We start from the raw sequence: 72089 nt of genomic DNA on the forward strand, positions 1-72089 counted from the left end.
CAGAGTTCCAAAGAATAGCAAGGAGAGATGAGAAAGCCTTCCTCAGTGACAAGTGCAAAGAAATAGAGGAAAACAATACAATAGAGTCGGAAGACTAGAGATCCTTTCAAGAAAATTAGAGATACCAAGGGAACATATCAGGCAAAGATGAGCACAGTAAAGAAAGAAATAGCATGGAACAGAAACAGCATGGGTCTAACAGAAGCAGAAGATAAGAGGTAGCAAGAACACACAGAAGAACTATACAAAAAAGATCTTCATGACCAGATAACCACGATGGTGTAATCACTCATCAGAGCCAGACATCCTAGAATCCAAATTCAAGTGGGTCTTAGGAAGCATCACTTCAAACAAAGCTAGTGGAGGTGATGGAATTCCAGTTGAGCTAGTTCAAATCCTAAAAGATGATGTTGTTAAAATGCTGCACTCAATATGTCAGCACATTTGGAAAACTCAGCAGTGGCCACAGGGCTGGAAAATGTCAGTTTTCTTTTCGATCGCAAAGAAAGGCAATACCAAAGAATGTTCAAAGTACTGCACAATTGCACTCATCTTACACTCTAGCAAAGTGATGCTCAAATTCTCCAAGCCAGGCTTCAACAGTACATAAACCGGGAACACCCAGATGTTCAAGCTGGGTTTAGAAAAGGCAGAGGAACCAGAGATCAAATTGCAAACATCCGTTGGATCATCAAAAAAACAAGAGAGTTCCAGAAAAACATCACTTCTGTTTTATTGATTATGCCAAAGCCTTTGACTGTGTTCAGTTCAGTTGCTCAGTTGTGTCTGACTCTTTGTGATGAAAGGGACTGCAGCATGCCAGGTTTCCCTATCCATCACCAACTCTCAGAGCACGCTCAAAATCATGTCCATCAAGTCGGTGAACTGCCAACTGTCTCAACATCCTCTGTTGTTCCATTCTCCTCCTGTCTTTAATCTTTCCCAACATCAGGGTCTTTTCCATTGACTCAGTTCTTCGCATCAGGTGGCCAAAGGATTGGAGTTTCAGCTTCAGCATCAGTCCTTCCAATGAACACCCAGGACTGATCTCCTTTAGGATGGACTGGTTGGATCTCCTTGCAGTCCAAGGGACTCTCAAGAGTCTTCTCCAACATCATAGTTCAAAAGCACCATTTTGGTGCTCAGCTTTCTTTATAGTCCAAGTCTCACATCAATAAATGACCACTGGAAAAACCATAGCTTTGACTAGACAGATCTTTGTTGGCAGAGTAATGTCTCTGCTTTTTGATATGCTGTCTAGGTTAGTCATAGCTTCTCTTCCAAGGAGCAAGAATCTTTTAATTTCATGGCTGCAGTCACCATCTGCAGTGATCTTGGAGCCCCAAAAAAGAAAGTGTCACTGTTTCCATTGTTTCCCCATCTATTTGCCATGAAGTGACGGGACTGGATGCCATGATCTTAGAATTCTGAATGTTGAGCTTTAAGCCAACTTTTTCACTCTCCTCTTTCACTTTCATCAAGAGGCTCTTTAGTTCTTCTTTGCTTTCTACCATAAAGGTGGTGTCATTAACATATCTGAGGTTATTTATATTTTTCCCAGCAATCTTGATTCCAGCCCTGCATTTCACATGACACACTCTACATATAAGTTGAATAAGCAGGGTGACAATATACAGGCTTGACCTACTCCTTTTCCTATTTGGAACCAGTCTGCTGTTCCCTTTCTGGTTCTAATTGTTGCTTCTTGACCTGAAGACAAATTTCACAGGAGGGAGGTAAGGTAAACTGGTATTCCCATCTCTTTAAGAATTTTCCGCAGTTTGTTGTGATTCACACAATTGAAGTCTTTGGCATAGTCAATAAAGCAAAAGTAGATGTTTTTCTGGAACTCTCTTGCTTTTTTGATGATTCAGAGGATGTTGGCAATTTGATCTGGTTCCTCTGCCTTTTCTAAATCCAGCTTGAACATCTGGGAGTTCATGGTTCACATACTGTTGAAGCCTGGCTTGGAGAATTTTGAGCATTACTTTGCTAGCATTTAAGATGCATGCAATTGTGTGGTAGTTTGAACATTCTTTGGCGTTGCTTTTCTTTGGGACTGGAATGAAAACTGAGCTTTTCCAGTCCTGTGGCCACTGCTGAGTTTTCAAAATGTGCTGACATATTGAGTTCAGCACTTTAACAGCATCATATTTTAGGATTTGAAATAGCTCACCTGGAAGTCCATCACCTCCACTAGCTTTGTTTGTAGTGATGCTTCCTAAGTCCCACTTGTTTTCATACTCCAGGATATCTGGCTCTAGGTGAGTGATCACATCATCATGGTTATCAGGGTCATGAAGATCTTTTTTGTACAGTTCTTCTGTGTATTCTTGCCACCTCTTCTTAATATCTTCTGCTTCTGTTAGGTCCATACAATTTCTGTCCTTTATTGTGCCCATCTTTGCAAGAAATGTTCCCTTGGTATCTGATTTTCTTGAAGAGATCTCTAGTCTTTCCCATTCTATTTTTTCTCTGTTTCTTTGCACTGATCCCTGAGGAAGGCTTTCTGATCTCTCCTTGCTATTCTTATGAACTCTGCATTCAAATGGGTATATATTTCCTATTCTCCTTTGCCTTTCACTTCACTTCTTTTCTCAGCTATATGTAAGGCCTCCTCAGACAACCATTTTGCCTTTTTGCATTTCTTTTTCTTGGGGATGTTCTTGATCACTGCTTCCTGTTCAATTTCAAGAACCTCTGTCCATAATTCTTCAGGCATTCTTTCTATCACAGTGTGTGTCTTTGACTGTGTGGATCACAACAAACTGTGAGAAATTCTTAAAGAGACAGGAATAACAGACCATCTTACTTGCCTCCTGAAAAATCTGTATGCAGGTCAAGAAACAACAGTTAGAACTGGACATGTAACAACAGACTGGTTCCAAATTGGGAAAGGAGTATGACAAGGCTGTATATTGTCACCCTGCTTATTTAACTTATATGCAGAGTACATCATGTTTAATGCCAGGCTGGATGAAGCACAAACTAGGATCAAGAATGCTGGGAGAAATATCAATAATCTCAGACACACAGATTTTACCACCCTTATGGCAGAAAGTAAAGAAGAACTAAAGAGCCTCTTGATGAAAGTAAAACAGAAGAGTGAAAAAGTTGGCCTAAAATTCAACATTAAAAAAACTAAGATCATGACATATGGTCCCATCACTTCATGGCAAAGAGATGGAGAAACAATGGAAACAGTGACAGACTTCATTTTCTTGGGCTCCAAGATCACTGCAAGTGGTAACTGCAGCCATGAAATTAAAGATGCTTGCTCCTTGGAAGACAAGCTATTACCAGCCTAGACAGCATATTAAAAAGCAGAGACATTACTTTGCCAGAAAAGTTCTGTCTAGTCAAAGCTATGGTTTTTCCAGTAGTCATGTATGGATGTGAGAGTTGGACTATAAAGAAAGCTGAGCGCTGAAGAATTGATGCTTTTGAACTGTGGTATTGGAGAAGACTCTTGAGAGTCCCTTGGACTGCAAGGAGATCCAAGCAATCAGTCCTAAAGGAAATCAGTCCTGAATATTCATTGGAAGGACTGATGCTAAAGCTGAAACTCCAATCCTTTGGCCACCTGATGCGAAGAACTGACTCATTGGAAAAGTCCCTGATGCTGAGAAAGATTGAAGGCAGAGGGAGAAGGGGATGGCAGAGGATGAGATGGTTAAATGGCATCACTGACTCATATGACAGGAGTTTGAGCAAGTTCCGGGAGTTGGTAACGGACAGGGAAGCCTGTCATGCTGTAGTCCAAGGGGTCACAAAATTCGGACAGGACTGAGTGACTGAAATGAACTGATGAAGTGCTCCTTTCAAGAGTAAGAAAAAAATTTCCTTCTCCAGAGAATCTTCCCAACCCAGAGATTGAACCCAGGTCTCCTACATTGCAGGCAGATTCTTTACCATCTGAGCTACCAGGGAAGCCCTTAAAGAAAAAAAAATTAACTTAGACTAGAAATCCTATATGTGATCTTTTAGGCAATTCTAAATGTCAAAGTTGAAAAAACAACATAGGCAATAATTTTGCACATAACTGTTTGCTTATGGAAAATTTGTTAGACAAATGTGATTTCATTTGTTAGACAAGTTTGATTAATCATGATTTAATAAAATAGTTGGATTTCTTCATGCTTTTCTAGCTAACCTATCATCTTCTGATCCTTCCAGCTCACATCACTTATCTCTTTTTCTGTATGCTCAGCATGTGATACCTAATAAAATTAAATAAATATTGTTTAAAGGATAATAAGAACCATAGTTTAGAATGTTCTTTTAAAATTCAAGGCTCAGGTCAAATCTACTTTTGCTTCTGTAGACTCTCCCAAAGCAACTCTTATCTCATCTTTTTCCATGTGCCTGGTTGGAGAGAAAAGGTGTAAGGGAAACACTGTTTGCTCTTAACTGATTAACAGTCAAGACTAAACACTGTCCTCAAAAATCCCCTTTTCGTATGCAGCTAGATGAGGTTTCCCAGTCTCCCTCATACGAAGTGTGGCCACGTGTCTGAGTTCCCTCCAAGGGTCTGTGAGCACAGTGATGGCTCTGCCTCCAGGCCTGGCCCACATCAGCCTCCCACGCTGGCTGCTCCACGCTCCTCCTCTCTTCCAGCCCACTGAGATGTCGACACCTAGGGCAATCTTGGAAGCCACAGAGTAAATATTCCAAGCTTCCATCAGTATGGAGGAGAGTGGCCCTGCCAACACACACTAAGGACTGTTAAGTGAACAAGAAATACATTTTGATTGTGTGAAGCCACTGAAATTTTGTGTGTTTGTTACTGCAGCCCGGCCTAATACCATATTAGGTACATAAACAAATCAAATTTGGGGTCCAGAAAAATAGGATCACAAGGGAATCTGAGCTACCAAAGTGAAGGCTAACAGAAACAGACTTTCCTTTTGGGCTCACTGAATACCAAAACTAATACTTGGCAAGTGGCAGGTGCCTTGCATAATTTCTCCCATATAATTTTTCTTGGAACCCCTTTCTTGGAAGCCATAATGCCAGGTATTATGATCCCTGTTTAACAGATGAGGGATGTGAAATAGAGAAAGGTAATATAAATTGCACAGCAAGTGAGTGAGAGAACTGAGATTCAAGGCAAATCTGATGAAGTCCAAAGCTTTTGCCCACCCCTTACTGCCTCTGGGGAGATGTCCAGTCCATTGCTCTAGTCCATAGATGTTTAATGGGGGCAAAGAAAGCATCGTATAAGTTGATTTATGTCAGTCTTGTTTTCAGACACTTTGAATGAGCTGCTTATTTTTTTAACCACATAACTGAGGCTGTTTCATGAGAAGTCTCTACCCCTGCAGACTGGGGAATCATCCATCCCACAGGACTAAGTATGAACACAGGTGACTCTGTCAAGAGCCTGGCATGTGGCCTGGTGCCAGGTCAGAGCAGCTGATCCCAGCTTTCATGGCTCTATTTACAGTTCATGGCCTTCCTGGCCTCTGTCATACCCCTCAAAGTGGCTGCCTTGTCTACATTCCTTGGTCATTCTGGGTAAACAGAACACCCTGGCCCACTTATGCAACTTTCAAGAGAGATTTCTAAACATAGAGATGTTTGTAAACCTTCCTTCTCCCACTTGTTTTAATGGAGTGTTGGGGTTTGGAAACCAGTCTCCCAGCTGGGTCATCTTGGGCACATCTCTGGGCTTCAATTTATCCCTCTGCAAAAGAATCTGGTCTGGAGCTGGATATTTAAAACTTCATATCACTAAAGACATCATTTGATATAATAAATGATTTCAAGCACCCTTTAATTTTCTATTAAAAAGAAAAAACTAAGGACATGTCTTATCTTTGGTGCCTAATACAATGCCTGGCACAAAACCAGAGTTCTGTAGATATTTGCTTACAGGATTAGTGTCTCTAAAACTTCCTTAAGCTTGGTAGTCATTCGTGCTTTTTACCAAGTATTTCAAATGCTCTCCTCTCCCAGGCATATGATAGGATGGCTCTGCCAAGTCCCCTCATCACTGCACTAGGCCACTGGACATGTTCTGGCCAGTGAGCTGTGAGAGAAAGGCTAAACACATAGTCTCCAGGGCAAGATCCTCAAACCTTCTGTTTCTGTCCACAGGAAGAAGGCGATGTTCTAGATGGGGGCTATCTGGTCTGCCTGAGTCCTGGAGGGAGGACAGTGGCGTGGAGTCTTAGCTGACTCAACAGATGTGCAGCCGAAGCAGAGGCACACTTTTATTGTTCTAAAGCACTGAGACTTTTATTTATCTACTTATTTATTCTTAGCTGCACTGGGCCTTTGTTGCTGTGTGTGGGCTTTCTCTAGTTGCTGTGAGCAGAGGCTACTCTTCATTCTGGTGTGAGGGCTTCTCATTGCAGCGGCTTCTCTTGTTGAGGAGCACAGGTTCCAGGAGCACTGGCTTCTATAGTTTCAGTTTGCAGACCCTAGAGCTCAGGCTCAGTAGTTATGGCACGGGGACTCAGTTGTCCCGCAGCATGTGGAATCTTCCCTGACCAGGGATCGAACCCATGTCCTTTGCATTGGTAGGCAGGTTCTTACTCATTAAAACCAGGGAAGTCCAATACTGACATTTTGAAGATGTTTATTGTCATAGTGTAATCTGGCCTGTCCCAACGGATTCAGTAAATTAAATCATAATCTAGTGGATTTCTCACTTTAATAACCACTTCCATCTACAGCCTCTAACAAGAATAAACAAAGTAGTGTGATCATATTCAACTGATAGCATTCCTGCCAAAATCAAAGCAATGTGATAATTTCAGTAGCAATGATCACAATAGATAGTTTATTCCACTTAAAAATATAATTTCTGCTAGGTTTTCATTTTTTATTTTAATTAAAATTTTTAAGTGAAGGAGAGTTGATGTATGATGTTTCAGGTATACAGCAAAATGATTCAATTATACATACACACACACACATATATATATATATATATATATAGTTGTTGTTCAGTCACTAAGTTGTGTCCAACTCCCTGCGACTGCAGCACGCCGTGCTTCCCCGTCCTTCACTATCTCCCCGAGTTTGCTCAGATTCATATCCATTGAGTTGGTGATCTATCTAACCATCTCATCCTCTGCTCTCTTCTCCTTTGGCCTGCAATCACCACAATTAGATAATTCATGACTCAGGGATTGCACTTGGGTTTCCTGCATGGTAGGCAGATTCTTTACCATCTGAGCCACCAGGGAAGCCGTATATACATATATATACATATATATATATATGTATATATATATTCTTTTTCAGATTCTTTTCCATTTTAGGTTCTAACACCTCAATTTTCCCTGGGGAAATAGGATATAGAAGAGAGGTAACTAAATAATCAGTGCCAGCATGGCTGGGTTCTGGTGAGGGCTCTCTTCTGGGTAGCAGACTGCCCACTTCTCCCTGTGTCCTCACATAGCTGAAGGAGAACAAGTGAGCTATCTCATGACTTTTATAAGGGCCCTAATACCATTCATGAGGGTTCTACCCTCTTGATTCCATTTATTAATCCCAGTTACCTCCCAAAGACCCTACTTCCTAATACCATCACATTCAGTTCAGTTCAGTCACTCAGTCATGTCCGACTCCTTGTGACCCCATGAATCGCAGCATTCCAGGCCTCCCTGTCCATCACCAACTCCCGGAGTTCACCCAAACTCATGGGCATCGAGTCGATAATGCTATCACATTAGAGGGGAAGATTTCAATATATGAATTTTGGAAGAAATACAAGCATTCACTCCATAACATTCTTTATACATTTCCCTTAGATTTTCCAAATGTCAATATCTTATTAAAATTTTAGAAATTCTTTTCTCTTTTTCTCTGTGTTTTTTGAAACTTTTGAGAATAAGTTGTAGACATATTTCTTTATCCCTAAGTGCTTCAAAGTGTTTTTCCTAAAAACAAAGTTACTCTCTTTTGTAACCACACTACAATTAACAAACTCAGAAAGTTAACATTGAGAGTATGGTGGTGGTGGTTAGTCGCGTCTGACTTTTGCAAACCCATGGACTGTAGCCCATCAGGCTCCTCTGTCCATGGGATTTCCCAGGCAAGAATGCTGGAGTGGGTAGCCATTTCCTTCTCCATGGGGTCTTCCTGACCCCCTGGAGGTCAGGGATTGAACTCACATCTTCGGTATTGCAGGCAGATTCTATACCAATTGAGCAACCAGGGAAGCCTCAAACTATTATCTAATCTATGAACCTTATTCAAAACTTTCCAGTGTCCCAACAATATCCTTTATAACAAAAGAAAATTGCGGCTTACTCATTACACTCAATTGTTATGTCTCTTTGGTCTTAGTTAATCTGGAACAATTTTGTTCAGTCTCCCTATTTCTTTCATAGCACTGACATTTTTTAAATGTGCAGGTCAGTTATTGTGTGGACTGTTCTTCAATTTGGTTATCTATGTTCCCATAGGATTAGATTCAGATTATGCATTTTTGGCAAAAATATCACAGAATGATGTTACAGTCTTCTCAGTGCTTTATGTTAGGAGGCATGTGGTGTCTGCCAATTTTCTCTACTGTAAAGATCCTATTTTCTTCTTTATAATTAAGTAGTTTTGGAGAGATACTTTGAAATTATGTTGATATCCTGTTACTCCTCAAACTGTCACCCACTAGTTTTAGCACTCATGATAACTCTTGCCTGAATCAATTATTGTCATGACTGCCAAGTGGTGATTTTCTAAATCCAATATTTTGTCTGTTTTTATTAGTTGGCTTTCTACTGTAAGGAATATCTTTCCCTTCTTCACCATTTGCTTAGATTCATATAGACTCATACATGTATTCTTTTTTAATTCAGTGAATTACAATCTTTGCTATATTTATTTTGCTGCTCATGTTGTACCATTGGTCACCTCTAGTCATTTTCCATATTTGTTTCAAAACTCATTGTTTTCAGAAGCCTGGTCCAGTCTACTCAGGCCCAGTGAGCATCTCACTTCTTTGTGTGCCCTTGTATTATGAATGTCCCCTTCCTTACACATGTTTCTTTTTGGGTACTTCTTGGTTTCTATTTCCATATTAAATTGTGAGCTCGAGTATAGGGAGAGTGTCTGATTCATCTCTATATCTTCAGTGTTTAGTGCAGTGACTGGTGAAAGGGGGAAACTCAGTTCATCCTTGTTCAGAGCTTGAATGAATGGAAGAAAGAAAAACAGTGCTTAAATTTCTACCAATCTGCCTCAATCCTCTTTTGGGGCACTAGCTCCAACTAGCTAAAAGGAAATCATCTATTAATGTTCGTAGCACGCTACTGTGGGTCTTGCAATAGCAAGGCCAAATCAACGCGGATTAAATTGTTGACATGTAGGAACTTAACATAAACGTTCCCCCCCATCGCAGGGGCTGCCTGCCAACTCTGATCTCATATCCTTACTATTTCTTTACCGTTAATTTGATATGGTTCTGGTTTTCCTGTTGGTTCTTCATTCATTAAGAACCTCTCTTCTCAAAAATAAAATAAAGAGGTGTTATCAACCCTTCCACTGGAGGTGGTGAATTAGTGGAAAGAGTCTGGGCTCTTGATCAAGGGACTTGGGTTAGTTTCCTATCTGTGCAGCTAGATATGTGACTCTGGGTGAGTTATTAACTTTATTAGGTCTTTGTAGCCTTTACTCTGAAACAGAGCTCATAAGACCTGTGATGCAAAGGTATTCTGGGCTCCAAATGAGGTAAGCTCCATGAAATCACTTTGAAATTCTCCTGGAGAATCTGAACCTTTACTTGGTGTTCCATTTTGTCTGAGATGAACCTTCCTGGTCTCTGCTGCCTCTTTATTGAAAAATCCCTCCTTAAGATTCAGAATTCCACTCATATATTGCCTCCTGGCATGTGGCATCCTTGGGTGACATATTGTACCCTTCAGATCTCAGGTTTGTCTTACTACAACAAAAGGGGACACTGGGATATATATTTTCCATCCACAAGCCACACACTGAATTGTTCCCCCTGAACTGTACCTTGATTATATTCATGGTCCTGGCATTTATTTGTATAGATTCTTTGCACGATCCCTCAGTTAAACTTTCAGCTCTTGGACTCTGAACGTATCATTTGGTTCCCAAAGGTTCCCCCTCTCAGGGTAATTCATGCCCCAAAGCCTCATACTTAGGCTGACCTCCTATGTCAAACACTCTTTTCTGGCTCACCCTAACTCAATGGATTTTCCTTAGATTTGAGAAGAAGAAGAAACAAACACAAAAAAATTGTTAGAGATGGACAGGAAGACTGCCCAAACCAGAACATGTGTATTAAAAAGGTAGCAGCTATTTTAATTAGGAATTTACAAATGGAGCCAGATGAGACACATTAAACTTTTCTTTTGGTTGTTCATTCCCAATAAGGAGTAGTCATCCCTTCTACCCTGCCTCTGTAGTGGTAGTAGGTTTACAGTATGCTATAGTGAGAAGGATTTTATAGTTGTTCCCAGGATGGAATGGAGTAATTGATTTGCAATTCTTCCAAGGACACAGAAAGGGGGAATTGGCGGCACCTGTGCCATATTTGTGCCATCCTTGATCTAGTCCAACGTCTTCTACAGTTAATGAATCTTATTGTCATCTTTGGACTAGACGTTCTTTCTGGTCCTTGACGGTTTTACATTCTCAGTGCCTGGTCCCTCCCATTCAGAAGGCACTGTGGGTAAGATGCTCTCCAAAGGTGAGGTATAGCAGGATGATGGATGATTTTTCTGCCACTATGTCACTCCTGAATTTTCATCACCGCATTCCTGATTTGACAAGTGATTTAGCGTCCCAGGCTGGGGAAGGACTGATGGATGAATCGGTCCTCTGTGCATGGCTGTTGGGCAGGAAATTAATAAGAATGCTAGCTGACATGATCTATGGTACTGTAAGCTCATTATGCCTGATTAGCTTCCAGCCTTTCACTCCCTCTGACAGCTACAGGGCCTCAAGGTTTCCAATGGCAACCGTTTCCCTTTCTCTAGCTGATTGCTAGGTCTCTGACCATGAAACCAGACCACCCCCTACCACCACAGACTTGTTAGAGTGGGGACTTTTCTGCATAGTGTTACCTCCTCCTCTTGGCAGTGGGAAGGTAAGCTCCTGGGTTGTCTAAGTGGTGTTGACAGTGAGGCCCTTTGAACTCAGGAAACAAAGTTTGAAGGGGTCAGTTCAGTTCAGTTGATCAAGTTCTTATCAAGCTACTTACTATGTGCTGACATCTGTATTCATTATGGAAGAGGCAATAGAAGGAGACCTCATGAAGCTGAAAATAAGGGAGAAGTATTTTAATTTCTATAGCAAATATTTATGAAATACAGTGGCCCCAAGCACTGTGGTAGGCATTAGGAACAAAGGGTTATGGATAAGTAGATAAAATGAAATAGATGAGAGTGCCATAAATGAATTCAAATCTATATATATTTGAATTTACATATTATTATATGAATATAATTAAATATATATGTTCAAGTGAATTCAAAATGATGTCTAATACATATATATATTCGTATACAAACATACATATATTTATTCATGAATATATTCATACATACATATATTTATGTATATATTCTAAAAGCACCTACTATACCTATTATATCCTCAAAATTGGGTTAACCTCTCTTTGGCATCATCTTTGTCATCCTGAACCCTTGTCACCTCGTTCATACTCCCCAAAAACATACTTTTTTGTACTTTTATTTCAGGTTTTACTTTATTTTGTTTTTCAAATAGCCATAGATTAGCTTACATTTGTCATTTTGTATAAGACATATGGGTTGAGATTTCAGTTTCAGTAGAGATGGGAGAGAAATGAATAGTGAATAAATCTAATTTAGGTAAATATTACTGCCAGTTTTTATAGTAATTATTTTTATGAATATAGATTCTAAACAAATCCACTTGAAAGTGCTATTGATTCTTCTCCCGTGGGCAGCCAAGTGGAGACTTTTGCTATCTTGGTGGAGTAGAAATGAGATAGATTTTAGCTTTAGGGTAAAACTCAAAAGTTACTGAGGCAGAGAGAGCTCTTCCCTGATCCCATTCATGCGGTGAGGCTTTCTGTTACATGAGAAGTGTATTTTCTTTATCAGGCAAGGGTTTATTGGGGCACCTGCTGCAGTAAGAGAGGGTGAGAAAAAAATAACATATTCACTTGCTCACCTGCTCACTGAGGTGGGGACGAGCTTATTCTTTGTATCAGGTGAGGGTATGGATGTGTCCAAGGCTTGGGCCAGAGGGTCAGCTTAGGCGTTTTGCCCACTCTTCTGTAGTGTTAAGTACAGGAGGCATGCTCAATTGAAATTGAGTCTCTAAAAGTCATACAGTGCCATGCAAATTTTAATAATTATTATCTACTACGTAGGGCTTCCCTGGTGGCTCAGATAGTAAAGAATCCACCTGCAATGCGGGAGACCAAGGTTTGATCCCTGGGTTGGGAAGATTCCCTGGAGAAAGGAATGGAAACTTACTCAGTATTCTTGCCTGGTGAATTCCATGGACAGAGGAGCCTGGTGGGCTACAGTCCACAGGGTGGCAAAGAGTCAGACGTGACTGAGTGACTCACACACACACACACACGCACACATACAACCTAGCACATGATCAGCGGGAAATAAAATGGACACACTTCTGCATATCTTTGGGTTGCTGCTGCTGCTGCTAAGTCGCTTCAGTCGTGTCCAACTCTGTGCTACCCCATAGACGGCCATGAGGCTCCCCCATCCCTGTGATTCTCCAGGCAAGAACACTGGAGTGGGTTGCCATTTCCTTCTCCAATGCATGAAAGTGAAAAGTGAAAGGGAAGTCGCTGAGTCTTGTCTGACTCTTAGCGACCCCATGGACTGCGGCCCACCAGGCTCCTCCGTCCATGGGATTTTCCAGGCAAGAGGGCTGGAGTGGGGTGCTATTGCCTTCTCCGATCTTTGGGTTAGGTCTAGTTTAATTTTAGCCTATGGAAAAGGATGAAGTTTTCTTCTTCTCACCATTCGTGGCCAACCACAGGGGACCTCATTAGTGACTAAGTTTGTACTTGCCACACCCCTATTGGCCTAAGTAATAGGGTCTGAAAATGTACATGGCCTTAGAACAATTCAGACATGGATTTAATAGCATTTAAAGGATAATAACCAGGCAGACATGCCCAGCCTCCCTGAAACTGTCTCTCAATGATCTCATAAGAAATTAACATTTGAGGTAGTGGGAAGTGCATTAGTCTGGGCAGATTGTGCAAATCTTAGTCCTTGATTAAAAGGGGGAGCAAAGGGCCTTGATCCTCCGCATTCCTTGGTCTCTTGTCATTAGCAAGACATTCTGGCTCAAGTTCGATTCAATTTGCAAAAGATTTTTCAAATACTTTAAGAGGCTGTTTTTTCCTCTCTTTCTTTCCCAGGGATCGTGGAGGGTGGTGTGGTTTGCTTGCCATGTGAACTCAAGTGAGTCATTCCAAGTCTCTGAAGCTGTTTCCTCATGTATGAAATGGAACTCAAAATCTCTACCCTGTCTACCTCTGAGGTTGTTTGTGGAACTGAGTCAGCAAAGAGAGAGAAGATCCCTTAAAACTCTGTGGAAATATAAGGATTCTTTATTATCAGGGGTTTCTGGAGGGAGTACAAGGAAGGTATGTTGCTGTCTTCACAGATCAACACCAATGTTTTCAAAATCAAGTTGACACATACAAATTAATAGTCCCATCTTGATATGCTCACTGGACAAGAACAAGCACAGACACTAAAGTACCGGCTGACCTGCTCACCCCGGCCCCATCCCACTTCCTGCAAGTGCGTATTTGTGGTTTTGGACAGCTTGCACTGAGAAGTGATCAGCTTTGATTTTCTTTCTTTTTTCCCCACACAGCCATAGATTAGCCTACTTCTGTCATTCTGAATAGATATGAAGACTGAAATGTCAATTTTAATAGTGATGGTGAGAGCAAATTAATATACAGTGAATCTGATTGAGCTCAATATTACTGGCAGCAATTTTATGATGATCATTTGTATGACTATAGAGTTCTAAAGAAATAGAACTTGTAGGTTTCTTGGTGGTTCTCTTTCCCATAGACAGCCAAGCAGAATGTTTTGCTCTGATCCTGGTGGAGTAGAAAGGTGATAGATTTTAGCCTATCTTAGGCTAAAATAGAACTCAGGCAATTCTGAGTTCCAGCCTTGATCAAATTACTTACTTTCTACTTATGTATTATAACAGACCACTTTTTTTGTCAAACATTTTTAGTTGCACTTTCATATCTTACAAATCTTGTTGCTTGCAGGCCTTCTCACTCCTTGAAACAATGAAATTCAGGGCTTTGGGGAGAAGCCCAGTACCTTCATAAAACAACAGAGCTATTGCTCAATTTTGACTTAATGTTAGGCATCTGAGTCCATAGCAAGTTAAAAGTTTAAAGGGAGTTTTTTTGGAGGAAGAATACAGCAGTTAGGATTTGCATTTGGTTTCATGTCACAGAAATCTAGCTAGTAAGACTTTATCCATAGAGTTTTATTTAGTCCGTTTGTGTGTGTGCGTGTGTGTGGGGGTGTGTGTGTGTGTGTGTGGGTGTGTGTTTTCTTACATAACAACAAATCCAGAGGCAGGTAATTCAGAACTAGTGTGGTGGCAACACAATGTTCTTTGGGACCCCATGATGGTTGGTTTTGTGTGTGAACTTGGCTAGACTACTATAGACTATAGTCTCCAATTAACTTAGTGTTGGGAAGGCATTTCCTAGATGCAATTAAAATCTGCAATCAGTTTTCTCTAGGCAAGGAAGATTATCTTAGACAATCTAGGTGGCCCTGATTCAGTCCATTCAGAGCAGATCTTCAAAGCAGAACTGAGGCTTTCCCGAAGAAAGAAAGAATTTCACTATAGATTGCAGCTTTTTCCTGGACCCCAGAGTTTTAGCTCACCTTTCCTGACAAGCTGCCTTACAGGTTTTAGACTTGCCTAGCCTAGACAGCCCCTATGGTTACATAAATCAGTCCTTTGCAATCTAGCTCGCTCTCTGTCACCGTCCCCAACCCCCGGAACTAGTTCTGCTTCTCTATGGAACTGTGCCTGATACAGACCCAGACTCCTACCTTTCTCTGTCACCATCTTTAGTTCTTGCAAGTTGGCTACTGCATGGCTGGGCGTCATGCCTACATTCCTGGCAGGAAGAAGGGGAAAAGAAAAAGGATAGAAACCCAAAACAAACACCAGTCCAAGCCTGTTCTCTTTTAACAAGGAAAACCCTACCCAGAGCCTTCCACTTGTAGCTCATTGGGGAGGACCGAGTCACATGACCAGGACTAGCATAGCAACCTTTGGGTCTGTGGAGGAGAGCACTTTTAACTGGGCACCGACCCTGAATAAAACAGAGGCTCTAGAGTAAGGAAGGACAAGGGAATGGAGATTGGGTTGGCAACTGCAGAGAAGATTTTTAAAATTCCTTTATCATATAAAGAACAAATCCTGAAAGTCTTAGATCACAGTTTCTTCTGTGATAAGCTATAGAAATATTCCTGGCCCCACCTGAGGCAACCAGGCCTTGAAGTAGAAGAACACATGTGTAGGAAATGAGAGCCCTGAGGCCCATGCCTTCCAACTAGAAAGATTCTGGGGAAAAAGAGAGAAATAAGAAAAGCAGGCAGATTGTGCCCTACCTCTCTCTGAACCTCAGCCCAACATAGAGAGAGCATTAGGTGTTAGCTGCCTAGTATGTAGGCAGGCCAAGGCACTGCCCTTGGCCTTATATTTAGGACTCTGAAAGGCGCTACAAATTCGAACTCATTGGGATAGAATAGGGAGACAGAGGGATAACCAGAACTAGTTTTTTCCAAGCCATCCATCTCCCCTGTGTGCTATGAACAGGTGACCCAAATTTCCCACATGACCCTGGCAGGCTTGGAAGGTGATTGAGTTCAGAGGCAGCAAGCTTGCCTTAGGGGCTTCCAAGCTGGTGCTAGTGGTAAAGGACCCATCTGTCAATGTTGGTAGACGTAAGGAACACGGGTTCCATCCCTGGGTCGGAAAGATGTCCTGGAGGAGGGCATGGCAACCCACTCCACTATTCTTGCCTGGAGAATCCCATGGACAGAGGAGCCTGGTGGGCTATGGTCCATAGGACCGCAGAGTCAGACATGACTAAAACAACTTAGCATGCACCCAAGCTTGCTGTAGGACCTGCTGTAATGAGTAAGAAGAGCCAGGGCCAGGATGAAGAGCATGGCGGGGACTGGAGGTGAGGCCTCGGCAGAACCTGAAGTGTCAGAGACAAAGGTATGAACAAGTGCCCCAGGACCTTCAGGAGCTGAGGGGGAATGGGAGGAGGCGGGGAAAGGCATAGAGACCTTGAGTTACTTAGCTTTCACCATTGGTAGCAAAGAAGGGCACTGTCCAGACACAGGGGTAGTTGCCAGAAGTAATAGCAGTGGCCAGTCCAGGGAGCAGCTCTAAACAGTCCCTCCACAGAAGAGGGTGACAATGGTCTCAGTGTCCAGGTCTCGGTCTGCTGCCTTTGGTCTCTCTCCACTAGACAGGAGCAGGAGAAAAGGGCCAAATATGAGTGATTGAGTCAGTTTCACCCAAAGAAAGCTAACTAACCGCAAAGGACTGCTAACTTATTGCATCAGAATGTATGTGCAGCAGACTGGATTAGAATAGTCCTCCCATCCCCACCCCTCAACTGCCCAGGAAATGGACAGTCACTCAGAGTTTAACTCATGAAAGTTAAGGAGAAAATGAACTATATTTCTTTGCACATTAGAATCAGTGTGTAATTTTGCAATCCCCTCCCCCACCATGTAAGATAAAGACGATAATACCTCCTGAGGTGGTGAATGAATCTCTCCCCCTCTGTAAATGCTCAGGTGAGTCATACATGATTAATGGGGTAGCTTAATATTAGTCACCTGTACTGATTGGCAAGCAGGACCTAAACAAAGCAAGGCTTCCTGTCACCCTTGGGATAGCAAAGTAAGGAAGGTGCCCAGGAGCACACATCCCGATCAGATTGTCACATTTTCTACCCCACATGTTCCCCCTCCACCATCACCCATATGTGTTACTTTACCTTGTTTCTTTTCCTTCATAGTGCATCACAATACTGTTTATGTATTTTTATTGTTTATTCTACACCTCTAGAAGGGCAAGAGCCATATCTAATTTCCTGAAAACTTAGGTATATAGTAGACATATATTAACTAATTAGTTAATGATGCCATTGCTTCCTTAGAGCCCTATGAAATCCAAGCATGGCCCATCATACATGGGAGCATTTTCATCAAAGGAAAAATAGCTTTCTCGCTGCAGTCACTATCCACTAATATAATTTGCTAATTTTAATTTAGTTTTCAAAACCAGTGAAAAATTAGCATTTTAATAAATACCAACTTTGAAGTATTTATGAATTGAGATTCATATATGTGATGATCTATTTATTCTTATGTAAAATGCCTGTGTTTTTTTTTACATTTACAATGCCAATGTAACATGAATACCACTTCCAAGAATTCCATATCTAACCTCGCTTTCATTGTGATCTGTTTTCTACATTCTTTCATTACTCTTAGTGTTTTTGTAGGGGAATGAAGCTCTCCTATTAACCTCAGTTCAGTTCAGTTCAGTCGCTCAGTCATGTCCAACTCTTTGCGACCCCATAAACGGCTGCACACCAGGCCTCCCTGTCTATCACTAACTCCCAGGGTCCACCCAAACCCATGTCCATTGAGTCGGTGATGCCATCCAACTATCTCATCCTCTGTCGTCCGCTTCTCCTCCTGCCCTCAATCTTTCTCAGCATCAGGGTCTTTTCAAACGAGGCAGCTCTTCGCATCAGGTGGCCAAAGTATTGGAGTATCAGCTTCAGCATCAGTTCCTTCCAATGAATATTCAGGACTGATCTCCTTTAGGATGGAATGATTGGATCTCCTTGCAGTCCAAGGGACTCTCAAGAGTCTTCTCCAACACCACAGTTCAAAAGCATCAATTCTTCGGTGCTCAGCTTTCTTTATAATCCAACTCTCACATCCATACATGACCACTGGAAAAACCATAGCCTTGACTAGAGGGACCTTTGTTGGCAAAGTAATGTCTCTGCTTTTGAATATGCTATCTAGGTTGGTCATAACTTTCCTTCCAAGGAGTAAGCGTCTTTTAATTTCATTGTTGCAATCACCATCTGCAGTGATTTTGGAGCCCAGAAAAATAAAGTCTGGCACTGGTTCCACTGTTTCCCCATCTATTTGCCAAGAAGTGATGGGACCTGGTGCCATGATCTTCATTTTCTGAATGTTGAGCTTTAAGCCAACTTTTTCACTCTCCTCTTTCATTTTCATTAAGAGGCTCTTTATTTTATTTTATTTTATTTTTTGTTCTTCAATTTTATTTTATTTTTAAACTTTACAAAATTGTATTAGTTTTGCCAAATATCAAAATGAATCCACCACGTTCCCCAAGTTCTTCAATTTCTGCCATAAGGGTGGTGTCATCTGAATATCTGAGGTTATTGATATTTCTCCCAGAAATCTTGATTCTAGCTTGTGCTTCCTCCAGACCAGCGTTTCTCATGATGTACTCTGCATAGAAATTAAATAAGCAGGGTGACAATATACAGCCTTGACATACTCCTTCTTCTATTTGGAACCAGTCTGTTGTTCCATGTCCAGTTCTAACTGTTGCTTCCTGACCTGCATATAGGTTTCTCAAGAGGCAGGTCAGGTGGTCTGGTATTCCCATCTCTTTCAGAATTTCCCACAGTTTATTGTGATCCACACAGTCAAAGGCTTTGGCATAATAAATAAAGCAGAAACAGAAGTTTTTCTGGAACTCGCTTGCTTTTTCCATGATCCAGTGGATGTTGGCAATTTGATCTCTGGTTCCTCTGACTTTTCTAAAACCAACTTGAACATCTGAAGTTCACAGTTCACATATTACTGAAGCCTGCCTTGGATAATTTTCAGCATTACTTTACAAGCGTGTAAGATGAGAGCAATTGTGCAGTAGTTTCAGCATTCTTTGACATTGCCTTTCTTTGGGATTGGAATGAAAACTGACCTTTCCCAGTCCTGTGGCCACTGCTGAGTTTTCCAAATTTGCTGGCATATTGAGTGCAACACTTTCACAGCATCATCTTTCAGGATTTGAAATAGCTCAACTGGAATTCCATCACCTCTACTCGCTTTGTTCATAGTGATGCTTCCTAAGGCCCACTTGATTTCACATTCCAGGATGTCTGGCTCTAGGTGAGTGATCACACCATTGTGATTATCTGTGTCATGAAGGTCTTTTTTGTACAGTTCTTCTGTGTATTCTTGCCACCTCTTCTTAATATCTTCTGCTTTTCTTAGATCCCTACCATTTCTGTCCTTTATTGAGCCCATGTTTGCATGAAATGTTCCCTTGGTATCTCTAATTTTCTTGAAGAGATCTCTAGTCTTTCCCAATCTATTGTTTTCCTCTATTTCTTTGCATTGATCATTGAAGAAGGCTTTCTAATCTCTCCTTGCTATTCTTTGGAACCCTGATTTCAAATGGGTATATCCTTTTGAAATGAGTATATTCCTTTTCTCCTTTGCTTTTCACTTCCCTTCTTTTCACAGTTATTTGTAAGGCCTCCTCAGACAGCCATTTTGCTTTTTTCCATTTCTTTTTCTTGGGGATGGTCTTGATTCCTGTCTCCTGTACAATGTCACACACCTCCATCTGTAGTTTATCAGGCACTCTGTCTATCAGATCTAGTCCCTTAAATCTATTTCTCACTTCCACTGTATAGTCATAAGCGATTTGATTTAGGGTTCAGTTCAGTTCAGTTCAGTCGCTCAGTCGTGTCCGACTCTTTGCAACCCCATGAACTGCAGCACGCCAGGCTCCCTGTCCATCACCAACTCCCGGAGTTCACTCAGACTAATGTCCATCGAGTAGGTTATGCCATCCAGCCATCTCATCCTCTGTCGTCCCCTCTCCTCCTGCCCCTAATCCCTTCCAGCATCAGAGTCTTTTCCAATGTGTCAACTCTTTGCATGAGGTGGCCAAAGTACTAGAGTTTCAGTTTTAGCATGATTTAGGGTAGGACCTGTTAATAGCTTGTAGGAAAGAAGTTCCAGAATGGCTTTCCAGAGTGCTTACTCCAAAGAATATGTGTGTGTATGCATGTGTGGATTTTATATACATACACACTCACACATATATTTGTGTGTGTGTTTTATATACATATACTCTGATGTCTATAATTATCACATAGAGTACATATATTTGAAGTATAGTACTTTATGAATCATGAAGTCAAAGCCAGAAGGCTCCTAAAGTTTATCACTCCAGTTCCCTTGTTTCAGAGTCAAGGAAACTTAAATCCAGAGAGGTCAAGGGATTTTTCAAAGATCAGAATCCTTAGGTGCCAGAGCAGTGCTTTGCATAGCAAGCTCTTGACTTTTGTTTGAGAGCCCTTTCTAGGACTCAGTCTGCCTTCAATAAATGTGTCTTCCATCTGGCTGGGAATTGGGTCCTACAACCAGCCTGAACACTTACCACTCTATTGGAGAGTAATGGTGAAAATACCCAATTTCTTAAACCCTATCAGTGAGGGAGCTCATTTGGAACCCTCTCTGTTAACAGGAAATTTTTGACCTTCTCCTGTAAGCTTCATTATTATTCCAGCAGGAAATTGGAAAGATTCTTATGTCAAAAAGACTGTGCTGGAATGATAAGCCAGATAGAGCTGCTAATGGAGGGTATCTGTGGAGGAAAGCAAGGATAAGGATGGAGGGGTAAAGGGAAGGATGGACAGATATGATGGAGAAATGAGAAGACAAAGAAAGGAGGGAGCCAGTGAAAGATTAGAGGGAAGCAGAGAGACAGATGGACTTAGGGAACATACAAAAAGAAGAAAAGAGAGGAAGAAAGAGAAAAGGGAAGGTGAAGGCAGAGACAAACACAAGATATCCAAAAGCCAGAGGACTTAGAATAAGCTTATTTTTAAAGGGTATATTAGTTCCTTTTCCAGATACCATGTGCAATATATTTTTCTTCAACCTCCAGACACCTTTTCAGGTGAAGTACCTCCATATTTAAAGCATTGGGTCCAATTGCTAACCTAAAAAGTTCAAATAAACACACCATTTTCCTTGAATTTTCAGACTTGTTTGTAGCATACTGGCATCCTGGAAAGAAAGAGATACAGAAGAGAGACAAGGAGAGGAGAGGGTGAGGCGAGACAGGCAGAGCAAAACCAAGAGCTAGGAAAAAAGATAGGTATGATTCAGAAGCTTAGACCAAGAAAGCTACATGAAGAGCTAAGACAGAGACATGTACCATGCAACTCTGCAACTCGACCGCAGAAGTGAAGCATGTGGGGGGCCTGGAATGGGAAACCCTAGAGAATCAAAGGCCAAAAACATGTCTTCCAAGGGTATGGGGTTTTGAGTGGAAGTAGATTTGGACTGTGAGATGGTTCTCTCTTTAAAGAACAGAGTGGAGGGGTTCTTTTCAATACACAAATCTGAAGAAAGAATGGGGGATCTATTTTTTCTAACTTGCTTATACAATACTACAAGCTCTGGAGAGGTTATGAACTGAGTTTTGAGCCCCTGAAACTCATATGTTGAAGGCCTAACTCCCAGTGTGAATGTATTTGAAGATACAGCCTATGGGCAGATAAAAGGTTAAATGAGGTCATACAGTGGGGCCCTGATCTCATAGGACTTATGTCCTCATAAGAAGAAGAGGAGACACCATTTCTTTATTGCTTCTTCATTCCCTCCTTCCTCCTCTCTCTCTCCATACACAGAGGAAAAGTTATCTGAGGACAGAGCAAGAACACAGCCATATGCAAGCAAGGAAGAGATTGTCACCAGAAACTGAATCTGCCCACACCTTGATCTGGGGCTTCTAGACTCTAGAGAAAATTAATGTCTGTTGTTTTAAGCTACCCAGTCTGTGGTATTTTGTTATAGCAGCCTGGGCTGACTAATATAGGCCATATGACATTCAATTAGGTTTTGTCAAATGCCTTTATTTATAGGCATCAAAATTTACAGCCAGACCTGACAAATAGTGGTTCTCAATAAACTTGTGTTGAAAAAGATCAATAGGTAGGTATTTTTACCAGTTTACATGAAGCTAATTATAATGTAATAGCAACAACATTAACATATGAGATAATAAGAAGCTATGTAAATGTTAGTTGATTTTGTATTTGATCCTCACAGTAACTCAAGAGACACAATTACTATTATCCTACCCATTTTACAGATGGGAAAATGGTCTTACCCCTTTCATGCTTCAGTGTACTGAAGGTCCCTCATTAGGTAGGTGTCAGGGCCAGGCTCAAATTCACACCTTTTGGCTTTTTCTGTGGCTCTTTTCCACCAGAAGTGCTTCTTCTTGGGGAAGAAGTTAGAACTCACTTGCTGAAGTTACTGCTTTTTTGAATCTGTCTGAAAAATCTCATGTGTTTCTTCAGAGCTCAATGTGATCATAGCCAGAAATTTTTGGCAAAGATTTTTATCATCACAATATGTTCTGAACGACTAATGGGTTGAAGTGGATGGTGAAGCATGACATCTATCCATAATGCATGGAGGATGGGTCAGGAGGAGCAAGGGGAGGGGTGAGCAAAGCCCCCCTGGAATCAGGAACACTATGTGAACCATTGGAAGTTACATTAAACAGAGAGGAGGAATGTCGAAGTCCTGGAATTGAGAGAAATCTAATACTGGAGCGTCAAGGCAGAGTAATTTAGAAGTTCAGAGCAAGGAAAATAGAAAATGACATCTGATACAAGAAAATGTCTCTGACCTGGACAATAAAATAAAATTAGCCTGCACTGCATGTTGGGAAGGCACGGTTTTAAAGAAAGGGAATTTTGGCAATGGCTAGTGACTTAGCTTTATGCAAGGGAAAAAAAAAATAACTACATAACTATGCTTTTTTTCTTTGACTCCTGGGTGGACAGTTTCAAGTTGCATTTATTGAGCACCTGTCTACCATAGCTATGGCCAAATCAACAATGTTACCTTGTATTGGCTTTCTCACCTTCCTCTTTTTCACATGTGTTTTTCTCCTGCCCCTCATCCCCTTTTTCTGGACTCACTTCATAAATAAACTGCCTGCATTTTTGTCTTGAGTTCTGCCTTTGAGGGAAACCAGACTAAGAGAGTTGATTATAGTAGTCTTAGAATGACATTTTGGGGATTGATCAGTAGGCTCTTTGGGATCAAAAGCTTAGTTTCCAAGAAGGGAACTTCAACCAGGTGACACAATAAGATTTCCACCGAATTTCAAACTGTATTTTCACCTGGCCATTTTGGGCTCTGGTATCTTTAGACCAAGAAGCAAAGAAGGAGTTGCTGAGTTGGTGGGGGTAATGGATCCTGACTCCCAAGAGAAGCTAGGGTTGCTGCCACAGAATGGAGGCACGGATGAGTACATCAGAAACTCAAGGGACTCATCTTCCATGTATGGTGAGAATGATGAGTTGACAACTGAAGCAACCATGCCCAAGAGCTGCCATGGGCTTAGACACCTTAGAGATGTCATCTTGGGGCAGGTCGCCAGGAAAGCAGCCTAGACTGACTCAACTGCTAGATGGGAGTGACGGTAACCTGTAGAAGGTGTTGGAGGAGTGAGGTGATAGATACTAATTAAGGCGTGGAACGGCCGAGACTGTGAGGATCTAGATTGTTTCACTTGCAGAATAGCGGGTAGGCACCTCCTGGAAGGAGATGAACTTAATGGAAGGCATGAGCAAATCTCAGTTCAGTTCAGTTCAGTCCAGTCACTTCACCATGTCTGACTCTGCGACCCCATGGACTGCAGCATGCCAGGCTTCCCTGTCCATCACAGATCCCAGAGTTTACTCAAGCTCATGTCCATTGAGTCAGTGATGCCATCCGACCATCTCATCCTCTATTGTCCTCTTCTCCTCCTGCCTTCAATCTTTCCCAGCATCAGGGTCTTTTCCAATGAGTAAGTTCTTCATATCAGGTGGCCAAAGGATTGGAGTTTCAGCTTCAACATCAGTCCTTCCAATGAATATTCAGGACTGATTTCCTTTATGATGGACTGGTTGGATCTCCTTGCAGTCCAAGGGACTCTCAAGAGTCTTCTCCAAAACCACAGTTCAAAAGTATCAATTCTTTGGCACTCAGCTTTCTTTGTAGTCCAACTCTCACATTCATACATGACTCCTGGAAACACAATAGCTTTGAGTAGATGGATCTTTTTTGGCAAAATAATATCTCTGCTTTTTAATATGCTGTCTAGGTTGGTCATAACTTTCCTTCCAAGGAGTAAGTGTCTTTTAATTTCATGGCTCCAGTCACCAACTGCAGTGATTTTGGAGCCCCCCCAAAAAACATCTACCACAGTTTCCATTGTTTTTCCGTCTATTTGCCATGAAGTGACAGGACCAGATGCCATGAACTTCGTTTTTTTAATGTTGAGTTTTAAGCAAACTTTTTCACGCTCCTCTTTCACTTTCATCAAGAGACACTTTAGTTCTTCTTTGCTTTCTGCCATAAGGGTGGTGTCATCTGCATATCTGAGGTTATTGATATTTCTTCTGGCACTCTTGATTCCAGCTTGTGCTTCATCCAGTCCAGCGTTTCTCATTATATACTCTGCATACAAATTAAATAAGCAGGGTGACAATATACAGCCTTGAAGTACTCCTTTTCCTATTTGGAACCAGTCTGTTGTTCCATGTCCAGTTCTAACTGTTGCTTCCTGACCTGCATACAGATTTCTCAAGAGGCAGGTCAGGTGATCTGGTATTCCCACCTCTTTCCAAATTTTCCACAGTTTATTATGATCCACACAGTCAAAGGCTTTGGCATAGTCTATAAAGCAGAAATAGATGTTTTTCTGTAACTCTCTTGCTTTATCGATGATCCACAAGTTTGGGCTTCTCTGATAGCTCAGTTGGTAAAGAATCTGCCTGCAATACAGGAGACCCCGGTTAGATTCCTGGGTCAGGAAGATCCCCTGGAGAAGGGATACGCTACCCACGCCAGTATTCATGAGCTTTCCTTGTGACTCAGTTGGTAAAGAATCTGCCGGCAATGTGGGAGACCTGGGTTCCATCCCTGGGTTGGAAAGATGCCCTGGAGAAGAGAAAGGCTACCCACTCCAGTATTCTGGCCTGGAGAATTCCATGGACTATATAGTCCATGGGATCACAAAGAGTTGGACATGACTGAGCAACAGTGACTTTCACTTTCAGAGGATGTTGGCAATTTGATCTCTAGTTCTTCTGCCTTTTCTAAAACCAGCTTGAACATCTGGAAGTTCACAGTTCACGTATTGTTGAAGCCTGGCTTGGAGAATTTTGAGTATTACTTTACTAGCATGTGAGATGAGTGCAATTGTGCAGCAGTTTGAGCATTCTTTGGCATTGCCTTTCTTTGGAACTGGGATGAAAACTGACCTTTTCCAGTCCTGTGACCACTGTTGAGTTTTCCAAATTTGCTAGCATATTGAGTGCAGCACTTTCACAGCATCATCTTATAGGATTTGAAATATTTCAGCTGGAATTACATCACCTCCACTAGTTTTATTTGTAGTGATGCTTCCTAAGGCCCACTTGTTTTCACATTCCAGGATGTCTGGCTCTAGGTGAGTGAGCACACCATTATGGTTATCTTTGTCGTGAAGATCTTTTTTGTATAGTTCTTCTGTGTATTCTTGCCACCTCTTCTTAATATCTTCTGCTTCTTTTAGGTCCACACCATTTCTGTCATTAATTGAGCCCATCTTTGCCTGAAATGTTCCCTTGTTATCTCTAATTTTCTTGAAGAGATCTCTAGTCTTCCCCATTCTGTTGCTTTCCGCTATTTCTTTGCATTGATCACTGAAGAAGGCTTTCTTATTGCTCCTTGTTATTCTTTGCAACTCTGCATTCAAATGGGTATATCTTTCCTTTCCTCCTTTGCTTTTCACTTCTCTTCTTTTCAGAGCTATTTGTAAGTCCTCCTCAGACAGCTATTTTGCTTTTTTGCATTTCTTTTTCTTGGAGATGGTCTTGCTCCCTGTCTCCTGTACATTGTCATGAACCTCTGTCCATAGTTCATCAGGCACTCTATCAGACCTAGTCCCTTAAATCTATTTCTCACTGCCACTGTATAATCATAAGGGATTTGATTTAGGTCATACCTGGATGGTCTAGTGGTTTTCCCTACTTTCTTCTATTTAAGTCTGAATTTAGCAATAAGTTGTTCACATCTGAGCCACAGTCAGCTCCCGGTCTTGTTTTTGCTGACTGTATAGAGCTTCTCCATCTTTGGCTGCAAAGAATATAATCAATCTGATTTTGGTGTCAACCATCTGGTGATGTCCATGTGTAGAGTCTTCTCTTGTGTTGTTGGAAGAGGGTGTTTGCTATGACCGGTGCGTTCTCTTGGCAAAACTCAATTAGCCTTTGCCCTGCTTCATTCTGTACTCCAAGGCCAAATTTGGCTGTTACTCCAGGTGTTTCTTGACTTTTGCATTCCAGTCCCCTATAATGAAAAGGACATCTTTTTTGAGCGTTAGTTCTAGAAGGTCATGTAGGTCTTCATAGAACCATTCAACCTCAGCTTCTTCAGCATTACTGGTCAGGGCATAGGCTTGGATTACCGTGATATTGAATGGTTTGCCTTGGAAAGGAACAGAGATCATTCTGTCGTTTTTGAGATTGCATCCAAGTATTGCATTTAGGATTCTTTTGTTGACTATGATGGCTCCTCCATTTCTTTTAAGGGATTCCTGCCCACAGTAGTAGATATAATGGTTATCTGAGTTAAATTCACCCATTCCAGTCCATTTTAGTTCGTTGATTCCTAAAATGTCGATGTTCACTCTTGTTATCTCCTGTTAGATTATTTCCAATTTGCCTTGAATCATGGACCTAACATTCTAGGTTCCTATGCAATATTGTTCTTTACAGCATTGGACCTTACTTCCATCATCAGTCACATCCACAACTGGGTGTTGTTTTTGCTTTGGCTCTGTCCTTCATTCTCTGGAGTTATTTTTCCAGTGATCCAATAGCATATTGGGCAGCTACCAATCTGGGGAGTTCATCTTTCAGTGTCCTATCTTTTTGCTTTTTCATACTGATCATGGTTTTCTCAAGGCAGGAATACTGAAGTGGTTTGCCATTCATTCCCTTCTCCAGTGAACCACATTTTGTCAGAAGTCTCCACCATCACCCAGCTGTCTTGGGTGGCCCCACATGGCATGGCTCATAGTTTCACTGAGTTAGAAAAGGCTGTGGTCCATGTGATTAGATTGGTTAGTTTTCTGTGATTGTGGTTTTCAGTTTGTCTGCCCTCTGATGGAGAAGGATAAGAGTCTTATGGAACCTTCCCGATGGGAGAAACTGACTGAGCTGAGGGGGAAACTGGGTCTTATTGGGGCGGGGCCATGCTCAGTAAATCTTTATGCTTGAACAATGGGGTCAGTAGCCAGTGAATAAATTCTGCCTCCACTGACCTCCTGGGCAAATAGTTCTGAGATACATTCTAGAAGACTCCTTAGGAGTGCTGGCAGGATCAAGCATCACTCTCCTGTGTGGTGACCAGATTAATAATGATTCATCCTCATATAAGTTTTCTTTCCTTTTCTCTTTCTGTCTGTTTCATTTGCTCTGCTCCCAACTCCTATTTCCAGGAATCATTTCCCAAATAAATTATTTGCACACTAGCCTTTGTCTCAGTGTCTACTTTAGGGGGGTAGGTAGGTTAAGATCATGTAGTTTTGAAATTGTCTTCTAATTGTACTGGCTAACTAGTCTTGTGTGTGTGTTAGTTGCTTAGTTGTGTCCGACTCTTTGCAACCCCATTGACCGCAGCCCCACCAGGCCTCTCTGTCCATGGGATTCTCCCGGCAAGAACACTGGATTGGGTTGTCATTTCCTTCTCCAAAAGGAACTATAGAAAGAAAGAAAGTGAAGTGGCTCAGTCGTATCTGACTCTTTGCAACCCCATGGACTGTAGCAATACTATATTACATATATAGATATACAGATATAGATATATTAAGTAAATACTATATTATTAGATTTTTATTTGTTTTGATGAATTGGAGACTGCTTACCTTTTAATTTGATGCAGGTTCTATCCCTCAGTTAGGAAGATCCCCTGGAGTAGGAAATGTAACCCACTCCAGTATTCTTGCCTGGAAAATTCCATGGACAGAGGAGCCTGGTGGGCTAGAGTCCATGGTGTTGCAAAGGACACTACTGAGTGACTAAGCACACACACACACCTTTTAATTTACTTTGAATTATTCACAGTATTCATTTTACTAACAGTTTGCAAACAATTTTTAACAATTCTTTTCTGTTGTCTATTCTTACAATCAGATTTTTGCCTTCCTGTGTCTGGTTCTCAGAATGATATTTGGGAATTCTCACTAGGGATGCTGATTAGATGGCTAATGACAAGGTGGGTAGTTAATCTTTCATAACAATTTATATTTGCTATGGATTTTTCCCTAGTCTGTTGCTTACTTTCTAAATTAGCTTTTTTTATTTTAAATTGTTGATCTTATATTTAATGTTTAATAATAGTCAATGATTAGGGAGATTAAACTATACATATTAACAACAAATAGCACTAGCTCTTAAAACTAGAACTATAACCAGAAAAATATGTTTATGGTATAACATTAAATGAAAACAGAGAATAATAAAACTGTATTATATTGAATACAATAACTATAAGAAAAGGTTGGCAGTGATTCTTCTGAGATAGTAACAGATAGTATAGTACTCTAGTCTTGGGCTAAAGGACAAAAATATTTTTAAAAAATCTTATATAATGCTGTTAAATTCCTTAAAAATATTTCTAAAGTAAATAGCAGTTAAACACATGCAATTTTTGGTGTCAAAGTAAACTGATGTGATTCAAATCTGATTGTGTCTGTCTTTTCCATGCAGTTGGTAACACACAGGGCTTTGTTCTTTCATTTGGAGAAAGTCACACTTTATTAATAATAACAACCCAATCTCTTGAGGGATCACTGAGCAGAGGCACAGGGCTTTGGAATGCTAGGTTCTGCCCCTGCTTTCAGGATATTTGGAAAACATTTCCCTGGAAGCTAAAGGAGCAGGGAATTTGCTTTTTTTCAATGGCCTCCTCAAACACATGTAACTTACTGGAGCTTAAAGACTTACATTTGTAAAAGCCATTAGTGTCGATTAATGTAGACAAATGATTGAAATAGGGACATTGGGAGGTGCAACTCCGCACCTTGTACCATTTATGGGCAGGAAATGAGGAACAATTAGGTTGGTGAGGCTGGAAAACACCCCACTAGCCTTGCCTGCATGGGGTCAGCTTCAGTAAAGCTCAGGGGGAGTGTAATGGGAGAAGGACTGGGGCCAGGACAGCGACAGATGGGAGCAACAGACAGCAGTTTTGGCCAAAGCAGACTTCTCAGCTTTGCTTTTCCATATTGGACGTTGCTGGTAATACTGATGACAACTTGCACTGGGTTCTTACAAATATCTTGGACGTATACTCAGTCATTGATTAATTCATCTACTTTCTCAGTCAACAGATGTTTTCTGAGCACTTTGTCTGTTCAAGGGAACCTGTGGTGAACGGGGCATAATTTCTACCTTTCTAGAAGTGATAGTCTAGGGAATTTCAGGGTAGTGTGATGGAACATGGGGGCTGTAGGAGCTCACAGAGAGTCACTTAAATCTAGTTGTAGATGTTATGGAAGGCTTTCCATAGGAGGTGAAGTGTAAGGGGAGATGTGATGGGCAAATAGAAATTCTCATTTTAAATAATGAGAAAACTGACTTAGAAAGTCGAAGCCATCTGCCCTAGCACAGAAAACAAAGAGGAAGCCAACTCATATCTGGCTCTAAGGGCAAAATAACATAAATGTTTCCAATGGGAGTTGACCTGCTTATATGCCTAATGCATTTTGAATTTTTTATTGAATTATTTGTGAAAAATTGCATTTCATACTCTCTGCTTGAGTAGGCTAGGAAGTGGATGATTTTTTTTTTTTTTTCATTTTCTTACTACAGTTCACTCAAACACAGACTTCTCAAATAACTCCAAGGCACTTTGCTTTGCCATAAGGGGCACATAAGCAAATTCTATGATGTGTCTGTGTTCTAGACTCATGGTCTGGTGGAGAAGGCTGTGACAAGGATGAGAAGAGAATTTCTCAAACTGTGAGATAGGGGAGTAAGAAATTCCTTCTGGTTTTGTTTAGAGAATATGATTAAAAGATTTGGATAGACCTAAAGAGGTATAATATTTGAGTAAGGCCTTAAAGTTGAAGACAGGGGAAGGGACCAACCTTATAAACAAGCCTTCATGTAATATGATATCATAGTGTGATGCTACATTTTGATATGACACTTTATGATAATGAAGTGTTATGTCTGCTGTTGGGTTTTTCTTTCTCCTGATTATTAACTATATCTCTTCCAACACCCATTTTTCTATCAGCCAACTCATATAAATGCTTACCTGGTTTAGTCTTTAAAATTGTACTTGGACTGGAAAATTTGATAACTCACTGAAGCACATGGTAGTTTAGATAACCGTTCAAACATTTTTAGAATGGGCATAACACAGGGATCACCATTTCAGGAGCAAAAAATATGGATGAGAATGTTTGAGCATAAGGGTCAGTTCAGTCACTCAGTCGTGTCCGGCTCTTTGTGACCCCATGGACTGCAGTACACCAGGCCTTCCTGTCCATCACCAACTCCCGGAGTTTACTCAAACTCATGTTCATTGAGTCAGTGATGCCATCCAACCATCTTATCCTCTGTTGACCCTTTCTCCTCATGCCTTCAATATTTCTCAGCATCAGAGTCTTTTCAAATAAGTCAGTTCTTTACATAGGGTGGCCGAAGTGTTGGAGTTTCAGTTTCAACATCAGTCCTTCCAGTGAATATTCGGGACTGATTTCCTTTAGGATGGACTGGTTGGATCTCCTTGCAGTCCAAGAGACTCTCAAGAGTCTTCTCCAACACCACAGTTCAAAAGCATCAATTCTTCAGCACTCAGCTTTCTTTATATTCCAACTCTCCATCCATACATGACTACTGGAAAAATCATAGCTTTGACTAGATGGACCTTTGTTGCAAAGTAATATCTCTTTTTTTAATATGGTGTCTAGGTTGGTCATAGCTTTTCTTCTAAGGAGCAAGTATCTTTTAATTTCATGGCTGCAATTACCATCTGAAGTGATTTTGGAGGCCCCGAAAATAAAGTCTGCCACTATTTCCACTATTTCCCCATCTATTTGCCATGAAGTGATGGAACCAGATGCCATGATCTTAGCTTTCTGAATGTTGAGCTTTAAGCCAACTTTTTCATGCTCCTCTTTCACTTTCATCAAGAGGCTCTTTAGTTCTTCTTTGCTTTCTACCATAAGGGTGGTGTCATCTGCATATCTGATGTTATTGATATTTCTCCAGGCAATCTTGTTTCCAGCTTGTGCTTCTTCCAGCCCAGCGTTTCTCATGATGTACTCTGCATATAAGTTGAATAAGCAGGGTGACAATATACAGCCTTGACGTACTCGTTTTCCTATTTGTAACCAGTCTGTTTTTCCATGTCCAGTTCTAACTGTTGCTTCTTGACCTGCATATAAGGATCCTGATAATATACTGAGGAGTTCATCCTTTTTTATTTTAATTTTTAAATTAATTTGTCTGCATTTAGTCTTGGTTGTCTCACGTGGGCTTGTTAGTTGTAGCATGTAAATTCTAGTGCCCTGACGAGGATGCAACCCAGGCCCCCTGCATTGGTAGTTTGGAGTCTTAGGCAGAGAGAAGTCCTAGGAGCATGCTTTTTCAAAATAGGGCCAGTTGTTACTCATGGACCAATAGATTATGGCCAGGGAGCAAGAGGTTTTCAGAGTTACTAGATTGTCTGATTTTCCAAGAGAAATCTGCATTTTTTGTGGATAATCTAAAGCATTTTAAATGTTAGCAGTAAATTACTGCTTTAGAATATACTAGGTGAAACAATTACGGTTAAAAACAGTCTGTAAATTGGATCCTATCTATAAGCCAGCAATTTGCAATGGCTGGCCCAATACAAACTGAACTAAGCTTTTGAGCACATTCCTAAGTTCCTTATTTATATGACTTATTTAATTCTCACAATAAACCTTTGGAAGCAGGAATGGTGATGAAGATGATCATGATGATGATGCCCATTTTACAAATGACGAAATGAGACAGAGGTTAAGTAATTCCAAGAACACCTAGTTATCAAATAGGAGAATCAACATTCAGTTGAAGGAAATCTAGCTCTAGAATTTGTGTTCATGATCACTATACTGCAGTGTTTCTCAAAATAAATGGCTTTATTTATTTTGTTTAAGGACCTCTTGACAACTATTGGAGGTACTCAGCCACCTTTTTCTGATCTTAATTTTGTTTTAGATAGTAGGGGTGCGAGAGACTTCCATGAATGTATGCAATCCCTCACTTATTTAAAGCATATTTTTCAGTAACATCAAACTGTATTGTCAAGAAGAATGGGCTTTGGAAACCTAGGCTCAGGATTGAATTCTTGCTCGGCCAATTATTGGCTGACTTGAGTCTTGATTTCCTCACTTGAACAATGAGGATATTGAAAAATACCCTTCAGGGTTATTGTGAAAAATGGAAGTAATGCATGAAAAATAACTTGGCTCAAAATAAGTGCTTGTTAAGTTAGAGACAGTATGATGGCAATGATCGTTTTGGCAAGGAATTTAACTAGTACACACAAGACACTGTGTTGTGGGGAATCAAATATTAATCCCATAGAGTTCCTGTCATAAGAAAATTGAGGTGTCAAGTAGTTAAGCAGAGGAGAAAATACACTTTAATACTTTTTTATAAATTGTGATAATATAAGGTACCATTAAGAGGTGTACAGGTGAGTATGTAAAGTAGAGATCACCATCATTGGAGATCAGTGAAGACTTCTTAGAGGAAGTGACATTTGAGCTACTTTTTTTCTTTGTTTTAAAGATAAACAAGTTTTAGGCAAAAGGATTTGAGGTTAAGGGGCCATAGATGAAATGAGATAGTTTGAGCAGAGGCACCAAGATGGGGCACATGGGTGTCCTGATTGTGGAAATACTAATTAGTTAAGTGAAAGCAGAGAGCAGGATGTGTGGAATACAATGGCTGTAGAAACATCTGTAGGACCATTCTTCAGGTTCAACCAACAGTTAGCATTGTTTCTCACCAATTGGTACACACAGGGTCTGTCTTCGCATATTACCTGGGCTGTAAAAGGGAAATGGAAGGGACAGCTGGCAAGTGTGCAAACTAGAGGGAAGGAACTTAATTTCCTGTTCAATCAAGGTTCGCTGACTTACGGAGAAGGGATTCCAGTTAGAAAGCCATATGTCCTCGAATAAAAGCAGGAGGAAGACATGTGGGATCCAAGAGTTCTATAAAACAAGTTGGAAATTGGGAGTTGTGAAAGTGTCTACTAGAAGAACCATTTGAAATCAATTGGCTCCACCTAAACTTTCCTAAGTGCAGAATGGAATACTTATCTGGCGAGTTCTCTCTTCACAACAAAGTCTACGTTCAAACCAGAAAAGCAATGCTATATGGTAGGAAAAAGGCCAACTGTGGAATCATTCACCCCTGGGTTCAAAGTCTGGGTCTTTTCCTGACAAGTTCTAAGAACTCAAACAAGTCTTTTGTCTCTCAGCTCCTGAACCATATATTCAAAAAAATAATAATATTTATTGTGATTTAATGGTATCATAATTAAACACTTTAAGAGGAGATGTTTATATTTTAGGGGTGTATCAATGCTGGTATCACCTACAGCATGGTGTAAACAGTCCATTCTCTGTGGTGCATTATCTTAACTTGGTGTCTCTGTTATAACATCCTGACATATGTCCATCACCTTGTTCCAAATTCCTTCAGGCTACATCCTTATCTCTGCATCCTTTCAAATTCCACTCCACTACAACTGAGGATAGGTGTGCCCAGTCAAAAGCAGTATGATGCAGGATAGAAAACATGGATTTGCAGTCATAAGCCATGGATTCTTAGCATTGGCTCTACCAATAAGTGTGGCTTTTGAGCTTCAACTTCCTCATATGAAAAAAAATAGTGAATAAATGAGACCATGTATATGAAAATATATGATACAGAACAGGTACTTAGTACATGCATAATAAATGATAGGGGTGGAAAGAAGAAAGCCAAGCAATTCCTGGCCACTGGGTCTAGACATTGGCTGTCTTGGGGTAGGACAAGGTGGTGCGGATGGAACAAAATTATCCACGATAGCTTCAGTTGCAGATGACTGTAGTCTTCCTGTGCTCTTGCTGACAAAACAAGACAACTTGTTTCTTTCCTAATCAACTTGTGTAGTTAAGCCTGACAGGGGTTCGCAGATAGAAACCAGAACTATTCATTCCACAACCATCTCCTGAATTTTTCATATCTTTGTCTTTGCTCAGTATATGCCCTCCATCTAAAATTCATTTCTTTTATATTTTACTCTCTGTTCTCTTTTATTATACCACTGAGGCTGAAAATTGAGTCTTATTTTTATTACATCTCCTATGCTTTCCTCTCACGACCCAGATAATCTCGACGGTGTGATCACTCACCTAGAGCCAGACATCCTGGAGTGTGAAGTCAAGTGGGCCTTAGAAAGCATCACTACGAACAAAGCTAGTGGAGGTGATGGAATTCTAGCTAAGCTATTTCAAATCCTAAAAGATGATGCTGTGAAAGTGCTGCACTCAATGTGCAAGCACATTTGGAAAACTCAGCAGTGGCCACAGGACTGGAGAAGGTCAATTTTCATTCCAATCCCAAAGAAAGGCAATGCCAAAGAATGCTCAAACTACCACACAATTGCACTCATCTCACAAGCTTATAAAGTAATGCTCAAAATTCTCCAAGCCAGGCTTCAGTAATACATGAACCATGAACTTCCAGATGTTCAAGTCGGTTTTAGAAAAGGCAGAGGAACCAGAGATCCAATCGCCAACATCTGCTGGATCATCGAAAAAGCAAGAGAGTTCCAGAAAAACTTCTATTTCTGCTTTATTGACTATGTCAAAGCCTTTGACTGTGTGGATCACAATAAACTGTGGAAATTCTGAAAGAGATGGGAATACCAGACTACCTGACCTGCCTCTTGAGAAACCTGTATGCAGCTCAGGAAGCAACAGTTAGAATTGGGCATGGCACAACAGACTGGTTCCAAATAGGAAAAGGAGTATGTCAAGGCTGTATATTGTCACCCTGCTTATTTAACTTATATGCAGAGTACATCATGAGAAACACTGGGCTGGAAGAAGCACAAGCTGGAATCAAGATTGCTGGGAGAAATGTCAATAACCTCACATATGCAGATGACAGTACCCTTATGGCAGAAAATGAAGAGGAACTAAAAAGCCTCTTGATGAAAGTGAAAGTGGAGAGTGAAAAAGTTGGCTTAAAGCTCAACATTCAGAAAATAAGATCATGGCATCTGGTCCCATCACTTCATGGGAAATAGATGGGGAAACAGTGGAACCAGTGTCAGACTTTATTTTTTGGGGCTTCAAAATCACTGCAGATGGTGACTGCAGCCATGAAATTAAAAGACGCTTACTCCTTGGAAGGAAAGTTATAAACAACCTAGATAGCATATTCAAAAGCAGAGATATTACTTTGCCAACAAAGGTCCGTCTAGTCAAGGCTATGGTTTTTCCAGTGGTCATGTATGGATGTGAGAGTTGGACTGTAAAGAAAGCTGAGCACCAAAGAATTGATGCTTTTGAACTGTGGTATTGAGAAGACTCTTGAGAGTCCCTTGGACTGCAAGGAGATCTAACTAGTACATCCTAAAGGAGATCAGTCCTGGGTGTTCATTGGAAGGACTGATGCTGAAGCTGAAACTCCAATACTTTGGCCACCTCATGCAAACAGTTGACTCATTGGAAAAGACCCTGATGCTGGGAGGGATTGGGGGCAGGAGGAGAAGGGGATGACAGAGGATGAGATGGCTGGATGACATCACTGACTCGATGGACATGAGTTTGAGTGAACTCTGGGAGTTGATGATGGACAGGAAGCCTGGCATGCTATGATTCATGGGGTCACAAAGAGTCTGACAGGACTGAGTGACTGAAGTGAACTGAACTGAACTGATGCTTTCCTCATATCACCTAACCCAAAGCTATGTATGTGGTAAGTTTTCAGGACTCCTTTTTTTCCTAAGGGAGGGTTAAAAAAAAAGAGGTTAAAAGAAAATAACTCATATACTCAGTCTAGTCCAAGGCTGCCATTTCTCAAACTGAGATCCACAAATTATAGATAGCATTCCACAAAGCACCTGAAGATATGTGTAAAATGTTGCATGTAAATCTAAATATGTATTTTTTTCTAGGTAGGGTATCCATAGCTTTTCTCTATTTTAAAAGCAGAACACAATCTACAAAATGCTCAAACTCAACCCTTATGCTTCATGAATGAAGCTTAAAGAAGTACAAGCCTAATGAAGCACATATTTTAGCTAAAGTAATATAGTCACCAAGAGACTAATAGAATCAGGAAGAGACACAGGACCTGCTGGTTTTCCTCCCAGAAGTCTTGACAAGCATATCGTAATTCATTCATCCATTCATTCACCCTTTCAACTCTTTCTTATATGGTTACTCTGCACTACTTATTATTTAAGTGCTGAGTTTAGAGCATTGAACCAAACAGACAAATATCCCTGCCTTCGTAAAGCTTACTTTTTAAAAATTTTATTGGAGCATAGTTGATTTACAATGTTGTATTAGTTTCTGCTGTACAGCAAAGCGATTCAGTTGTACTTACATACGTATACATATATCAACTCTTTTTAAGATTCTTTTCCCATATAGGTCATTATAGAGTATTGAGTCAAATTCCCTGTGCTGTACAGTAGGTTCTTCTTGCTGCTATTGTTCAGTCGCTAAAACGTGCAACTCTTTGTGGCCCCAGGGACTGCAGCATGCCAGTACTCCCTGTCTTTTGTTATCTCCTGGAGTCTGCTCGAAGTCACGTCCATGGAGTCAGTGATGCCATCCAACCATATCATCTTCCGTGGGCCCTTTCTCTTCCTGCCCTCAATCTTTCCCAGCATCAGGGTCTTGTCCAATGAGTCAGCTCTTTGATCAGGTGGCCAAAGTATTGGATCTTCAGACTTAGCATCAGTCCTTCCAATGAATATTCAGGGTTGATTTCCTTTAGGATTGACTGGCTTGATCTCCTTGCAGTCCAAGAGACTCTCAGGAGTCTTCTCCAGCACCACAGTTCAAAAGCATCAGTTCTTCAGCACTCAGCCTTCTTTATGGTCAAACTCTCACATCCATACATAACTACTGGAAAAACCATAGCTTTGGCTATATGGCCCTTTTTCAGCAAAGTGATAACTTTGCTTTTCAATATGCTGTCTAGGTCTGTCATAGCTTCTTTTAAGGAGCAAGCATCTTTTAATTTCACAGCTCAAGTCACTGTCAGCAGTGATTTTGGAACCTAAGAAAATAAAATCTGCCACCATCCACTTTTCCCCCATCTATTTGTCATGAAGGTTCTTACTAGTTTTTTATTTTATATATAGTAGTATGTATACTTACTTTCTAGAGGAAAGAGGCAAAAAATAAACAATTAAACTCATACTATTGAATATATCAGAAGGTGATTAGTGCCATGGAGAAAACTAATGGTGAGAAAGGAAATGGGAAGTGCCTCTGGAGAGGAGTGGCACTGGTTTAAATAAAGAGGTCAGAGATTTGGAGACTTTTGAGCTGTCACTGAATTACAGCTAATTCTTGTTATTTATGGACCTGTGTTCTATAAAGTTGCCACAAGTACCAAATTAGAAAATACTGAACCTTGGCTCCTAGGGGAAATATAGTGTTAGGCTCCTCTGAGCCTCTGTTCACAACACCTTTGTCAACTAATCAATTCATAATCCTGTTTTATGTGAATTTCTGTTTAAAGATACCTTATTTAATATATATTGTTGAATCATTAGCCTTGAGCTCACACCCAACAGTACTATAACTCATGGCTAAAGGAAGCTGGTCAAACACACACATACTTTTCTCTGTAAGGCACATCACAATCTTCCTACACTTAGAAACCCTAGACAGAATTGCAACTATGTTTGGTGGTGGCATTTTCAATAGTAAAATCACCAACAGAGAGCAAAAATGTGTGAAAAACCTGGCCTGTTAGAACACAAGGAGGACGCTCATTTATAGGGCAGGCCAAGATGAGAAGGCCAAGCATCTCCTAGTTTGAACTTAGCTGGTGTCGTGTGTGATGAGCATCTCAAAACCTTCTGCGCCTTGTGCATGTCTATGAATGAACATGAAAGCCCCCTAAGTATTGACTTGGGGGATTACAAATTAATTTTAGCAAGCTTGTGATTTCACACATATTTTGTTGTTGTTACTCAGTCACCAAGTCGTGTCCAACTCTTCATGACCCTATGGCCTGCAGCATGCCAGGCCTCCCTGTCCTTCAGCGTCTCCCAGAGTTTGTCCATGTCCATTGAATCTGTGATGCCATCCAACCATCTCATCCTCTGTCACTCTCTTCTCCTTCCACCTTCAATCTTTAACACATCAGGCTCTTGTCCAATGAGCCAGCTCTTCACATCAGGTGGTCAAAGTATTGGAGCTTCAGCTTCAGCATCAGTCCTTCCAAAGAGTAGTCAGAGTTGATTTCCTTTAAGATTGACTGGTTGGATCTCCTTGCAGTCCAAGGGACTCTCAAGAGTCTTCTCCCACACCACAGTTCAAGCACATCTGTTCTTTGGCGCTCAGCCTTCTTTATTGTCCAGCTGTCACATCCATTCACACATACAGAATCGACAAATCATGAGGACCAACTCTAGTTGGCTTGCTGGGAAATGGAGGTGGTTTCCTGGGAGACTGATTGATACCCAATGGTTTCCTAACTCTCTGCTCAGTGTTCTTTAATTGTTTATAATCTGTGCTTATTCGAAATGTTTGTTCTCAATTGCCATGGTATAAGACTTTTTTCTCTAAATCTACTCAAATGCTACTTAATGGGAAAAAGAGTGAGAAAAGCCAGATGTAGAAGCAGAGGAACTTTTTCATCTAGGAGTTTTGTTCAGGCAGACAGCCTGCTTGTATTTCCTGTGGACTTTTAAATTCAGGGGCCCAGATCCTAGCCGCTGTGCAGGGATAATTTGTGACTCCTTTACAGTATAATTAATCCCTTCCCCCACCTCACCTCTAACTCCCCAAGTCCCCTTCCCTATGGACATGGTCCAAAAACATTAGCAAAGTTTCTTTTCTGATTTGTGACTTGCCCCAAAGAGCACAATGTCTCTAATTAGGTGATTTTAATAAAAAAGTTAAGAGCAATTTTACATTGTCTTTAAACCAAAATTTTACCCCTCTTCTTCCCCCCAAACCCCCCACCAACCTGGGTAACACAATTCCAATTTTTAAATGAAAATCATTGGAAATGAAAATTATTACTAAAAAAACAGTTTGAGAAATGCAGTTGATTCTAGAAAACAGGACTCAGCAATGCAGATTGATTATGCTGCAGGAAGTCCTTGAATGGAGTGGAGAGATTGATCCCAAACATCAGACTAAGGAGGAGAAGAAGCTCAGAGTCTAGACCTAGTTCTGCTTGTATATCCTGTGTGACTTTAGGCAAGATTCTCCCTCTCTGTGCTTTCATTTCTTAACTGGGAAGTGAGGGGTTATATACTCTCTGCAGGGGTCTCCAACCTTCTCGGATCTAATGTCATGATCTGAAATGAAGCTGATGTAATAATAATAGAAATAAACTGCATGATAAATGTAACGCATTGAATCATCCTGAAACCACCACTTCTCCCAGTCTGTGGAAAAATTGCCTGCTAGGAAACCCATCCCTGGTGCCAAAAACGTTGGGGACCACTGCATAGGATAACTTCCAGCCTTAAGATTCTGGGACACTGGAAATATAAAATCTAATAGTACTCTTTATCTGTATCCATTAATTTATCAGAAAATATTTTGAAGTATGTTTTGAAGCCTAGCTTCTTTCTAAGAAAATCATGCTAAGGCTAAAAAAATTCAGAATTTGTAGAATATCAGAGTCACCATTGATGTGCCCAGAATATCTGCACTTTATTTATGCAGCCATGGTATTCCTGGTAACACAGTCTACATTTCCTCACACAAGAGCTAAAAACTTGTGATCTCACCCTTGCCTATCAATTCATATTCACTTTTCTTCATCCCAGCCTTTTTTTAATTCCCCCTATGTCAAGCCATGTAAAAGTTTTCTTTAATTCCCTCTCCGTATCAAGCACACTCATTTTTGCTCTCTCTTTGGGAAACCCATTTCCCCATTTGTTCTTTTGGAAGGGGTTTATTTGTTCAATGTTTAAGAAACTGTTCATATCTCGGCTCTTCCGGAAAGGCTTTCAGGTCTTTACCAGGTCTATCTGACTTCCCTTACTCCATACCAGTAAAGAGTTCTAGCAAAGTGCTGGTAACTCTGGTAAAAATTTATTTATAGACTCATATTTTTTGCTAGACTGTGAACCCCTGTCTACTTCCCTTACACAGAGTTTGACACCTGATATTCAGGAATGTTTGATGAATGAAGAATGAATAAATAAATATAAGATAAAAAAAAAAAAACACTTGGAAAATCAAAGCATGATTATTTCATTTTTTACCCCAAATTATGGGATCAACCTCTACTTAGTACTAGCCATGAATGCCACGAAAAATATGAGCCTAGTATTGCCAAATCTTTCAAATTTTCAAGAAAAGAAAAAAAGCCTGAACATTTATGTAAAATTTTACCATTTTTAATATTGGGAAGTCATTTAACCTTATCTAAAATTTGGTTTGGCACACAAAACATAGGCCTCCAGGTGTACAACCACTAGCCTAAGATAAGATTCAGATTCCTTTGCATGTAGTCCATGCCTTTCCAAGTTTGTATCTGCCTCCCTGTATTCTCCACTTTATTTTTATCCACTCTTGGCAATCACTTTCATTTCTATCATTCTTTGATAACAATTCATGCTTCTATTCTGTAAGACCATTGCATCTACTTTTCCTCTTATGGTCTTTTCTTTCAATCTTCAGTTGGAGAAATGCTCTCATATTTCACAATCAGCTTCATGCAACTTTTCCATTTCCTAAGAAGACTTCTACTCCGTAGAAAGAGAAATTTATTCCTCTAGGATTTAATAGAACTCTGGGTGGACTTCTATCATTGTTTTTGCCACCATGTATTATAGCCACTTTTCTGTAAGTTATTCTAGAGCATTCTTTTATTTATCTATTTTTTAAAATAGATAAATATATTAAAATAAAATAAAATCTCCACTGCGCCAGATACTGTGTTCCTGCTAAGGATTCAGATGTGAAACCAACATTGTCTCAGCCCCCAAGGAACTCACAATCTAACAAAAAGGGCCATTATTATATTTATTTCTGAATTTCTAGCACTTTTCACCAAATAGTAGGGGCTCTATAGGTTTCATCAAATTAGTCAAGTATTCAATTTTACAAGCATTTTTGGTGAACAGTGCACTCTGAGGAAAGCAAAATATGCCCTTGGTGTCTTGTATCTAGTAGGTACTCCATCAGTATTTGAAGACATGGGTAAGGCATGAAGCCCCCGTCACCCCTGGATTATTACAATCTGCTTCAGTTCAGTTCAGTTCAGTTGCTTAGTTGTGTCCAACTCTTGGCGACCCCATGAATCGCAGCACGCCAGGCCTCCCTGTCCATCACCAAGTCCTGGAGTTCACTCAGACTCACGTCCATCGAGTCAGTGATGCCATCCAGCCATCTCATCCTCTGTCGTCCCCTTCTCCTCCTGCCCCCAATCCCTCCCAGCATCAGTCTTTTCCAATGAGTCAACTCTTCACATGAGGTGGCCAAAGTACTGGAGTTTCAGCTTCAGCATCATCCCTCCAAAGAAATCCCAGGGCTGATCTCCTTCAGAATGGACTTTTGGATCTCCCTGCAGTCCAAGTGACTCTCAAGAGTCTTTTCCAACATCACAGTTCAAAAGCATCAATTTTTCAGTGCTCAGCTTTCTTCACAGTCCAACTCTTACATCCGTACATGACCACAGGAAAAACCATAGCCTTGACTAGATGGACCTTTGTTGGCAAATTAGTGTCTCTGCTTTTGAATATGCTATCTAGGTTGGTCATAACTTTTTTTCCAAGGAGTAAGCGTCTTTTAATTTTATGGCTGCAGTCACCATCTGCAGTGATTTTGGAGCCCCCAAAAATAAAGTCTGACACTGTTTCCACTGTTTCCCCATCTATTTGCCATGAAGTGATGGGACCAGATGCCATGATCTTCGTTTTCTGAATGTTGAGCTTTAAGCCAACTTTTTCACTCTCCACTTTCACTTTCATCAAGAGGCTTTTTCGTTCCTCTTCACTTTCTGCCAGAATCTGCTTAGGAATATCTATATATCTATATCTGTATATTAATGGAAAATGATGATTGCACTTAAAGTCCCACATAGAAAGTGGGGTATAAGTATAATAGAAGTTTAATGTAATGAAAAGTAATCATGGCATGGTATACTTAAGAAAGACTCCAGTAAGGAGGTGGGTTCTGAGTTGTGGACTATAGGATTAATATGATTGGGTTTGGAAAAAGGTGTGGAGTAGATGATGTCTATGGATGCAGATGGGGATTTAGGAATGGGTAAGGCTTATTTGGAGGTGAATAAAGGAGAAAGAAGCAACAGAATGAATGCTTAATGAACACGTCCAGTGGGCCATGTATGATCATACACACAACACACACAGTTATCTCACGTCCTTCCTTTAGGCAGGATGGAAGTTCTTGAGGACAGGGATCTTTTCTATTGGAGTCTTCACAGTATCCCCACAGTAAGCAACATATTTTGCACATAGTAAACACTCAAAATACTTGAGTGAATGAAACCTTCTTTTATTTATCTATTTTTGTCTACTATGAAGTAGACATGATTGTCTCCATTTTACAAATAAAGAAACAAAGTTCAGAAATGGACAACGACTTTCCTAATGTCTAGGCCAATAGTCAAAGTGTGGATCACAACATCAGCATCTCCTGAGAACTTTCTAGGAAGGAAAATTCTTTAGAACTATGGAATCTGAAGTCGAGGTGGTTCTGATGCACAAGAAATTTCGAGACCTACCATTTCAGGGGAGAAGGTAGCAGTGGAAGTTTGGCCTGGCTTAAAATCCTAAACTACAATATATCTGCAGCCAAAAAATTATATAAGACTACATTTTCTAAAGTTTGTTTTGTGCAATATTTTCTAATGTTCCTAATGTTGATACATATTATGACAAAATAAAAATGTCCATGTTCAAGTATGTTTGGGAAATAGTGGGTTTAGCAAGGCTGAACAGGTTTTTTTTTTTTCTTTTTTTTTTTACTGTAGAATTTCTCTGAGACTTTAAAGGGCACTAGGTCATGCATCTCTAACATGGCAATAGGATTTTTCCAGTCTCATATAAGACAGCATGTGTTAATAGTAAATGTGAGCTTTGGTGTTTGACGACTGTATTCTAATTCTTTATCATTGTCCATCTTTGTGACTTTGGGCAAAACTGCCAACAGCTCTGCTTCTCAGTTTCCTAATCTGTGCATGGATAAAAATAATTCATATGTCATGGGATTTTAAGATACTACAAGTAAAACATTTTTCATAATGTCTAGTAGTATATAGTAGTTAAAATAGATGCTGCTGCTGCTGCTGCTAAGTCGATTCAGTTGTATCCAATTCTGTGCGACCCCATAGACGGTAGCCCACCAGGCTCCACCGACCCTGGGATTCTCCAGGCAAGAACACTGGAGTGGATTGCCATTTCCTTCTCCAATGCATGAAAGTGAAAGTTTCTTGCATTGGAGAAGTTGCTCCAATTGCTGAGCAATTGGAAGTTGCTCAGTCATGTCCGACTCTTTGCAACCCCATGGACAGCAGCCCACCAGGCTCCTCCATCCATGGGACTTTCCAGGCAAGAGTACTGGAGTGGGTTGCTAGCCACTATAATTGTTCTTAATCAAAATATTACAGATTGGCTCACTTAGCACCCATTTTAGTCCATTTTTAGGGTGTCTTCCTACACTGGATAGACATCCCAAAGCTGCATTTGGTAGACATCCTTGAACTAAAATGCTGTGTTTGACTTGAGTCATGCCAAGCAAACAAGTTTTAAAAGGAAGGAGAGTAAATGAGAGGAGGGAGCTCAGAATGACTCAATCTTCTAGAAGGGGAAAATGGAGAGATGTTTAGTTTTGGGAAAAGGAAGTTGAGGCAGAAGCTCGAATGTCCAGTTTTAGCATCATGAGTCTCCTGTGGCACGTAGCAGCCATAATAGTTAGGACTCTGCTACAGGCAGTCTCACTACCCAAAGTGTGTTTCACAGACCAGCACTGGCATCACCAGTGAGCTTGTTAGAAAAGCAAAACTCAGACCACACCCTAGACCTGTAGAATGGGAATCTGTTTTAACCAGAGTCAAAAAGATTTGTGTGCATATTAAAGTCTGAGAAAATGCTTACTGGAGTCCTATGGGCCATTCTTCTGGGGCAGCTAGACACCTTACTTGGAGAAGGAAATGGCAACCCACTCCAGTGTTCTTGCCTGGAGAATCCCAGGGACGGGAGAGCCTGGTGGGCTGCTGTCTATGGGGTCGCACAGAGTCGGACACGACTGAAGTGACTTAGTATTAGCATAGACACCTTATTGGCTGCATGTAGTACTTAATATTAGGTTATATAACGGTTTCTATAAAATTCTTTCTGCTCAAATTAGCTAGTGGGGGTTCTATTGACTACAACTGGAAGTTTGACCATATAACCACAAAAGTCATTTTTTGGTCTCCGGGGGAGCGGGTTAGCATGTGACACTTTTGAAAGCAGTTTTGTAAAACAATAGGAAGTAAAAGGTCACTTATGTAATAGGGAACCAGATTTTAGAGGAAAGTCTACTTCTGTTCTCTTGAATTAGCAAGTACAAACTTTGCATTGGCAAGTACAAAAATCCTCAGTTGACAAAACTGGATTGTGTTTAAAACAATCTGGAAATTTTCAGTGGAGGCACTAATTTGCTTCCATGCACTTTAGGTAAATATTTATTTCTCTTTGCAGGAATCTTTTTCATATGTGCAAATTGCTTTGGTTAGTTATAATGCAAGATATTAAGGTCGTGTGTCAGAAACTGACTTAAGTCAGTTGGGTTAAACACACATCTTGGATTCTTTTTGGTAGAAAGTAGAGGGTTCAAAGAGTTTGGGGTGGGCATGCTTTAGCTGCTCCCTTAAAACCTTGCTACCAAGTTATTTTAAAAGCTAATCTCAGATCAAATTATTTCATGCATATAAACATTTCATAAAAAACAAATATATCATTAACAAGCTGACACCAAACAGTTCATACATGTGCTTTCTAAAGTTGAATATCTAGCTCTTTGTCTTTTCAGTTTCTATAAACAGAATTTTGAATAAAATGTGACTCCCAAGGCAAATATAGCAACTTCCCCGAGGCAGGGTTCTATGACTCTTGAAGTTACCACCAGCCATCCAGGGCAAAAGGTGGAGGCAACTTTCTGAAGAGTTACAACTTCTAAACCTTGCTGGATTCTTAACACCCTGAATATACAAGAGTGTGAGAGAATCTCTAAAATACTTTAGCCAATTGGTATATATTTCACCAATGAGAGCCCATTCCAACATTTGTCTTGGTAATTTTCCAACTATCAATATCACCAATTAAATATATTTATGACATTCACTTTGCTAAATAACAAAGCCTTGGAATTGCTTCTAGCTGTTGATGTCATAGTTGCTTCTGGACTACAGCCTTTTTCATGTAATGCCAGCTCATACCCTTTGCAGTTTATATTCCTGATTAGAATCCTCGTGGAGGCCTCTGGGTTTAGTTTTTACCTAGGGAATGTACACATAATTTCACATTAGTTATGGTGAGTAAATTACAGACAGTTTAGAAGCATGGATGTGGGTTCATTTAAATAGAATTCTGGATTAACAGGGAAACCAAGTTTTAGTCTTAAAAATGTATGGCTGATTCATGTCAGTGTATGGCAAAAACCACTACAATATTGCAAAGTAATTAGCCTGCCATTAAAACAAATAAATTAAAAAGTTATTGATTCATTCCTTTACTCATTGATTACTGAGCCATATACTATACGCTGAGGTACAGAGATTAAAAGGGCAGCCCCTGCCTCAAGGGGAGCAGAGTCCACAGAACAGAATATGCAGTGACAACAGTATGACAGGAACCATGGCAAGTGAGCCCCAGCTGCCGCGGTCACACTGATAATGGGTAGAGAATGAAGGGTTGGCCTGAAATGGGTGATGTCCCTGAGAAATTGACATCTAGGGGGAGTTTTTAGGATGAACACAAGTTTATCAGTCCATTCAAGGTAGACAAAAGTGGGCGGTGGTGATGGTGTTTCAATAAAGACAGTGTGCTATGAAATTTACTTTAATAATGATGAGACCAATAAGATCACATTCTTTCCCTTCCCCCATCTCTCATACTTAACGAGTTTGAAGAAATGAAGAGTTTGAATTGCTATATACTGTGAACTGGAAGTGATTGCTTTAGACTCAGAAAACCAAAGACTCATAGAATTATAACTACTATGCTGAAGACTTTTCACTAGGTATAAACCATTTTCTTTTTCTTTAGTATCACTGACTGATTTTTTTTTCCCTTTAAAAGAAAAAGAAAGAAAGTGAAGTCCCTCAGTCATGTCCAACTCTTTGCGACCCCATGGAATATAGCCTACCAGGCTCCTCCATCCATGGGATTTTCCAGGTGAGAAGTACTGGCTAAGCTAAGCTAAGTCAATTCAGTCGTGTCCGACTCTGTGCGACCCCATAGATGGCAGCCCACCAGGCTCCCCCGTCTCAGGGATTCTCCAGGCAAGAACACTGGAGTGGGTTGCCATTTCCTTCTCCAATGCATGAAAGTGAGAAGTGAAAGTAAAGACGCTCAGTCATATCCGACTCTTAGCAACCCCATGGACTGCAGCCTACCAGGCTCCTCCGTCCATGGGATTTTCCAAGCAAGAGTACTGGAGTGGGTTGCTATTTCCTTCTCCAGGGGATCTTCCTGACCCAGGGATCAAACCTGGGTCTCCCGCATTGCAGGCAGACACTTTATCATCTAAGCCAAAGACTTCCCTTTTTTCCTCTTAAGGAGGAAGCAAAACACAGGCTTCCATCGCTTTTGTTATTATTTGTTTTCAGTTATTCAAGATATGTAGTTCCTCATATCCACAGTTTCATACAATATATTCCTCAGAATTTTCTGTTCATATCCTTATTCTGCTACTTACAAAGTAATTGGACAATGTAATTCAACTCTTTAAACCCCTGAAGAGGTCCTGATATGATCTTAATTTGTTATAAGAGTTACATCAAATAATTTACAATTGCCTAATCCCATGCTTCTCCTATAGCAGGAACTGAATACATGATATTCACATGATAATGATGTGTTAATAGTGATACTAATAGTAACATTTTAAAAATGATAATGTTCTGTTGTCACACTGCACAGATGAGACGAGGAGACTCATGTATGGTGGTGGGATTGGTCTAGGCCCTAACCATTGAGCTGTTGATCCATTCTGACCATTGAATTTCCTTTTAGTTTTGGAACTGAGCTCAGAAAACCATCTTTATACAGGAGTGGTTCAGTTTGGCATCTCCAGGTAAAGCTTCTATTTGGCATAAATGTGCTGCCCTGCATTCAAGCCCTGCCTCAACCTTCCAATTGCTGGCACCCTCGTTAGTGCTGGCTTCCTTCCTGGCTTCAGGTGCGCAGGTCGTGGGTGTCTCCCAAAGGAAGTTCTAAGCCCTGCCTCCTTCACTGTCTTTCTAATCCATTACCTACCCATAGGTAGCTAATAAGGGTCACCTTCTTCCAACAGTGACTTCCCTGGTGGCTCAGACAGTAAGGTGTCTGCCTACAATGTGGGAGACCTGGGTTCAATCCCTGGGCCAGGAAGTTCCCTGGAGAAGGAAATGGCAACCCACCCCAGTACTCTTGCCTAGAAAATCCCATGGACGGAGGAGCCTGGTGTCCATGGGGTCTCAAAGAGTCGAAAATGACTGAGCGACTTCACTTTCTTTCTTTCTCTTTTCTTCCAACAGTAGAAAGAGCATACATTTTGCAGTCTGAAAAGCCTAGTATCCAGTCGTGGCTCTGAACAAACAGTGTGGCCTTGGGCAAGTTACTTCACCCCTCTGACCTTCTGTATCCTCAATTGTAGGGTTGGTATAAAATATGCATTTCAAGAATTGTTGCAGTTGAGGAAGATGATGCACGTAAAGCGTTTCATACAGTGTTGGCACATAGTAGATGCTCAGGCTGCTGCTGCTGCTAAGTCACTTCAGTCGTATTCGACTCTGTATGACCCCATAGACGGCAGCCCACTGGGCTCCCCTGTTCCCTGGGATTCTCCAGGCAAGAACACTGGAGTGGGTTGCCATTTCCTTCTCCAATGCATGAAAATGAAAAGTGAAAGTGAAGTCACTCAGTCGTGTCCGACTCTTAGCGACCCCATGGACTGCAGCCTACCAGGCTCCTCCATCATAGGATTTCCAGGCAAGAGTACGGGAGTGGGGTGTCATTGCCTTCTCCAAGATGCTCAGGAAATAGGTATTATTTTTTCTTGTTTTTATTATATATTTTTCTCATAATAATTTCCCTCCTGACTAATGCAAAAAAAAATGTGTATAGGTTTGATCTTTTGATGTTGTAAGAAGAAAATGGTAATCTATGGGTTTTTTGGGTTTTTTTTTTTGGTCTTCCATCAGCTCCTTTGCTAGTTTCACTAGACCCTTAGCACCTCTATAGAGATCAGAGACCTGGGGTCAACACCCCACCTCCTTAAGGCATAGTGACAGATGTGTGAGAGATAACACTCAGGAAAGACTGACTTATTATTAAATGCATTTTAAAGACAAAAAAAAAAAAAAAAGCCAAGTCACAGAATACGTGGGTGTGGGTACAACCTAAAGATTGGTCTTTAAAAGCAATTTGGTTCAGGGTTTAGAATGTTGTAAGGGTGCATTTTAAACTTCAATCCACTTAATCTGTTAGGACCAGCAGTAGCAGCAAATTAACTGTGCGGTTACTCCTCCCTTCCTCCCACTCTCACGGGGTGGCCAGTTGTGAAGGGAAGAGGTGAGGGGGTGGGATTAAGTATTGACATAAAAGGAACAAAGCAGGCCCAAGGCTTTAGAGGAGCAGAGAGGGAGACTTGGTCTTAATTAATTTCTTCCTTAGAACCAGCCCCAGAGGCCTTGGGGAGAATCAATAACAGAAGGAAACTCTGGAAACAGCTAGAAAGACAGAGGGCAACAGGAATTGAACAGAGATAGGAAGCAAGCCTGTAACAGTCCAGAAGGAAGCAAATGAGGGACTTGCCTTCCTCACAACTGAGAAGGACCTGGAGACTTGCCTCTGTTTGTGTCTTTCCCGCCACCAGATGTAACATATTTATATGCATACTGTTTTGCAGTCACAGTAATTCTAAGGCACACACAATTATTTTTGCAGGATGCTGACTTTTCACAGGACTTAGAAATGAAGGGTGAAGGGAGGGTGGAGCTGATACAGCACATTTACAGATGCCTAAATTGAGATGGTTCCACCAGAGGCCCATTCTCCCTGGCAGTTAGGTTAGATGCCAAATAACCTAGAAGAAAGAACAGATAGTAGGTACTATTAATACAGTGTTCCAGGTCTGTTCTTAAGAGCTTTATCCATGTTGTTTAACAAGCCTTATAATAACCAGATGTAATAGGTGTTACCATCTCCATTTACAGAAATGCAGCTCCAAAGATAACTGACTTGAGTGGACTCACACTGCTAGCAATTGTCCAAACTGTGATCTGATTTCAAAGCCAGTGTACTTTTCCTCTCATTGTGCTGCATTTGTAGTTCGATCTTTAGGGACACAAGAGTCCCTTTAGCTATCACAGAGTGGCAGTGAATCTGGTACAACCCTCACCTGGCAGTTGTATCAGATTTGATGCAAATTCTTTGATTTGATGGAACCTCTCTCTTCTATTGTGTAGCTGCCCACTATCTCTTTCTCCTCTTTCTCTTCTCTTCCACTCCCCACTTTTCACCCATGTGAATTTCAAGGAAAATGAAATCCGTATGTTTTTTTATTCATTTGCACTTAACCCATCAAAACACAATTTTGAGAGAGAGTGGATTTGCAGAGAAGTGAATTTTAAAGGCCTCTCTTGCTGGAAAACAGGATGTCTACTCTGGCCAAAATCATAAAAACTTCAAACTTCAAGTGTTAGGGTTCAGCTTAATACATTGAAATAATGTGATTTGAGGGAGCTGTAATTCTAGAATAACACTTTGTTGCAAGCCAAGTATGAGAGGATATGAGCCCACATTAGTGCTATCAGATGAAAACTTGAAGGTGCCCAGTTAAGTATATTTCTTCTATTGCCATCATCACCATAAAAGATATTGACATTAGGGGCACAATAACATTCATATTTTAGAATTGGAAAAGATGCCAGAAGTCACATTATTCAATATTCTCAGTTTATGGACCAGGAAACTGAAGCTCAGCAAGATCTGAGGATATGCTCAAGGTCACAGAGCTGTACCTAACCCCTTGGGTCCTGGACTCTGAGCGCATTGCTCTTTTTTTGGCTTATTGTAAAAAATACAGATAACATTGTATTACTTTTACTAAAAATCTCTCTAAAATATGCATCATTTTGATTTAGATGTTAATTTAAAAATTTTTAAAACTAGGATTTACTATCTCTATGGCAAATTGAAAAAAAAAAAAATCTCACTTTGTATGTCAGCAAGAAAAATGACCCTAATTCACTTGAGAAAATGACTCTTGCACCTCACCCACAATACTGTACATCTTTGGTGGTATTGTTTATTTGCTAAGTCATGTCCAATTCTTTTGCGACCCCATGGACTGTAGCTTGCCAGGCTCCCCTGTCCATGGGGTTTTCCAGGCAAGAATCCTGGAGTGGGTTGCCATTTCCTTCTCCAGCGGATCTTCCTGACCCAGGAATCAAGCTCAGGTCTCCCGCATTGCAGGCAGATCCTTTACCATCTGAGCCACCAGGGAAGCCCTGGTATACATCATAGATGGTAGTAAATGCTCCTTTACACATAAAAAGTGGGAAATTAATTTTTAAAAAATAACCAGTCTGTGCCAGCCACCTTACATAAATTTCAGTAATAATAACAACAATATTAATAGCTGATAATTCAGAGGTAATATGCATATTATTTCTGAGTAGGGTTTTGCAGTCAGGGTCAGATCTGACTATGTAAGTAGCTATGTAATCCTAGGCAAAGATGAATGTTATCTTAGGCAAGTGAAGCCTCAGTATAAACATCTTTAAGATGGGATTAACAGCAATAATTACCTTAAGGGGTGTTCTGGAGATTAAAGTATGCACATAAGCATGTGTTTCAAATGTGCAAAGCAGGACATGATGTTGATAGCACTGAATGCTTACAACTTACAAAGGCTGTGCTTGGAATTTACAATTGTTGATCTTAATCTGTATAAAAACACTACCAAATAGATACTATTATTATTATCCTCATTTTACAGGTGAAGAGACCCTGGGCTAAAGCAATGAATAAGGCTCCAACCCAAATCTGACTTCATAGCACATCTGTTTCTTCATAGCACCACTTCATAGCACCATTGTACTTATTTATTTATTTATTTATTTTGCTGTGTTTGTGGGCTTTATCTAGTTGCAGTGAGAGGGGGCTACATTGTGGTACCCAGGCTTTTCATTGTGGTGGCTTCTCTTGCTGTGGAGCACCAGCTCTAGGGTACGCGGCCTTCAGTAGCTGTGGCTCGTGGGTTTAGTTGCTTCACATATGTGCAAATGGGGAATCCTCCTGGACCAGGGATCAAACCCATGTATCCTGCATTGGCAGGCAGATTCTTTACCACTGAGTCACCATAGAAGCCCTATATATTTTTAAAAAAATCAATTAATTTTTATTTAATTGAAGGATAATTGCTTTACAGAATTTTGTTGGTTTCTGCCAAACATCAACATAAATCAGCCATAGGTATACATATGTCCCCTCCCTCTTGAACCTCTCTCACATCTCCCTCCCCATCCCACCCCTTTAGGTGATTACAGAGCCCTTGTTTGAGTTCCCTGCGTCTTATTTATTAATATAGTAGAAAATTTTATTTGGACGTCACAATTCCCTTATGATGTAGGTATTACTGTGTCTATCTATAGATGAAAAACTGTAGCTTAAAGAGTTTCATATCTTAACCATCTTTCAAGGTTATTAAGCAGCAAAGTGAAAATTAGTATCCTATTTTCAGATTCCAAGTTCTGTGTTCATTCCAATGTCATACAGCCACTTACGGAAAGTTTGATCAAAACATAGAGTCTCGGAAAGGCTGATTAAAAAAAATATTCCAGAGGTTGGTTGAGGGTTAGAAACTGGATACGATACTGGGAAGAATGAGCCCATGTCTGCTGCTCTTAGGTCTTCCTGTCCTGCTGAGCCCTATGTAGCTGTCAACCGCCATCCAATCTTCCAACCTGAACCGCAAGGCGTTTAGAATTCCAGCATTGTATCTAAATTTGATCCTTCCACACAAATTGGGGTAGCTTCTGTATTCCAACCACTTTGTCTAAACCAGATCTTATGAGAAGGTTGCTTTCCGTGGCTTTAGAATGCATGGCAGTCCCTAACACATGAGCTTGTCTCATTATGATTCTTTCATATGCATGAATCCAGAGAATGCTTTCTTTATCTTAGCTATCATTTTCATCCTTGCTTTTTGGATTCATTATTACTAAGAGTTGGAAAAGAGAAGGAAAGAGCATTCTTTTCATTCAATCGTTTGACTCAACGAGTATCTACTATGTCAATCCAAAGGACTAGGAATGCAGGGATAAATGCAAATTCTTTGGTCTTCTTTCATCATTGTCTTAATCAAGTCCAGTCAGAGAAACATAACCCATCAGGACATTTAATAGGGAAGATTTAGCTTGATGAACTGGTGACAAATTTGTGAGTAGGACTGCAAGGTCAAGTGGAGACAGTGAGTCAACCTAGAGATTAAAAATTTAAGAGAAAGCTGCTTCCACTCTTAGGGCCTCAGGGACCAAAGGAATTGATACTGCATGACAGCGTTAACCCAGGAGAGAGAAAAACCAACTGGGCCTGGGAATATCCAGAGAGGGGCTGGCACAGGGTGCTGTGACAGGAAAGGAGAGGCTGACGCTATTGGGGACACATCTGGAACAGAAAGAGGGGGCAGAAATACGCTTCCCTCCTCCCCCTTCCAAACTGCCACCAGTGCCTCCCATTGCCAAGCTGAACTGAAGGTGGTTGGCATGGGTGCCTGGGAACCAGAGTTTCACAGAGTTCAGCTTCCTGCTCGTCAAGGCCCAGCAGGGTGGGGAGTTGATATCACAATCCTTAAACCCCTCCTTTCTCTTTTCTCATCCCTGTCAACTCTATCCTAGCTTCAAATCACAGGACATTGAAACAGATTTAAAAGAAAAAAAAGTTTGTCCCAGTCCTGATTGTAAACCATTCAGCTGCCTTCAAACTCAGATCCAAATGTCTTACCATATACATGTTGCCCTCTTTGATCTGGACTCTTCCTGCTGTTTCACCAATTCCCCAATACTCCTTGGCTCCTATGAAACTAAGGTATGTACATTTTCTTTCCTCTTCTTTTGGCCAGCTTGGTCTCTATAAATGTCTGGATTTTCCTCTCTTTACATAATGTTATTTATTCAATAGATATTTCCTTAGGTTCTCTCATGTGTCAGAATCTAAGAACAGAGGTAAGACATGCTCCTTGCTCTCAGAGTGATTCTGGTGTCTTCTTCCTTCATGGAGGACTACATCCAGATAAGATAGGACATTTATACAAAGCAGGCAGAGCAAGAAAAGACAGAGGAGAGCACATTTGCAGCTGTTTCCTAAACTAGGAAAGTCAGGTTCAATGATGAGTTTCAAGAAGTTAGCACAGATAAGACATGAGAGATAAAGCTAGAGGTGAGAAGATAGTCATAACTAGATGGGACCAAAGCAAGGGAGTTAAAACACTTGTAAAATGTAGGTTGAAAGTAGTTGGAGCTCATCTTTAATTGACCCACTATATGATAAGTTGATCTGTTTTAAAGGCATAGAATTGACCTCACTATTTATATAGCAGGAGAGATGGTTCAAGCATGCATATTCCTTAAACCAGGAGTTGGCCAACTTTTTCTAAAAGGGCCAGATAGTAAATGTTGTAGGCCTTCTAGAAACATGGTCTCTGATATGACTACTCAACCTAGCTGTTGCAAAAGTAGCCATAGACAGTACATAAACAATGGGTGTGGATGGGTTCCATTAGAATTATGTCTACAAAAACAGGTGTTAGCCCATTGCCCAACTTGTGCTAAGCTACCTAACCTGTCTCCATGCCTCATAACTGGCCCTATGTAGGTGAGACTCCGGCAGGCTTACATCTTCCTACATCAATGCTAAGGCTTTACTTTCATTCATTTTATGCCATGTTTCCCAACGTGTTTCCTAACCTTCTTTATTTCTCACCTCACCATCCATTTTTAAAATTAATTTATCTATCTATTGGTTAATGGTTTTGCCAAATTCTTTAAAGCTAATGTTCAACACTACCTTTCCAGTGTGGACATCTTTCTTCCTAGTTTGGAAATTCCTCTAGCATTAACTCTAGCTCTATTTATTGAACGTGCCTTAAGCATACAGAATTAAACCAGGTGCTTTGTGTTTGTTTAATCTATGTTAAATAAACTGATATTCACAGTAACTCTGTGAGATAGTTATTACTACTTTAATTCAGCAAATGATGAACTTTAATCTGAGATGTTGAATAGTTTATCCCAAGATATAGCCAGTGGATGCAGCAGTTGGAATTTAAACTATGTATATTTAAATGCAAAGTGTACTGCTGTTGTTTTTTTTCCCCCACTCACTATACTGTCGAATTATATGTTAACTTTTTATGGGAGCACACAAATCTGGCAGTAGGACTCACAAGGTTCCTCTGCAAAAATCAGCTGTGCTGTATAGAAAGGGATATCTTGTTGTAAATATAATAGAAATGACCTGAGAATCCTGCTCCACGGACATGGTCCTGACCCAGATTGAATTGGCTGCAGGACTTCAGCTTCTCCAGGACTCCTTCTTGAGCCCCTGGGTCTTCTGCTATTCATCCTTTTTTACCTTCTGTGGGAATGATAAATTTTCTTTGATGCTCATATTTACACTGCTATATTTAGAAAATGTTAAAATTATTCATTTAAAAATTATCAGTAGGGGCTTCCCTGATGGTTCAGACAGTAAAGAATCTGCCTGCAATGCAGGAGACCCGGATTCAATCCCTGGGATGGGGATTGAATCTCCAGGGAAGGCCCCCTGGAGAAGGGAATGGCTACTCATTCCAGAATTCCTGCCTGGAGAAGTCCATGAACAGAGGAGACTGGTGGACTACAGTCCATGGGGTCACAAAGAGTTGGACATGACTGAGCGACTAACACTTAAGATTTTAGCATGTATTATATGCCTAAATTTCCAATTTTCTAATAAAGTCTAAAGCTTTTTGTTGTAGTTCAGTCACTAAGTCCTGTCTGACTCTTTGTGACCCCATGGACTGCAGCATGCCAGGCCTCTCTGTCCTTCACTGTCTCTAGGAGTTTTTACAAAAACTCATGTCCATTGAGTCTGTGATACCATCCAGCCAGCTCATTCTCTGTCATCCCCTTCGCCTCCTGCCCTCTATCTTTCCCAGCATCAGGGTCCTTTCCAATGAGTCAGCTCTTCGCATCAGGTGGCCAAAGTACTTTAATTCCAGCCTTAGCATCAGTCCTTCCAATGAATATTCAGGGTTGGTTTCCTTTAGGATTGAATGGTTTGATCTCCTTGTTGTCCAAGGGACTCTAAGTCGAAAGCTAATCAGTGTTTATATCCTATTCTCAAAAGATATATGGATCTGAGTATGTTTTCACAGCTCTCTGCCAAAACCCTACCCCCACTATGATGATACTGTTATCTATTTTTATGCTATTGTTGTTTAGTCGCTAAGTTACATCCAACTCTTTTGTGACTCATTGGCAAGTGGATTCCTTACCAGTAAGCCACCACAGAAGCCCACCTAATTTTATACTTTCAGCTCATTTTCAATACTTACATGAATATTTTCATGCTTATTGTTTATTCATATTATAGTTGATTCTTATTTACTTATTTAGAATTACCAATTAGTTTGCCATTTTTTTCTTCATAGTTATTTCTTATATATGCTTCTATCTAACAGTTACTTATTTTCCAGCAAAGATCCATAGATAGTAAAGTGAATATGAAGTGATATCTCGGTGGTTACTTTGGTTTTTGTAGGCTTCTCTGATGGTTCAGATGGTAAAAAATCTGCCTTCAATGCAGGAGAGCTGGATTTGATCCCTGGGTCAGGAAGATCCCCTGCAGAAGGGAATGGCTACCCTCTCCAGTGTTCTTGCCTGGAGAATTTCATGGACAGAGAAGCTTGGTGGGTTACAATCCATGCGGTCACAGAGAGTCAGACATGACTGAACGACTAACACTTACCTTGGTTTTTGTTATATTTACTTTTAAAAAATCTCCCTTTTTCTTATTGTTACCATTTTGCCTTTGTTCTTTAAACATTTTAAGTATGCTTATTAAATTTCTCTTCAGATCACAATGTTACTTCTGGTCTTCATGTTTAAGTGTCCCTATTTTACAGGGTTTGTGATCCTTCTTACATGCATTGATTTATATATTGATTTATTATTCCTTTGATATATACATGTTTTTTAATATATACTATATGCTATATAATAATGGCTTCCCTAATAGCTCATTGGGTAAAGGATCCACTTACAATGCAGGAGACATAGGAGACATGAGTTTGATCCCTGGCTTGGGAACATCCCCTGGAGGAGGAAATGGCAACCCACTCTAGTATTCTTGCCTGGAGAATCCCAATGATAAAGGAGCCTGGCAGGCTATAGTCCATGGGGTCATACAGAGTCAGGTTTGACTGAGAAAATTATGTCTTTGAACATTTATACATGTTTCATAATACATATTATATGCTACATTATATATATATATATTTAATTATATATTTACCTTTATATGTGTGTGTGCATACATATATATATATATATATATATATATATATATATGTTTTGGAATGGGTTCATCTTCTGTGTGAGTTATCTTATGCAGGATTTTTCTCCCACATTTACACTGGGTTGTGAACTTCACATCTGGATTGTCACTGCCCTTTGAACAGTCTCCACTATATCTAGGTGTGAAGTATGAGAATTACATTTCCCAGAATCCTTTGGCTAGAATTTGACAGTGAGAAACACATAAGACTTGGATAGTGTAAGAACTGTTCTCCAGGCACAGCTGCTGCAAGAGTGTGCAAGAACACTGGCAACAGCAAAGGTGGGGTTTTGTCAAGTGCCTTTCAGAGAGCCTCATGAGGAAGGGTCAAGAAAACTTTTTCAGTTAAGGTCTAAGCTATAAATATTTCCACCTTTGCAGGCTATATGGTCTCCATTTCATATCCTATCTTCTTTTTAACTTCCCTCTGTAAGTATAAAAAAAGAAGAAACATTCTTAGGTAGCCAGCAATGTAATAACAGGCTGTGATCCATGTTTGCCCCATAGACCATAACTTTCTGACTCTTGCTCTGAAGAATCTCCCACTTCAAGCAGCTGAACTCACTGGCAGCGGTCTGCTTGCTATTCCTGCACTGCCGTATCCTGAAAGCCAGCAATGGCCTTCCTGATCTTGTTCTCCGAGCCCTTCCAAATGCTGTGTAAAGTTATAAATTCTTTAAAGTAGCTTTTGATTTTCTGTCCAAAGTCAATCAGTTCAGTTCAGTTCAGTCACTCAGTCGTGTCCAAAGTCAATAAGGTATTTTAATGTTTGTCCTTGACCAGACATTGTAGAGCTTGTTTCCTTTAAATTGTTTTCCATGTTAGTTAGTTTCTAGAATTTTGACTTCCCACATGTATAAGACAAGTTAAGTTTGTTCCTGGTAAGTCACAATTTTAGATTCTCATTTCATGCTGCAGTCTACCCTCAGTAAGGGGCCAGGGTACCTTAGGCTTGTTTCTGATTATGGTCTAGTGCTACTTGTTGGAGATTTTCCTATCCTTTTTCATGGACAAAAAGCCTATTCTAACTCCTATGTCCATGCAGGGGTCCTAGGTTCAGATCCTTATAGAAATCTGATTCTTGCCCCAATCCTTTTCCAACGTAGCATTGAAACTTTGGTTCCTGAAGCTTGTGGTGTACCTAATCCCCTAGGAGTAATTCAGCCTCAGCTTCCACTCACCACTGGGGTTCCCTCTAAATTTCTGGCAGAGTGAGATTTTCCTTCTTTGCTTTGTAGTTGGTTTATGTCCTTTTAAAAATATTTCATCCAGAATTTCTGAGTTTGAACTGTGGAAGGGGTAATTTTAGCATGTACTTAATCTACCCTCTTGACCTGGAAGTCCAATGTTCACATCTGTGATGTAAGAGATTTGTGTTTAATGATTCCCAGAGATCCTTCAAGCACTGTGCCGTTCGAAGTTACTACATCTAGGCACATTGTGTTTATATATAAATATTGCTGCCAACACTCAGACACATGTGCTGGCCTTTTGGTTATTTATCTTTGAAGGAAGACCATTAGTAGGAGGTTAAGCCAGCATGCATTTAATATTTGGTGATGGAAAGGGAAAAAAAAAAACAAAAAACATGGCCAATACATTGCATGCAATGATTAAATTCACCATGTGAACCAATGCTAGTGAATCCAAAACCAGTCCACACAAGCTATTGTTTACAATAGTACCATTCATTTTGGGAAAACAAAGAAGCACAAGACAGCACAAGACAAACCACACTTGATACCTCGATTCTATGATTTAATGTGTAGCAGTCTATAAGGATGTGATTTAGAGGTTGTCTGTAGGAGAAGGCAATGGCAACCCACTCCAATACTCTTGCCTGGAAAATCCCATGGACGGAGGAGCCTGGTGGGCTGCAGTCCATGGGGTCGCTAAGAGTTGGACATGACTGAGTGATTTCACTTTCTCTTTTCACCTTCATGCATTGGAGAAGGAAATGGCAACCCACTCCAGTGTTCTTGCCTGGAAAATCCCAGGGACGGGGGAACCTGGTGGGCTGTCATCTCTGGGGTCACACAGAGTCGGACATGACTGAAGTGACTTAGTAGTAGTAGTAGCAGAAATGCTCAGATTCCACACATTACTCATCTTTTCAGTTGGAGAGTTAATCCTTAATTTAATTCATTCATTCACCATGTATTAACTATACACTCAACATGTGAGAGTTGGGCCATAAAGAAAACTGAGGCTCAAAAAGTAAATGGTTTTGAACTGTGGTGCTATAGAAAACTCTTGAGAGTCCCTTGGACAGCAAAGAGATCAAACCAGTCAATCCTAGAGTAAATCAACCCCAAACACTTACTGCAAGAACTGTTGCTGAAACAGCAGCTGCAATATTTTGGCCACCTGATGCAAAGAGCTGACTCACTGGAAAAGACCTAAGGCTGGGAAAGACTGAGGACAAGAGGAGAAGGGGCAACAGAGGATGAGATGGTTGGATGGCATCATTGACACCATGGTTGTGAGTTTGAGCAAACTCGGGGAGATAGTGAAAAACAGGGAAGCCTGGTATGCTGCAGTTTGTGTGGTTGCAGAGTCAGATGTGACTAAGTGACTTAAAAACATCATGTTCCACTCACTGGGCTAGGTAAATGGAAGAGCAGAGCACTCAGGGTAGTCAGAGCGCCAGTCCTCACAGAGCGCATGGTCCACAAAGAAAGATAGATGAGGACCATGTGTTTCAAGGCTGCTGAATGAGACTATAGATTAAACAAAGATTGCCATGGGAGTGTGTTAAATGGGGAGCAAAGGCAAATGGTTGTCTGAGGAGACCTTACAATTAGCTAAGAAAAGAAGAGAAGCAAAAGAGAAAAGGAAAGATATATCATCCAAATGCAGAGTTCCAAAGAATAGCAAGAAGAGATAAGAAAGCCTTCCTAAGTTACCAGTGCAAATAAATAGAGGAAAACAACAGAATGGGAAAGAGTAGAGATCCCTTCAAGAAAATTAGAGATACCAAGGGAACATTTCATGCAAAGATGGGCACAATAAAGGACAGAAATGGTATGTACTTAACAGAAGCAGACGATATTAAGAAGAGGTGGCAAGAATACACAGAAGAACTACACAAAAAAGATCTTAATGACCCAGATAACTACGATGGTGTGATCACTCATCTAGAACCAGACATTATGGAGTATAAAGTCAAGTGGGCCTTAGAAAGTATCACAACAAACAAAGGTAGTGGAGGTGATGGAATTTCAGTTGAGCTATTTCAAATCCTAAAAGATGATGCTGTGAAAGTGCTGCACTTAACATACCAGAAAATTTGGGAAACTCAGCAGTGGCCACGGGACTGGAAAACATCAGTTTTCATTCCAATTCCAAAGAAAGGCAATGCCAAAGAATATTCATACTACGGCACAATTGCACTAATTTCACATGCTAACAAAGTAATGATCAAAATGCTCCAAGCCAGGCTTCAATAGTACATGAACCAAGAACTTCCATATGTTCTAGCTGGATTTAGACAGAGGAACCAGAAATCAAATTTCCAACATTTGTTTGGTCAACAAAAAACAAGAGAATTCCAGAAAAACATCTACTTCTGCTTTGTTGACTACACCAAAGCCTTTGACTGTGGATCACAACAAACTGTGGAAAATTCTTAAAGAGATGGGAATATCAGATGCCTTACCTGCCTCCTGAGAAACCTGTATGCAGGTCAAGAAGCAACCGTTTAAACTGTACATGGCACAATGGACTGGTTCCAAATTCAGAGAGGAGTATGTCAAGGCTATATAGTGTCACACTGTTTATTTAACTTATATGTAGAATACATCATGAAAAATGCCAGGCTGGATGAAGCACAAACTGGAATCAAGATAGCTGGAGGAAACATCAATAACCTCAAATATACAGATGACACCACCCTTAAAGCAGAAAGCGAAGAGCAACTAAAGGGCCTCTTCATGAAGGTGAAAGAGGAGAGTGAAAAAGCTGGCTTAAAACTCAACTTTCAAAAATCAAAGTTTATGGCATCTGGCCCATCACTTCATGGCAAATAGATGGGGAAACAATGGAAACAGTGACAGACTTTCTTTTCTTGGACTCCAAAATCACTGTAGATGGTGACTGCTGCCATGAAATTAAAGGATGCTTGCTACTTAAAAGAAAAGCTGTGACAAACCTGGACAGCATATTAAAAAACAGAGACATTAGTTTGCCAACAAAGGTCTGTCTAGTCAAAGCTATGTTTTTTTCAGTAGTCATGTATGGATGTGAAAGTTGGACCATAAAGAAAGCTGAGCACCAAAGATTTGATGCTTTTGAGCTGTGGTGTTGGAGAAGACTCTTGAGAGTCCCTTGGACAGCAAGGAGATCAAGCCAGTCAATCCTAAAGAAAATCAATCCTGAATATTCATTGGAAGGACTGGTGCTGAATCTGAAGTGCTAATACTTTGGCCACCTGATGTGAAGAGCTGACTCATTAGCAAAGACCCTGATGCTGGGAAAGATTGAAGGCAGGATGAGAAGGGGATGACAGAGGATGAGATGGTTGGATGGCATCACTGACTCAATGGATGTGAGTTTAAGCAAGCTCTGGGAGATAGTGCAGAACAGGGAAGCCTGATGTGCTGCAGTCCATTGTGTTACAAAAAGTTAGACATGACTAAGGGACTGAACAACAACAACAACAAACTGATCTGGAAAGTTGGAAGGTGAACTTGCACACATGAAGTTTTGGCTGAGGTCTAAAGTCTGAGTGTTAACAAAGCAAATATGTCTCCAAGCACATGAGAAGGCGGGGCGGCCACCTGAAGAGCAGGATGGAAAGCATGTCTGAATGGAGATCAGATGCACCATCTGAGGATCCTGTCAACTCTATTAGGAATTTGGGAGTTCATCCCAAAGGCAGTAGCCAGCCATCAGTGAGTTTTAGGTAGAGCAATGATACAATCAGATAAGAAGACCCCTCTAACTCCTGCATGGAGTGTGGAGATGGGGGGTGAGGGGTGGGGAGTGGTAGATTGAAAGCTTTCTATGGTGGTCCAGGTGATAGCTGGTGATGTCATGGGTAGTGTCAGTAGGAGGGGAAAGAAGTAGGCAGATTTTTAGGAAAGAGCATGTACAAATCTTAGAGCTTGATTAAATGTGGGGCTTGAAAGGAAAGGAAGACTAGTTTCTGGTTTGGTCACTGTGTGCATGGTGGTTCTATATACTGGGAAAGGGACCCTATAAAGAGAGAGAGAGTGAAGAAACAGAGAGACCGAGAAAGAAGAGGGAGAGATAGAGAAGAGGAGAGGAGAATGATCAGGGTTCAGCTACGGCCATGTTATTATTGGAAGGGACACAAGCTTTGGAGTTGGACAGACCTGGTACATTCTTCCACTTTCCTGCTATGTGCACATACCAGGTTACTTAAAATTTTGAGCCTTAATCCCCTCATCTATAATATAAAGATAATATCAGTTGTCAATGAAGTTTTAATGCTCATGAGGACAAAATACAAAATGAGTCTCATAGAGTAGGTCAATAAGTGAGATTTCTCACCTATCCCCTGGCTAGATGGTCTTATCTGTCAAATCATTGGTTGAGGGAGCAGTAGTCAGTGACACGAATCCAAGCCTGGGAATCAGGGGTCTAGAACTATGCTACCAGTAAATTGTTTTGTGACACGGGATGAGTGATTGCCCCTCTGCTTCTCAGTGAGAGATTATCTCAATGGATCCTAAAGCATCTCCTAGTTTAATAAATCAATGATACTATAGTCAGTATGTCTACAGATGTCAGGATATCTCCCACTGCCATAGTCATAGTCTCCCTCTGGAGAAATACCTTGTGGACACAGGTATTGTGGAGCACTGGAAAGATACAGAGAAGTTTCCTATTTCAACTTCATTCAAAACAACCTGAATCTTCTTCTCAGCAAGCAGCCTTCCTTTACTGACAGGATTGATATGGCAATTGCCTTGATGTGCTCACACTTCACTCTTCTCATCAGATCTTTATAGTGAGAGAAATGTATATTGGTTTCTTAAAACCAGCAGCCCTGTGGAATGGGACTGCCTGGAAGAGAAATACACATGAAAAAGGAGAATGCCACAAAGCTGTATTCTCAAGACAGTGCAGAGAAGCAAGAATCTGTTTTTCATTATAAAAAATGTTTTCCTAGATGGTGTAGGAAGCCTTAAGTGTAGTATTCTGAAATGGGGGCATTGATGTCTCCAGCGCACACTGTCCTGGTCAGACCACAACTAAGAATCCTGTTTGAGAGCTGTCGTGTGCGAAACCTCAGGCCCTGGAATCAGACAGTCTCAAGCTTCAAAATATGACACTACTATTTTCTAGCTCTGTGATGCTGGAAAAATAAGATAACTAGCCTAAGCCTAATTTTCTCATCTTCAAGTTGGGATAATAATCATTACATCTTCTTCCATAGGTTTCTTGTGAGAATTAAATAAGAGAGTAAGTAAAGAAATTAGTACAGTGCCTGTCAATTCATGGCACTGCTTCTGATGGTTCAGTTATGGTCCATGAAAGATTCAAGACCACATCCCTTCTGGAATCAGTATATTAGCTGAAAATGTTTGGCTGAGAAAAGGAAATGCTTGGAGCTTATGATCATAAGTTTTAAGAGACTGAAGTGCAACAGTAAAGAGGAAAATGGATTTGTAGATGGAATTCAACCATTGTCTGAATAGTTGGATTAGATGCCTTTAATGACCTGTTCCAGTCTGAGATTCTGAGACTCAGTGGAAATTCTATAATTGTATTTGCTCTTCTATTTAGTTGATATTTGCAGGACATATATTATCCTTGTCAAGTGTGTAAGAAAACAGAAATAAGCAAGATCTGCTCTTGTTCCTCAGGGTGTTCACAGCCTAATCTGCCATCAGAAAAATCATTAGACCCTACCTGCCTCCTGAGAAACCTGTATGCAAGTCAAGAAGCAACAGTTAGAACCAGACATGGAACAACAGACTGGTTCAAAATTAGGAAAGGAGTACATCAAGGCTGTATATTGTCACCCTGCTTATATGCCGAGTATATCATGTGAAATTCTGGACTGGATGAATCACAAGCTGGTATTAAGATTGCCAGGAGAAATATCAATAGCCTCAGATATGCAGATGGCACCGCCATAATAGCAGAAAGCGAAGAGGAGCTAAAGAGCCTCTTGATGAAGGTGAAAGAGGATAGTGAAAAAGGTGACTTTAAACTAGACATTCAAAAAACTAAGATCACGGCATCTGGTCCCACCTCCTCGTGGCAAATAGATGGGGAAACAATGGAAACAGTGACAGACTTTATTTTCTTGGGCTCCAAAATCACTGCAAATGGTGACTGCAGCCATGAAATTCCAAGATGTTTGCTCCTTGGAAGAAAACCTATGACAAACCTAGACAGCATATTAAAACACAGAGACATCACTTTGCCAACAAAGGTCTGTCTAGTCAAAGCTTTGCTTTTTTCTGGTGGTCATGTACAGAGGTGAAAGTTGGACCATAAAGAAGGCTGAGTGCCAAGGAATTGATGCTTTCAAACTGTGGTGTTGGAGAAGACTCTTGAGAGTCCCTTGGACTGTGAGAAGATCAAACCAGTCAATCCTAAAGGAAATCAATCCTGAATATTCATTGGAAGGACTGATGCTGAAACTGAAGCTCTGGCCACTTAAGATGCAAAGAGCCAACTCATTGAAAAAGACCTTGATGCTGGAAAAGATTGAGGGCAGGAGGAGAAAGAGGTGACTGAGGATGAGATGTTTGGATGACATCATTGAGTCAATGGACAGGAGTTTGAGCAAACTCCAGGAGATAGTGAAGGACAGGGAAGCCTGAAGTGCTGCAGTCCATGGGATCTCAGAAAGTCAGACACGACTGAGCGACTGAACAACAGACAACAAGACTGCATCAAGAGACCTGGTTTCTATTATCAAATTCATATTCTAGCATTAATTTTTATACAAATCACTAGTCTTCCTTAGACATTATTCATAAAGTTTATTGCTTTTTGAAATGGGATTCACATTAGCCTTAGAAATTTAGACCTTTTTTGAAGATCAAATGATGTAATAGATGTGGGATTCCCATCAAAATTTGGTGGAATAGGCAAGTGTTAGATGCTGAGTGAGACTTTTTTTGATTTTCCTTGAATTACGACTAAGAACTAAAGATGAGAACAAAGTAGAAGAGTGCCAAATTTGGAAGCAGCACCTGCCCAAGAGGGCTTGCTGAGAACACTCTCATCTCCTTCCTAATTTCACAGTAGAGGAGGGCTGGCACAGAGAAAGGACATCACAGCTCATGGAAGAGCTAGACTTTCCCTTCACTTCTCCAGGAATTTCCCTTTCCTGAAGCACAGAGAAAAATAACCCATAAAAAGTGTTCATAAAGGTAGAGGATACTCAAGACGTGCCCCCTCCACTCAGCTGGGGATTTCTTCTCTTGGAGTTGCTTAACCAACAAATCAGAATGCCCAATGCTTGCAGGGTGTGAGAAAGACAAGAGTGAGATTTGGGGGCTCAATGCCAAAGGACAGTCAGCAAGGACCTGGGAATTTTCCTTCATCAGGCTGGAGTTGAGCAGTTTTGCTGGCACCCCTGATGTAAGGTAATCAGTAAGTGGGATTCTCCCAAAGCAAGAGAGTGGTAGCTAGGATGCCCTTAATGATGTACTGAATGGGAGGAGAAGATGGAAAATGTAAACCAGTAATTTCCAGTTGAGATGATTATTGGAGTGCCTTTTGCATCAAAAGAAGCTAATGGCCAGTCAGTGTTAGAGAAACACCACAATTCATCTTAGAGAATCCAGCAACCTCCCCTGGTGCAGCCATTTAAGTGGGGACAATGTGTCTTTCCTGTTTCCTCCCCGTCACCCCCAATATCATGTGGGAAGAACAGAGGGAAAGGAGGGTGAGGGGATGTCTGTGAGAGCTGACCATGGGCTCTGTCCTCAAGGACCAGAGCCACTAACTGAACCTGCATGGGGTGAGAAGGAAGGATTACAAGAATGAGACTGAAGTTTTCAGAATGGATGGCACTATTTTGAAAAAAAGAATGAAGTTTTCTTAGTAAGCAAGAGTAATTGAAAGCTATGGATTCTTACTGAAGTATGATATAGAGAACATGCATCCTGCCCCCAATAGGAGATTTAACAGAATATAGTTGATAAATGTTAGAATAAGAATAAACTGTTTTAAATTTATTCTTCAGTACCTGGAGACATCTCACTAAAGTTGTTATACTGACAAAATCTTAACAAATGGAAGAGGTGATTCCATGCTCCCAGTGCATAGATCACTATCAGGATCCCAGCAGGAAACAGAGAGTTTGCACCCAAACCGGGTGATTGAGGAAAGTTTAATAAATGGTTTATTTCCAAAAATGTATCCAGAATATATGGAAGCCATGAAGAAATAGATCAGTATTACAGATTATTAGCCAGGAGGTGTGACTACAATGAGACCCAAAGGGTCAGGGAGAGAACTAGGAGTCTAGCTGCATGGGAGGGGTCCCCTGACCATAGGTGTGACCTTTGGTGAAGGACGTAACCATCACAGGGTAGTGCAGCAGGGAACTTTCTGATGTCACCTATTCAGGTCAACCTTCCAAGGCACAGTAGAAAAGGAAGGAGTATGAGTCTATGGAGACTAGCCAGCATGTCCCCCAACTTTTTATAAAGCCATCCATGCTGACTTGATTGAGGCAAGTAGAAAACTATTATTCCCTGACATCATTCTACCCTCATCCCAGCTCTTGGTACTTACCATCCATTTAAGTGCATGTGTCAGTGCCAGATCTATCACCTTTGGAAGGCCTAGAGATGTTCTCCGGGAATTTATGAAAGGGAAACATGTTTACAAGTCAATTGCCTTCATTCTTCACCTAGTAGGGTTTTGGAATTAGCATTTCTGCTGTTCTAAATCTCAGAGGTTATGATGTGGTGGTAACCTCAAGCATCTTTTTCCCAGTTCTTCCAACCCTTTTGAGGTGATCATGGCTTTTCTGATCCCCTTTTGCCAGTTCCCTGGATAGCTGAGCTAGACTTAGGAGTTGGAGGAGGAGTCCTTTCCTGTGTTCAAAAAAGGGACAATCCCTGTGTGTGTTCCTCCTCCATCCCCAAGGGTCTCATTTCTGGCAGGATTCCTGGATTTTCCTAAGGTTATGTAGCATCCGATATAGTGATCTGGATAAAATAGGTACTAAGTAAACATTTTTACATAGCAGAATAGGAAGTAGCAAAGCCAGGTTTGTCTGAGTCCAATGCTGCTTTCCTTTTCTCCCATAGGATGTTGCATTTGAGGCAATTTTCTGTGAACGCTGTTAGAGGGCATCAGAGAAGCTCCCTCCATGGTAGCAGAGTATTCTAAACTGTGCCTCAGCAGGTCATATCAGCCTGGATCAGTAAGGTGGTTTGTAAAAGCAAGGTTTGTATAAGGAGACCCAAATGGGTGGTGCTCAGCACCTGGGAGAGATCGAAGGGGTTCTGTGGGTGATTTTATGTCCTTTGATTCATATGTGTGACATTCCTCCAAGATGCCACAAACCATAGTAGGCACTTCACAGATGCAGACCTTCAGAATTCTCCCAAGAACCATGCAATGTAACTGACCAGACCCTTACTTGACAGGTGAGGAAAGCAAGCACCAGAAAATAAGAATCATTTACGTGGTCAGCATCAGAGTTGGAATTCTGACTCAGATTCCTCTGAGTTGAAAGCCCATTCTCTATCACACGTCACAATGCTGTGGGTGACCCAATTAGCCTAGTCCCTTGGGGTGGAATGCCCTAACCTTTCTAGAGAAAGCTAGTAGTCATCATGTATTAACTTACTTAATCAGATCAGATCAGATCAGTCGCTCAGTCGTGTCTGACTCTTTGCGACCCCATGAATCGCAGCACACCAGGCCTCCCTGTCCATCACCAACTCCCGGAGTTCACTCAGAGTCACGTCCATCGAGTCAGTGATGCCATCCAGCCATCTCATCCTCTGTCGTCCCCTTCTCCTCCTGCCCACAATCCCTCCCAGCATCAGAATCTTTTCCAATGAGTCAACTCTTCGCATGAGGTGGCCAAAGTACTAGAGTTTCAGCTTTAGCATCATTCCTTCCAAAGAAATCCCAGGGCTGATCTCCTTCAGAATGGACTGATTGGATCTCCTTGCAGTCCAAGAGACTCTCAAGAGTCTTCTCCAACACCACAGTTCAAAAGCATCAATTCTTTGGTGCTCAGCCTTCTTCACAGTCCAACTCTCACATCCATACATGACCACAGGAAAAACCATAGCCTTGACTAGACGAACCTTTTTTGGCAAAGTAATGTCTCTGCTTTTGAATATGCTATCTAGGTTGGTCATAACTTTCCTTCCAAGGAGTAAGAGTCTTTTAATTTCATGGCTGCAGTCACCATCTGTAGTGATTTTGGAGCCCAGAAAAATAAAGTCTGACACTGTTTCCACTGTTTCCCCATCTATTTCCCATGAAGTGGTGGGACCGGATGCCATGATCTTCGTTTTCTGAATGTTGAGCTTTAAGCCAACTTTTTCACTCTCCACTTTCACTTTCATCAAGAGGCTTTTTAGTTCCTCTTCACTTTCTGCCATAAGGGTGGTGTCATCTGCATATCTGAGGTTATTGATATTTCTCCCGGCAATCTTGATTCCAGCTTGTATTTCTTCCAGTCCAGCGTTTCTCATGATGTACTCTGCATATAAGTTAAATAAACAGGGTGACAATATACAGCCTTGACGTACTCCTTTTCCTATTTGGAACCAGTCTGTTGTTCCATGTCCAGTTCTAACTGTTGCTTCCTGACCTGCATACAAATTTCTCAAGAGGCAGATCAGGTGGTCTGGTATTCCCATCTCTTGAAGAATTTTCCACAGTTAATACATCCTTATAATTATTGTTTGAATCTGCAGAGAAGAGTTTATTCACTTACGGACCTGAATCTGTCTCAGAAGGGGATCAGGTGCTCTCTTGGATGCTGTGGGTTTCGCCACTGGGACAGATCTCTTCTGTAGCAGGCACTAAACCAGCCCTCTAGACTTCTTAGCTGGAGGTACAGTAGATGCCCTTGGTGTTACTCCCTCCCGCATCCATTCCCTGCCTCTATGTCTCTTGTATTGCTAAGTACACTTTGGCAGAGGCCACCCCCACCCCCAGATGCCAGTTGTGCAATTCTTCATTCCTGGAAGCACAGAATACCACCCTGTTCAGCTTGCCAGACTGCAAGTACCAGGGCTTAAGCTTCAATTCCCTGGCTGGTAGGTGACTTAATAATACATCTTTTATGGGCCATCTTTTTTCTTCTGTTTTTCTCCATTTACCTACCAATGTTGTCTGCATGACCCAAATAAACTACTTGTATGTGAATCCTCATCTCCGGTTTTGCCTCTGGGAGAGTCAAAACTAAGAGACTAAGAGTCGTGGTTTTGGTTTTGACCCTTGTTCTACGAGGGTGTGTCTAAACTTCCCTCAGAGCAGCATAATTGCTTTGTTCTAGGGTCACATTCACATGGCATGAAAAACAGCAACAATCTGTAACAAACAGAGTAACTTCTCTGTAGTGTCCCTGCCCAGGGAACTTCAGACCCATAACAAAACAGTGTGGGCTAGGTTCTTTCAGCCACGTGATCTCTGGTTCTTTGGTATTGCCCAATCTGGCTTGGGAGACATTTCCAATGTTCGTGCTCTCTCTTCTGCTGTTATTCATCTAATGCCTTCCTAAAGAACCTCCACTTCGTTTTGAAAAATCCACACTTCTCAGCCTTAAAGCCATTTTGTTGTTGCTGACACTGGTCCATTGCTCAGACCCTAATGCCTCATTTTTTCTTTTTATGTAGGAGATTTTCTTACAATTCTGGAAGATACCCTAGGAGATAAAAAGCTCAAAAGGATCTAGTTTCTATTAAAAGCAAGTCTATAGGATTAGAAGCTTCTTAATGCACAATTATGAAATGTATATCACCAAATGTAGTCACCCATATCTTCTTTCTTATTCCTCCTTTCCAGTTATTACTCTGCTTAATGTTTCCACAGGGAAGAGCAGCTTCTGAATCTTTAAGGAAACTCTCAGTTGATGTTCCTGAAGTATAATCATGATACCATCCCACATGTCTACATCTCTTTGAGGGATATATCACATCCTATAAACCAGCTCTGCAAAGCCTCATTAATGACACAGAGCACTGGAGGATATTAAAAGGGACCCTGGCTGGCAGATAGAACAAAGTATCTGTCGGCCATGGTGACTCATGGTATATCCATCCAAGCTAGGGGGTTGTTTCAGAGGTCACTAAAGTGAGCACACTAACACTTAAACCCATAAAGTTGATAAAATAGTGGATAACAATACAAAATCTCATATGCTAGAAGGACTTCAAGGTTAGGGACTGGGCTTGAGTCCTAGCAGTGGTTCTTCAACTATAAAAAGTTGAAATATGGTCCATGAATATTCTACAACATTGTAGAAATTACAGAAAGAGAAAGAAGACAACAACATCCAGTCTAATATCATAGTTATGCTTTTTAACTCATGGGAGACATTGAATAATATTTACCTAATTTTTCTTAGGGAAAAAACCTAATAATGTATGACAAACCTGAATTCAGTTTAAATATTATTTGTTCATCCTGTGCCGCACACTAGAGATGTGTTTCTCAAAGTCATTTTAATCTTAATTAGCTTAGTATTCTCAGCACCTAGCACAAGAATTTCTATGTAGTAGACACTAACTAAATGCAGCCTTTGTTGAATGAATGTTGAAAAAGAAACCATTTGTGACCTCAGCACTTAACACAATGGTCTAGTGTGCAAACATTTTTTGAGTAGCTGAATAAAGTATACAAAATATTGCACAACTCAGAGATCTGACTACAAAACATAGTAAGATTGAGTCTTCATGTTACATAGATAAGAGTGGGTCTAACTACAACAAAAGGAGGGAAGTAGAATTTTAACTTGGGGAGGAATTGGGTAGACTACACACAATTACAGCTACTAAAAGCAAAACCTGGGCATGGGGATTCTTTTCTCCTCAGTCCCCAAATGCTACTCCCCCCATCATTGATTTCAAATTCTTCTCAGAGTAACCACTAAATGGAAACAGATCATCCTGACTTTGCAAATATGGAGACAGAGAAGTTAAGCAAGTTGGCTCCTATCATTCAGTAAGGCTGAGAACTTGAAATAAGTGTCATCATTTATAATTCCTCTTTCAGACCACCTAGTTTCTCATTCATGTATTATGTTTCCCTAAAGAGTACACACTTGAGAATACTTCCTCTGGAGTGTGCTCCAAGAACATTTACTAATATCAGTACAAACTTCATCTTACGACCTAGGAATAAAAAGGGTAATAGGGAAAAAACATTTCTGAGAGGAGGAGAAGGTAATGTGAGGTAATTGAAAGAGTCAGGAGATTGGGTTTTATTCCTAGTTCTGACACTAACTAACTGTGTGGCCTTGGAGAGAAACTATAAAATCTCTGTGGACCTCAGTTTCCCCATCTTGAAAATAAGGAGGCTGTGGAAGTTAGTCTCTGCGGCATGATATTGTAAGTCTCTATGCGATTCTCCAAGTAAATTAGAGCACATAAAAGTATGAGGTCTTGGGAATACTATCCAAGAGCCATCAAGAGAGAAGGTAAGCCAAGTTCATAAGGCGATTTAATCCTCAGAAGCAAGACCCAGCCAATAGCCAGCCAGGCTATGATTCCCTCTGCTATGTTTTCCTACTTTTGTGCCAACCCCAAAATGCTAAGTCATTGCTTTTGCTAGAAGGATATTTTCTTATTGCATTCTGAGGATTTGAACAAATATTTTCATTTTGAGGAAAGCTTTCAGAACATTTTCAAATTGAAGGTTAGGCTTTTAGGACAAGAGGAGCCGCCAGACTGAAAAATAGAGCTCCCAGGTTTGGACAGACTCTGCACTTGAAGGAGGGGGAATCAGCATTTG

The 72089-nt window shown here is 40.7% G+C and overlaps 2 long non-coding RNA genes across 2 annotated transcripts; one reads left to right on the forward strand and one right to left on the reverse strand.

The window, feature by feature from the left end:
- Positions 1-10215: 10215 nt before the first annotated feature.
- On the reverse strand, positions 10216-15188 carry LOC129656226 (uncharacterized). Its single transcript, XR_008716277.1, has 3 exons — positions 15054-15188; positions 11183-11239; positions 10216-10810 (listed from the first exon to the last, which is right to left on the reverse strand). It is a non-coding gene; the product is annotated as an uncharacterized LOC129656226 (long non-coding RNA).
- Positions 15189-15334: 146 nt separating this feature from the next.
- Positions 15335-56657, forward strand: LOC129656228 (uncharacterized). The gene is made up of 3 exons (XR_008716278.1): positions 15335-16233; positions 28292-28373; positions 56373-56657. It is a non-coding gene; the product is annotated as an uncharacterized LOC129656228 (long non-coding RNA).
- The last annotated feature ends 15432 nt before the right edge of the window (positions 56658-72089 follow it).

The sequence above is a fragment of the Bubalus kerabau genome, chromosome 6, assembly GCF_029407905.1.
Source record: "Bubalus kerabau isolate K-KA32 ecotype Philippines breed swamp buffalo chromosome 6, PCC_UOA_SB_1v2, whole genome shotgun sequence".
Taxonomy (NCBI): Eukaryota; Metazoa; Chordata; class Mammalia; order Artiodactyla; family Bovidae; genus Bubalus; species Bubalus kerabau.